The sequence below is a fragment of the Podarcis bocagei genome (genome assembly GCF_964188305.1).
Source record: "Podarcis bocagei genome assembly, chromosome: 1".
NCBI lineage: Eukaryota > Metazoa > Chordata > Lepidosauria > Squamata > Lacertidae > Podarcis > Podarcis bocagei.
Genome location: NC_138125.1, coordinates 105,908,623 through 105,980,711, shown reverse-complemented (window position 1 = coordinate 105,980,711; position 72,089 = coordinate 105,908,623). Strand labels below are relative to the sequence as shown.

Genomic DNA, 72,089 nt, shown 5'->3' with positions numbered 1-72,089 from the left:
CCCCGTGCAAAGTGATTGCAATCTATGAAGGGCGGTATTAGCATAATTAAAATTTATCTTAGCATCTCAAAAACATGGGTGCGTGTTTCGCTTTTTTTAGTTACTGATTTACATATCACACATTAGAGCTTTCTTTCTTTTTCTTTTCTTTTTCACCCAAATCCAGAACTGAAAAGTTTTTTTCCATGAATTGGGCATGTCTAATGCCTGAAGTCTCTCTCTCTCTCTCTCTCTCTCTCTCTCTCTCTCTCTCTCTCTCTCACACACACACACACACACACACACACACACACACACACACCAAATGGGTTAACACAGGGGTCAGCAACCTAAGGTCCATGGGCCGGAAGCAGCTTGCGGAGATCGTTTGACCGGCCCACAAGCAGCCCCCGAACTGAGCTGCCCACTAGCATGCTGCGCTAAACTAGTGCGGCACGGGGACTCACTTCCGTGGCACTGGAAATTGCATCTGCGCAGACGCGGACGCCCAAAATCATGTCTGCGCATGCGCAGATGCTGAAAATCGCTCACACGTGATCCATCCCACAGAGGGATCTCCATGGGCCCAGGCAAGATAAACCTTTCTGACCCCTGGGTTTACTCCTTCAGTGTCAAAGAGGAAGGAATAAAGTCCACTGCTACTGAAAGCAGCAATCTCTGCTCCCAAATGCCATCCATATTTTTCAACCAAGTTGCATGAATTGTACTTTTGGCATTTGTGAAAACTGAAAATAATGTCTCTGACCAGCCAGAGTATTAGCCATAACAGCCACACAGAGAGCAAGTTTGTCCTTGGAGAGTTTAGAGATTCTCATTAGTTTCAAGAAGCTAAAAAGAATTGAGTAGTGTTGGGGCAGTTGACTCTAAATAATATACTTGAATGTATGTGTTTTTAGATTACATGAGAGAGGAACTCTATCTTAGGCCACACTTAAAACCAATCTAAAAAATATATACAACAGTTATGACTACCTTGTTCCATTCATCCCAATAATATTCGAGTATGACTAACCTGGGAAACAAATTGACTTGCCAAGTTTGAGAGGATAAGCATGACTCATCCCTCACAAGTTTGGCTTACTTTCATTGTACAAATAGAAAGTCCAGAAGAGAGAAAAACCCTGGAGAAATTTAAGCATAACAATGGCTAACAAAACTCCATAATTAAAAGAAACATCATAGAATACAAAGTCACAACAAGAAAAATATTGCAGCAGAAGAACAGATCAAATTCCAAACTAAAACTCGTTGTTGTTGTTCTTTGAAAGCCAAGGGCAATGAAGAAATCTTGGCATGGCAGTTTCAAAGTGAGCCTACTACGTGACAACGATCTACTTTTGGGTAGGGCATCCATAGAAGAGCCTTCATTTTATAACTTTAATGTAGACTTTCTTAACCTGGGATCCTCCAGATGTAGTGGACTACAACTCCATTTCTGATCATTGACCATTTTGGCAGGGGTTGATGGGAGTTGTAGTCCAACACATCTAGAGGGCACCAGGTTAGGGAAGGTTGCTTTAATATATAGGCTGATAGGGAGGTAGGTATCCTTCACTGCCATGCATCTGGGGAATTTGTGACCCTCCAGATGTTTCTAGAAACTGACTCCTATCAACCCCAGCTAGCGTGGTCCAATGACCAGGGCCACAGTTTTCGCACCCCTCCTATCCCTATACAGTGGTACCTCGGGTTAAGTACTTAATTCTTTCCGGAGGTCCGTTCTTAACCTGAAGCATCACTTTAGCTAATGGGGCCTCCTGCTGCTGCCACGCCGCCGGAGCACTATTTCCGTTCTCATCCTGAAGCAAAGTTCTTAACCCGAGGTACTATTTCTGGGTTAGCGGAGTCTGTAACCTGAAGCGTATGTAACCTGAAGCGTATGTAACCCGAGGTACCACTGTACTTGCTGCTATTTTGTAATCTTGAAACTCTGAGCAAACGGGTGGATATGTCTTTTTAAACATGGCTATTTTCAACCGAATTGACTCGTAGGGTTGCCATGTGTCCTCTTTTTCAGGGGTAGAGTTGTCATAGCGATCCATAGTTAAAAGTAGAAGTTGACTCATGTGTCCTCTGCTCTTCCGAATATGGCAACCCTAAACTGAGACTCAAATTATGGAATTGACTGCCACATAATGTGGCTTTAAAGAGAGACCTGATAAATTCATGAAGGTTTGATCCGGGGACCCAATCGTTTCTTTCTGTTGTTCACCCATAAACGTGGGTCCACAGAGATTCACATATTTTCCTCCCCACAGTAACTCAGTGTTTCCCAACCACTGTTCCGCGGCACACTAGTGTGCCGCGAGATGTTGCCTGGCGTGCCGCGGGAAAAATTAAAAAATTCGAAAGATTTTTTTTTAAAAAAAGTCAAATTTTCGATTGGGGCGCCGTCACTAGATGACCCCTGGGGTTCCCTCCCTCCCTCCCGCTCTGCACCTCCCTCCTCCTCCTCCTCCGGGGAGGCCCTTCCTGGCTCTCGGCCAAGGCTTGGCGGCTGCCACTCACTCACTCACTCGCTCGCCCACCCGTCCCTCCATCCCTGCACCCGGCCTCTCCCCCTCCGTCCCCGGCGCGGGGGCTGCCGGGATCCGTAGTCCCCTCGCCCTTGGGCTCCGCGCCCGCGCGGGGTGCACAAACTACGTTTCCCAGCATGGCCTGGCGGGCCGGGCATTTTGTTTGAAGCTCTCTTCTCCCGGCCATGGAATGAGCGCAGCGGCGGCGGCCGGGCAGGCAGGGGCTCTTCCGCGCAGACCCCGCGCAGCCTGCCTGCGCCCCCGCGGAGATCGGGCGGCAGGATGGAGCCCGGGGATCCCCGCGGAGGCGGAGTGGCGGAGGCTGCCCCCCAGGTAGGGCTGCGTCGGGGGTTTTTTATTTTTGCAATGCTGCATCCGCGCCGGAGGGGACGCATCGACCGCGGGGAGACCCCTTGGCGGGCGTGCAAGGCAATGCATGTGTGCAGGCGTTGCATGGAGTGCAGTGCAATGCAATGGCAACGCGGCGCCCTGCATGCATGCATGCAACTTCCACCGGCGCTCCGGACTTGGCAGGTGAGGGGGGTCCCCAGTGGGCGGCAGAGAGAGGTGGGAGGGCGAAGGGGAGCCGGGGGGAGCAGCGCTGCTCCCCGAGCTGAGCCCGGGGGGAAACTTCGGCGTCGTTGCGCCGGGTGTTGGAAGCGGAGGCTGGCGGGGGCCCCTCACCTGCAAAACCTGGTCGCCTCTCATATATTTCGTGCATTGCATTCATCGCCCGCTTTCTCCTCCAAGGAGCTCCCGGGGGCGCGCGTGGTTCTCCCCGTGTTATCCTCGCAACAACAGCCCTGCGAGGTGGGTCAGGCGAGTGGCCCAAGGGAGCACCCAGGGATTGTCCTGGCCAGGTGGGGTGATTTGAACCCTGCTCTCTGCCCGGTCTTCGTCCTCATTTAGCCCCCACATGTGCATGACTGTGCATGACTGAGGTTTCCCCCCCTCGTCTTGGCTATGGTGTGAGTCTGTGCTGTTAATTAATGGGGTTCTGCCTTCGGAGAAGATGAGCCAGCCCTCAAGGAGGTGATTATGTAATTTGCTAGCAATTCATGTCCCTCCCGGCGTGACGCTGCGCGCTGACATCACGGGGCTGTAATGGTGGTGTGCCTCGAGATTTTTTTCATGAAACAAGTGTGCCTTTGCCCAAAAAAGGTTGGGAAACACTGCAGTAACTAATGCTGGTTTAACATCCTGTTTTTCAAGGGTGGTGGTGATTGGTTTTGGTTTGTTTTTTTACTAGTGTTGCTACTTACAGTCAAATCCCAAGTCAGTAATATTCGATTAACTGCTAATGTATGTTAAATTCTTCTGTGGTGGGCACTGAGTCTCCTTTGTCTCTAAGAAAATGTATTTTGCAGAACCCACTCATACAAAACGTCTTTCATTTAACTCCCCCCCCCAAAAAAAACCTCCCAGAGAATTTTAAACCACCCAGTCCATTACCAAAGAGATTTCTTCCTCCCTCCCACAGAAGACTGCCCAGGGCAGTAATGGGACATGCTGGGGCAAAGTCTTTCAGCTGCCTTGTGCTTCTTATCTTTTTCAGATATTTATGGAACTTGAAGACTTCAATCTTTGCACTGGTTGGGGCCAAGTATAGTTCTGAGACATTACCATTGCCTATGGGCTCAATTTATATTAGAAATTGTTAGGTTCTCTTAAAGGTCTTTGCAATTAATATGATTTAACTACCGGACTGCATATTCAAATCCCACTGAATTCAATGAGACTAAGAACCATTGTACACACAAAACAGCAACAAACTCAGGTTTGGCACAGGGTTGTACATTCGAAAAAGCAGCTGAAACCAGTTCTGATTCTCATGGCTGCAGCTGCATGACCTATGTTACGAAACACCTGTTTGTTGCTGTCATGCTGCACATTAAGTGTTCACTTTAAAAAGCGAACGAGTGGAAGTGTGTGCATGTATACAGAAACATTCATAAGTACACATAGAGTGGTTCCTGGTCACAAAGCACAACTTCACAAATCTGGAGTTCCTGTGTCCTAGACCTAGAGCACCAATGGACAGAAGATAGATCTGGATTGCTGACTCATAATAGATCATAGAATCATAGAGTTGGAAGAGACCACAAGGGCCATCGAGTCCAACCCCTGCCAAGCAGGAAATCAGCAAGGATTTCTGACTTGCATTGGTTTAGCAGCAGCTGAAGCAAAATGACCTCTTGCCCTAAGCTTAAATAAAGAAAGCCTGAGGTATTTAGGAGTGTATTTTTGTGTGTGGAAGGACAGTGTGCTCCATTCAGTTCTGGTACTCAGAACAAGCCCCTGAACTCGGCATCCTTTAATTCTAAGCATCTTTCTCTTGCATCAGACTCAGGTTAGTGGGTCTCAGAGTTCTAGTAAAAAAAATCAAAGTAGATCCCACAAGCCTGACCTCTGGAGGTGGCAATCCTGCAAAAAGGCCTTTTGTGTGGTGGCTCCCTGATTGTAAAACACTCTCCCCAGAGAGCCCCCCTACCCCACTGCTTGATGAGTGTTAGGTACCAGGCTGACTTAATTTCCCAGCCTTCCCCAGTGTACAATCTGCATGCACTATAGGTTTATTTTACCTGCAAGCTTTGTTGTAGTTCTCCCTGATTCCTAGTTGTTTGCAGGTGTGTTTTTTTACAGGCCAATTCTTCATAATTTTAAAGGTTAATTTAAATGTGCTTTGTACTATTTGCTTTTGTGTCACCATCAAAATGCTTGGCATTATAAAGGGGAGGTCTGTGTCCATTTCTATGTCTAAGCACAGCACACTTCTGCTAGTGCAATAGAATCTCACCTTCCTCTACTCTCCCTGCTTACCCCCACAAAAACAGACTTTTTTTTTAATTAAAGATTTTCTGGGTTTACAAAAGTATGAGCAATGCCTCTCTCTTTTTTTCCAAGTTACATTTTTACAGATCAGATTCATTTGTTGAGACATTAGTGTTACATTAGGAAGAAGAAAAAGGGGGGAAGAGGTGGAGGGGGAAAAGGTGAGTGGGGTGGGGGCAGGTGGCGAAGTTTATATTTTACTTACCGTATTTTTTGCTCTATAAGGCTCACTTTTTCCCTACTAAAAAGTAAGGGGAAATGTGTGTGCGTCTTATGGAGCGAATGCAGGCTGCGCAGCTATCACAGAAGCCAGAACAGCAAAAGGGATTGCTGCTTTCACTGTGCAGCGATCCCTCTTGCTGTTCTGGCTTCTGAGATTCACAATATTTTTTTTCTTGTTTTCCTCCTCCAAAAACTGGCGCATCTTATATAGCGAAAAATACAAATACGGTAATATACGTGTGGGGTTTGGTGTCAGCGTCGCTTGTGCAGGTTCTCTGCTATTTGCTTGTGTTCCTTTGGTGGTGAGAGAAGTTCGGGTTGGCCTAGGGTGTGATTGTTCATTTGTGATTGGCTGTGGTGAGCTTTGTTTTCATGTGTGAGTGGGGTAGCTGGGTGTTCAGATCAAGTTAGCCATATTAATTTGTATGCTGTTGGTGGATTTTTGTCATTGTCTTGTTGGGCTGTGTGTGTGATAAAGGGGAGCCATACCAGGGTGAAGGCATCTTCTTCTATTTGTCCCTGTGTCAATAGTAGGGCTGTTTCCCATACTATTTGGTACCATTGGTCCATGCTTACTCCTGACAGGTCTCTCCAGTGTCTGGTTATGACGTTTCTGGCTGCTGAAAGTAAGCAAGTACTAGAAATCACCCCAGAATTGGCCCTACTAAACATCTTCCAAGACAATAACGCCCATTTATATCACAAAAAACTCATAACCAACCTAGTTATTTTACATATTTCTTGTATGGCTGTTGTGCAGAATAGTTGGATTTTGGGGCATTTCCACCACATGTGGATATATGTGCCTGTGGAGGTGCACCGTCTCCAGCATTTAGGTGAGGTTCCTGAGCGTATTAGCGCTAATTTTCTTAGTGTTAGGTACCACCTGTGGGTGAGTTTCAGAGTGAGTTCTTTCCTTTTCGTTTATATGGATATAAAGGGGGGTTTAGACCATATTCTGGTCCACTGGGTGGGGTTAATCTTATAGCCTATGTCATCCTCCCATTGTTTTTTGATTGCGTCTAGGGGGTTTGTGGGATTTTGGAGTAGTATTTTGTATATTGTGGATACCATCCCTTTGCCATGTCCCTTTGTTGTTAGGAGGAGGTTTTCGAAAGCTGTCAGGGGCCTAGTTGCTGCTGATTTTACTGCTGGATTGTTTAAGAGGGCATGTAGTTGATGGTGTGTTAACCAGGGCATTTGGGTGTCTTCTAGTTTGTCCTGTATTTCTTGTGTTGACAAGGGTTTGTTATTTTTATAGACGTCTATTAGGCGATATAAGTCTTTGGTGTGCCAGGTTTTTATCGGGAGGTTTTGTGCTGTGTGGTGGAATAATGGATGGTGCGCCAGGGGAATTAGTGGGGATGGGGTTGGGGACAATATGCCTATTTCTGCTTTCCATGCTTTGAGCATGGTCTCTGTGTACCTGTTAAGTGTTGTGGGTATTTTCATTTGTTTGGGAGGAGTGGGTATGCTGTGGTGCAGGTATTTTCAACTGTGTCTCTTTCTAGGGGTATCCATTGTTTTGTCTCATCTTCTAGTATGTATAGGATTATATGACGTACTTGGTTGGCAATGTAATATGCTTCTATGTTGGGGATTCCCCATCCTCCTTCTGAGGAGGGAAGGTGCAAGTATTCTTGGTTTTTTTTATGTGGGAAGATAAATGAGTATAGTTTTCTCTGCCATTTGTGGAGTTGGGTTGGGGGAATCCAGATTGGGAGGGTTTGGAATAGGTAGGTTAGTTTTGGGAGGGTGATCATTTTGATCATGGCAATTTTGTCTGAGAGAGTGAAGTTTATGTTGTTCCTTCTCTTTAGGTCTTTGTTAATTTGTCACCACAGGGGCTTGTAGTTGTGGAGGTATTATTTATTGAGGTTTCTGGTTATTTGTACCCCTAGGTATCTGAACTTGGTGTGGCAAAGTTTTACCTTAGTGGCGTTAGTGAGGGTTTTTTTGGATGTGAGGAGGGGTTTTACTGCTGGATTGTTTAATTTTTTTGGGATGTGAGGAGGGGTGTTGAAGCACATGGCCTCCGACTTTGCAAAATTTACCTGTAGGCCCGATACCATTGCGAATGTGTTGAGTTCTCTGATTAGGGATGTTGCTGTGTTTATGGGGTCTGGTGTTGTGACCATTAGGTCATCTGTGAAGAGCTCTAATTTATAGGTTCTGACTTTTATTTCCATTCCCTTGATGTCTATGGCTGCTCAGATTCGGATTGCTAAAGGTTCCAGAGCCAGGATGAATAAGAAGGGAGACAGTGGGCATCCTTGTTTGTGCCTCTTTGGATTGCTGTAATATTAGAGTCCATATTGTTAGCCCTGCATTTTGCTGAGGCTTGGGAGTATATTTGTTTGAGAATTTGTAGGAAGTTGGGGCCAAATTTCATGTTAGTTAGTACTGCTAACAGGTATTTCCATTCTAAGCAATCAAAAGCTTTGAGGATGTCTAGGGACATAATTGTCAGTGGGAGTTTAGTTGCCTTACTGTGTTTGATCAGGTTCAGTAATGTCCTGATGGGGTCTGTTATATTGTGACCAGGGACAAAGCCAGTCTGGTCTGGGGCTATTAACTTGTGTAAGAAGATTTTTAGGTGGTTGGCCAAGATTCATGTGAATATCTTGTAGTCTTGGTTTATTAATGAGATTGGGCAGTATGATTCTATTTTGAGGCTGTATTTCAGTGGTTTTGGGATGGAGACTGTTTTGGAGTAGGTCCAGATTTTGGGGATGGGTCCCCCTTTTATGATATCATTAAATAGGCGCGTCATGTAGGGCATCAGTGCTTCTTTGAATTTCTTACAGAATTCTGCTGTAAAGCCATCTAGGCCTAGGGCTTGGTTTGGTTTCAGGTTTTTGAGGACCGCATCTATTTCCTCTGGGGTGATAGGACTGTTTATGAATTCCTGTTCCTCATCAGTTAAGGAAGGCATAGTCAGTCCTGCTAGGAATTTTCTGATTTCCTCCTCAGGTGGGTTATGGGAGGTATATAGGTTGGAGAAGAATTCTGCAAATTCTGAGGTTATTTCTTTGGAGGAGAAATTTATGCTGCCATCTTTTTTTGGTGACACAGTGTATTCTTGTTTTGAGTGTTCTTTTCCTACATCTATTTGCTAGTAGTCTGGAGTTTTTCCCTCCATATTCATAGAAGCGTCCTTTAGAGTATAGAATGCTGATCATTGTTTTGTTGATTTATAGAGAGTCTAGTTCTCTCCTTTTTTGTTCTATAAGTTGAAGGAGTTTTTTGGAACCTGTTTGTTTGTAGCGTAATGAGAGGGCTGTGATGTCTTGTTCTATTTTGCTAATTTTTGAGGAGGTTTGTTTTTTAAGGAATGCTTTCTCTTTTATGCAAGCTCCTCTGGTGACCGCTTTCATTGCGTCCCATAGGAGGGGGATTCTTATATTGTCTACATCGTTTTCCTTTAAGTAGTTTTGGTGAGACTCTCTCTAATTTGTTTGTAGTTAGGATGGGACTGAAGGACCATGCTGGGGTGGTTTGTGTCTCCTCTCCTATTTTAACGGTGACTTCTACTGGGGTGTGATCTGTGATCTGAATGTTGACTCCACTGAGGGGATCAGACCATGTGTAAGCAGAATGCTGTCCAGTCTATACACTGTACCAGATTGGAATGTGTGGCTGGTGTCTCCCGGGTTTTGCTCACCCCAAATGTTGTAGAGACCCCTGTTTTTTAAACATTTTTAGTAACTTGTAAGAGTCCCTAGTTGTTGGGGGATTTCCTTTGCAGGAAGGTTGCCCATGGGGTTGTAGGGTGGATGCCTTTCAGGGATATGCCTTTCATATTTAGGTTGAGGTCACCTCCTAGGATTGCTTCCCCTTCAGAGAAGGAGAGGAACTTGTTTACTGTTTTCTACAAAAGCAAACTTTGAGGGGCACATGATGGGGCTGCAGGCAGTGGACAGGAAAGTGAAATCCCACTGTGAAAGCAGAAGTCTGCTTGCATTGCATTGGAAGACTCTATGGTAATTAGAAATAAAAGTGTAAAAATATACTAGGGCAGGGATGGGGAGCCTTTTCCAGTCAGGGGGACACATTGCCTTGTATGCAAACTTCCAGGGGCCACATGCCAGTGGGGACCCAAGGTAAAAATGGGCAGGGGCAAGAGATTTGACTCTTACCTTTATACAATGGGCTATATTTCATCCACACAAGTTATGAGGTTTTTACACACCTCATCACCATCCTCTATGCAGGCAAGCAAGAGAATGTTATTACAGTTTCAGGAGAGATTTCTGCGGAGCAATGGAGCAGAGTTGGTGAGGGATGTGGCTTAGGAGGAGTTCCAAAGACTAGATAGAGGTCTGCATTTGCCCCAGGTATGAAGTTCCCTATCCCTGGACCAGGGCATAAGGTTAGGAAGCAAGCTCACAAGACAAAACTCTCAAGGGTCAGGCAGCCTTAATACTTTGCTTCTACGAAAACAACATTGCGTAACATGGTAAATGCCATAAAATAAGGCACGTGTTTTGCTAAAAGTGACAGCATCTATTCCCAGTGCTTTTGTTTTTCCAGGGGGTACTCAAGAGCATGCAGAACTGGCACCTCTTTTGTTGTTGTTGTTAAAAAGTGTGGCACTTACTGTAACTTCATGGTATGTACCGGCACCTATTTTTCAAGAAAAAAAGCGCTGTCTATTCTGAGTGTGCATATATGCGATGGGCAAACTGCTTTCATTAACTACATAGTATATTTAATCATCTGCCCATTTTATCCATGTTGTACAATTTATTAACAATTCTTCTAGAATAGTTATGGGGGACCTCCCTCCCTTTTGCGGCTCTGAGTTGAAATGCCAAATTAAGACCGACAGGTAAGCAGGCAAGAATGGGCACCGATCAATTCCACATGTTTTTTGGCATCTTAAGTATCCCCAATGTTATGCATTAACTCTACAATGCAGGGGGAGCAGAATATTTTAAGCTGGTTGAGCTGCTTTGTGATCTATCTGTGGACAGTTTTTGGATGCCAACCAGAATATATTAGCATTTTCCTGCAGAATGTTCTGGTTTGCTTCCAAAAATCATTTCCGAGCAAAGAATTCTCTCTCTGTGGAGGCCACACTCTTTTGCAGCGTTTTCCAACCAGCACTCTTTTTATTCTGGTTTTAATGGTAATATTTGAGCTAGGTTGAAATCACTTTCCTCAGGTTGTAGCCACTAATATGTAGGAGCACAATGTTTACAAAAAATAAAGCAAGCATCAATCTTTTCCATTGGCTGTGGACCAGTTCCAGGCTTTCTTGGATGAGACTTATTTTCTAGATCCATTTCAATTAGAGTTAAAGCCCAATTTTGGCACAGAAACTGCACTGATCACCTTGCATGTTGACCCTTGCTGGGACAGAGACAAGGAGAGTGGGTGCCTGTCTATTCTCAATGTTGTCTCTGTAGTTTTTGACTCCATCAGCCATGGTACCTTCAGGAGCAGCTATCTGAGCTGGGGTAGAGGGCACTGCTTTGAGTTGCTCCCAATCCCTCTTGGATGGCCATTTTCAGATAGTGGTGCTTGCAGGTGTTGCTCTGCCCTTGGAGCTTTCTGTAGGATTCAGTACTATCCCCCGTGATGTTTAACATCTACATGGTGTGTACCGTCACACACAAATATTAATAATTTTTATTGAAGATTTTATTGGGTTTAGTATGTGCATTGTCTCTTTTTTTTCAGGCCATAGAACCATTTCTATTGATCAGTTGCATTCAGTGTGAGACATTAATGTTGTATACAGTATAAGTTGGTGGAGAAGTGGGAGGGTAGAAAAGCTTACATTCTTTTACTTAGTGTATGTGTGGGGGTTTTGTGTCAGCATCACTTGGGTAGGTTCTCTTTCTATTCATTTGTTATTTCCCTTGGCAGTGAGAGAGGTTGGTGGGGGCAAGGCATAGTTGGTTGTCTTTAGTTGACTGCAATAAGATTTGTTTGTGGGGGGGAGAGTATTGTTGAATCAAGTTAGCCATATTGATTCATATGCTATTGGTGAGTTTTTGTTGGCTTTTCGGGCCCTGTATGTAATAAAGGGGGGGTAAGGTGTCCTCTTTTATTTGTCACCATGTCAGTCTGTAGGTTAGCTTTTCCCCATACGATTTGATACCAGTGGTCCATGTTCACTCCTGACAAGTCTCTTCAGTGTCTAGCTATGCTGCTTCTGGCTACTGTGGTTAGGGGGGTTATGAGCTCTTTATAGTGTGAGTGCACATTATTGTCTTGGAAAATATTCAATAGGGATGGTTCTGGGGTGGGTTCCAATATCTGTTTGGATATTTTGCCTATTTCTTGTAAGATTGCTGTTGGATTTGGGGGCATTCCCACCATATGTGGAGGGTATGTGCCTGTAGAGGTATAAATGATTTTAAATAAATAAGCAAACACCAGGTCTTAGTTGCTACTCTGTATATTTGTACAATAAAGAGAAAGCTTGGCACACAACTTTGCTCCTTACAGCTAAGTAGTACAAAGACCGTCAAAGAGAGTGTGAGGATTATAGAAAGAAAAATCATTCAAACATGCCATGTTTAAAACATTATTTATTTATAGAATGTACAAAATTTACAACATTAACAAGTCTGAACACTATTTACACAGGAATACATCCACAGAAGGTTACAAAAACAGTAGAAAGGATAATAACCAGGAGATTTTGCACAAATATGGCTTCAGATGATCATGCTTTTACTTAGACACATTTCAATATTTTTTTTCACAGCATAAAAATCTAAAATTCAGAATGAAATACAAATGCAGAGATACAAATTTAGTAACACCATCATGCTTAGACTGCAAAATTTTCAAATTAAGATTTCAAAGTGTGGTCCAATTCAATGGTTACAGAGCAGTATAATAAGTTTCCTGAGTGATGTATCACATAATAACCACAGCTTTCACAGACAGGACAATCCAGTCATTCTTGCTTGTGAAGAAGTGCTTAACCACATGGTTCAATCGTGCAACAATGAACAACTGACTACCTTTTCAGAGATCACAATGTATGCAACACATCTCTTTGTAAGACACAATGCGAACAATTCTCTTAGTGATTAACATGTAGACCAGCTCTATCACATAGAGACTGTTTAAAATAGCATCCCCATGAGGTGCTCGCTACACTCTTAATGTGTAGGGTGGCACTCACCTGTTTCATGCTAGCCATTGCCATGAATGGTGCCGAAACACTCCATATGACCTAGTCACATTACTTCATAGCAGTGGTGTGGCGAGGCCACAAAGGGATGCCATTTCTATCTGCCTCCTTATGGTGAGTGCACAAGTGTGGTATGTAGACAACTTCTAAGTGCCTTGCAATCCTTTCACATTTCACATATGGAAAGTGCTTTCCAAATTACTGATGCAACATGACTTAAAGAGCATATAAATCAAACATATATTTTGGCACACAGTTTCAGCCCCCGTCATGACTTTGGTGAGTTGAGGGGTACTCTATGAAAAAAACTCAGTGGTACAGATTAAAAGCCGGCTGAAGTGATGTCTTACTGTCCAATCCCAACCGTTTTAGTGGTATGCCACAACATTGGATGAGCAGTCCCAATTGTCAGTCTTGCATCCCTTTGAACTGCAATTATATTTGAACTAGATTTTACACGGGGCCTCAGGAAAAGGGTATGTCAGATCTGGTGTATGAAATTAGAGGTTACGGATTAAAATTTATATGATGTAAGAAACGAACAAACAAAAAACAAGCGATTGCTGGCAGAGGGACATGGCTAGGTTGGATCCCAGGAACAAGAAGAGGGAGTCGGGTTTTACTGCCCCCCCCCACCTCCAAAAAAGCCACTCCTGAGGGTCAAGGTGACTTCTAAAATGGAGTAAGTGAGAATTGACCAAAATTGGATGCAGACACCTTGTTTTCAAATATATTCCTTGAAATTTCAATAACCCCTATTTATCCCTGCTGGCTGTTAGCAGAATAACGTAAGTTAGTCACACAACTAAATGCATCTCATTGCTTTCAATGGGACTTCATGACTAGTTTTATCAACATCATGATGGCTCACATTGCCAATGGATCTGACTCCCAACTGATTCCCCTAGCTATGAAATGCAGTGTACATGGGACTTTGAACGAGGACTGCTGAAAAACACAGTGAAAATTACTTCCAGGTAGTTGCCTCCAGTTCAGACTCCTGTGTGCGCCTTGATGCATAAATGGATAGTATGGCCTGTTCTTATAATAGAAGCAGCAGGTTTACATTTATTTATACACATACATCCCACACACAAAGTCCTGCAACGAATACAAGAGTTCATGTTTTCATAAAGTAGCTGAATTACAAATATTTTAGGATTTGGGTGTGTGTCTACAAACACAGCACAGAATATGAGGCTGGTAGATGCTGGTTTGTTTGCTTTGGACAGAAGTTTTTATGAAGCACTTAGGATTTAGAAAAGGTTTCTTATTGGAATACATTTGATCACAGTTCCCTATTCCCATTTTCCCCTCCCCCCTCCCCTTGGTTTACAGCAAGAATATGCGTTGTAACTTGGAAAAGTGCCAGGTCCCCGTGGATCAGCATTAGCCAAACATAATAAAAAGCCAAAGACAACTCATAAAAATCACTATAACTCATGATTACATGGCTGTTCATTGTATATAAAATCCCACTGATCCTTTATACTGTCATAAGGCAGTGACACATATTTGAATTAGCTTCAGCTTTACTTCCCCACCCCCCACAGCACTAGTCTAAAAAAATTGTCATTGTCACATATAGGCTGAAAACACATATCATAGCAAGTCATGGTTGTTTTGTGGGAACACACCATGATACCCACTTCTCAAGTGGGAGCAACAAGTCGTGATGATCCCCAACATACGAACCAAGGTTAGCTGGTGTTTTGCTCCAGTTAGGATTTGATGTTACACCAGAGGACTGCATCTCATTGCCTCCACTCACTAGTGAACAAGAAAGAAGTGGGAGCTACACATTCTGCACGTTCAAAGTAAGCAATCAACCATGGTTTGCCATGACATGCTAACAGCCCATGCACCGCCCATAGCTGCTTAACAATAGAACACTGTATAACGTGTCACCAATCCTGATCATGTCATAAAAAAATAAATACTGTGATCTAGTATGTAAAATAAACCCTCTGATGTGCCAAAAGTATTGTCTGGATTAGTAAAACACATTTCAGTGGAAGCATTTCCTTAGTGAAAAGAAATTTGTCCACAACGTTCCTCTGTCAAGAAGTTCCGATCCAAACTCGGATTCTCATTAGGCATTTTGTAGGTGAGTCCTACTGACCCATGACAGCAGCCTAACAATGCCCAATGTGCAGCTTTTAAGGGGCTCCAATGCACACAACCAGCATCGATCACAGGGACGGATCCACAAAGGAAATGGGGATGTATCTGTAAAGCACATCAAAACTGGGTTTACAACATGTGCAGTGCCCTCCTGGAAAAGTTTACTCAGAGGAATGTTCCCCTGGATCAGAGAGGTGCGCACAGAGTGTGCAGGACTCTACTCAGAAAGCCTCACTATGTCAGGAGTGCTCTGATGGTGTTTCCTGCTTGGCAGGGGGTTGGACTCGATGGCCCTTGTGGTCTCTACCAACTCTATGATTCTATGCTTCATTGAGTCCAATGGTCTTCACCCTTGGGGAAGTGTATACAGGACAGAAAGTCTTACTCTATGAATTGGTTAAATTAAAAGCCTTTTGAAATACAGGCAGTTCCCCATTTGCACAGGGGTGGCATTCCAGGTCACTGCGTGAATTCACATGAAATTGGAAACCCATTGGAAAAGCCTGCAAACACACTGTTCTGCCCTTTTAGTGATGTCTTTCTGACGTTCCAGGTTTGGGGCTGTGCATGTGTGTGCTGTCCTAAATGGCCTCAGCCCAGTATACCTGAAGGAGCGTCTCTACCCCCCATTGTTTCGCCTGGACACTGAGGTCCAGCGCCAAAGGCCTTCTGGTGGTTCCTTTACTGCGAGAAGCAAAGTTACAGGGAACCAAGCAGAGGGCCTTCTCGGTAGTGGCGCCCGCCTTGTGGAATGCCCTCCCATCAGATGTCAAGGAAATGAACAACTATCTGACTTTTAGAAGACATCTGAAGGCAGCCCTGTTTAGGGAAGTTTTTAATGTTTGATGTTTTATCGTGGTTTTAATATTCTGTTGGGATTTGCCCAGAGAGGCTGGGGAAACCTAGCCAGATGGGCGGGGTATTAATAATAAATTATTATTATTATCGGACATGCCTAAAACAGGCCTGTATTAAAACAATGACCCAAATTAACTGGTAGTAGATAGGTAGCCGTGTTGGTCTGCCATAGTCAAAATAAAAAAATTCCTTCCAGTAGCACCTTAAAGACCAACTAAGTTAGTTCTTGGTATGAGCTTTCGTGTGCATGCACACTTCTTCAGATACACTGAAACAGAAGGATCTGGCAACTTCTGTTTCAGTGTATCTGAAGAAGTGTGCATGCACACGAAAGCTCATACCAAGAACTAACTTAGTTGGTCTTTAAGGTGCTACTGGAAGGAATTTTTTTATTTTGCCAAATTAACTGGGTAACAGATGTGTGAAAGAAAATGCTACTTATTTTGTAAAAAAGAAAACACTGACCCTTCATAAAGCAGAAGGTGCAGGAACCATCTTGGAAGAGCCATGGACTTCCTTCATCACACATAAGGAAATGCCTCTAAGCTGGTACCTGTTTTCCATAAATGCGTGAATCAAGAATACTTTTCCTTCAAGAGGATCTTTTCATTCATATGCAATAACGTATGCAGTTTATTAAAACTAGAATGATCAATCAACTAATATTTCTTTAGTGCTGTCAGCTGATTAATCAAAAGCCTTTTTTTGCATAGTGGTGTGGCTTCACTGGGGAGCCCTGGTTTTAATTTCTTTACTGTTATGTACAAAACTCTAGATATATTCCCTTCAGAAGTTGAAAACTACTACTTAGGAAGAAATATACCTTTTCGATCAAGTATTTGCAGTGACCAAAATCTTCTGATTACGAAAGGTTTCCTTCAAATTATTAGAGTTACAACAAAATTCTGCCCTCTTTTTTAAACCAAAGACACAGATTAAAACAAAGGCTTTTTAATCAGCCAAGGCTAAAAGGAATTCAAGACAGCTGACTTTAGAAATGTCACTAAGAAAGAAGGGTTTAAAAACATATATTAAATTAAAGTCATATGTATTCATAAATACTTTCATCCTTGAATGCTTTTCTCAATATGTAAGTGGCACTTTATCTTGGGATGTCTACGTAGCAAAAACTAGCAGGAGACATGCCATTATGACTGGTACACTTTGCAAATGTCTCTGTGTGTGATTTATGGGAGTTGTTGTTGCAAATATGGCATCGCTTGAATTTCTGGGTAACGGCAAGTTACAAATGTTTCCCTCACAACACGAAGTGCAGACCTGGAAAAAGGAAAAAAAGTATTGATCAAGAGAACTGTTCCATATGTGAAAAGACCATCATATTGAGATAACTACATGTTACACTCCAAGTTCCAGGTTTTGGGTCGGTTGGTTTGTTTTTAAATGATAATGGAAATATAAAATAAAATGGAAACTTAGATTACAGAAGTTGCAGGAAAGGGCTAATTTATCTGCCTGTTTCCAGATTCAGGTAGGTAGCCGTGTTAGTCTGACACAGTCGAAATAGATAAAAAAATTAAACAATTGTCCAGGAGCACCTTAGAGACCAGCTAAGTTTGTTCTTTGTATGCACACGAAAACTTATACCAAGAAGAAACTTAGTTGGTCTCTAAGGTGCTACTGGGCAATTTTTTTATATTTTATCTGCCTGTTGTTCCATTTTTATCCATCCACAGCAAAGGGCCTCTTTGTCTCATGGCAAACCACTTTTGGAACTAGGAAGGACTTTAGTATGCTATTTGGATTTATGGCTTGAAGTTTTGTTTTTAAAGAAAGAACAGCCAAGTTTTTAAAAATCCCAGTGGATGTACCCAAGGCCTTTCAGGGTGGGAGAAAATTCAGCTGAATGCAATCCCCACTTGCAACTTGAAGTGGAAAGTGATACCCCTCTAGAAGCTGCTACCATGCCTAAAATAGGTTTTTTGGAGCTGAGTTGTATTGTGGTGTGAAAAGTAAGGCTAACCAAAACTCACATAATACAAAATTTCTGTATACAGTAGTACCTCTGGTTACGAACGGAATCTGTTCCAGAGGTCCATTCGTAACTGGAAACCGCTCATAACCTGAGGCGCCATTAGCAAAAGCATGCCTCCCGCTGCGTGTGCCTCTCTGGTGCGCAATTTCCACTTGCATCCCAGGGCAAAGTTCGCAACTGGGAGCGGCTACTTCCGGGGTTACCAGAGCTCGTGTGTGCAACCAGAGGCATTCGCAACCAGAAGTACCACTGCAGTCTCAAGAAATTAATAACGAAAACAACCTCATCTGTTTCCAGATCATTTCCAAATTTCAAAAGAAAAAAAAGGCCAGCTGTTGTGAACTTCCAAGAACCCCATGGAAGATATGATTGGTATGTACAATATTTCTGTGTTTTAAAAATGAACCAGTTTTATTCACACGATTACAGGTAACCACTTCCAAAAGTTAACTTACCATCACATGCATAAAACCATCTTGGTAGCATCCATATGTAGAAACATATGTAGGCAGTGCTTTTTTCTGGGGGGATGCAGGGGTACGCATACCCCTAAACATTTTGTGAATCTAAGTTTGGCCTCATTGAGAGGCAGTATTTCAATATGAGTAGGAAAATGAGAGTACCCCTAAACATATTTTTTTTAGGGAAAAAGCACTATATGTAGGATTAGCCTATGGGTCAAGGGGTTTCTATTTCCCCAAACTTCCACTTGATAAATGCTTACTTACAACCCTCCAATTTTAATAGCAAATATGCTTACTTAATTTTGGGGTGCCAACAATCCTCAAATCAGTTCCTCCTTTTATGCAATGCTTAATAATTGGTGCCTATCTGAATACAAAACAAAGCCACAAAAATAAATCACCCTAACTAAAACGGCCATGTCCCCATTTTGTTGGGTAGATACACACAAGTGGTGTGAAAAGGATCTGCTCTGTGTTGGAGTGAGCGTGGACCAAGGATTGTCCATTTCACTTCTTACCTTCAAACCCTTATGCTGGAGATCTATGCATCCTGTAGACAGACAATCCTCCAGAGGAACACAGCGCTTGGTAACAGATACACTCTTTCCATTGGCTTCCAGCGTGTGTTGAGTATAGCAGTATCGTGTAGCTGTCAGGACAGAGGGGGAAAATTGTTTTTGTATTTTTCCTGTTTGTAAGAGTTTCATAGGGCTTTTTGGTTTGGAGAAAAGGCAAGCAAGAGGTTACATGGTAGAAGTTTATAAAATTATACGTGGCATGGAAAAAGTGGAGATAAAAATGTTTTCCCTCCCTCTTTCATAGCACTAGAAATGGAGTGCAAAATGTAAATCTTGGGAAGCTTCCAAGAGAACTTCTGCCTTCATCTATTTTGCACATCTCCTTCACACATTTTCATGAACCGAACCTTTCTTTTAAAAACAGTCCAATTGGACTGTGCAGTCCAATGCCTCAAAGCTTGCTATCCTGAAGCCATTTACTCATTAACAGCATCCCATTATTCTGCAATCTCTCTCAATGTCTTCGGGGATTTCACATTCTCTAAGAAGTAAGTGAACCCGATTCTAGCTAGGACTAATATCTAGCTAGCGTGTACATCATTTGCCGTGTATTTTGATAGTTCAGCTAATGTAGTCATAAGACTATGAGAATAAAAAGGTTATCCAAAAGCTGTGAGTCTAAGCAGCTTGTGGAGCCTTTGCGGCAAAGATAAAAGATGGATTAGATTTTCCACCCAGTCGATTCCAGCCTCCAAATCCCATATTTTGCAGATGTACAGCAATCCCACTGAGAGGAGATGTAAAAGGCTCCCGCTATCTTTCAAAGTAGATAACACAAAAGAGCTTTAATAGAAGCCTAACTATGGCAAGTGCATCTCCGCTAAATCATCAAAAGCAGGTAGCTTATGAGCTACACTAATGAATTCACGGGAGTAATGGAAACCTGAGTCCAAAAATGTAAGCTGTTGTGCAGCCTAATTAGCCACTCTCCTTTAATACCCCAAATCATGTCTCTTTGAAGTTGGGAAATATTTTCAAAAGTCAGTGCTGCTGCTCACTTTGTTATGTTTTATTGAGCAGCTCCTTGTAATACAGCTTTGGGCAGTGTGTCTGCTCCCACAAATCGTTATTCTGCCCCCAAATAGAAAGTTCATGTAAATTGGTTGGAATCTAATTTATTACTATTATTATTATTAATGCCTTAAATTTCTATACCACCCTATCTGAGGATCACAGGGCATTTTACGATATAAAAACACAAAAATATATAACATACAACACCCCCCCCCAATAATCCCCCACCCGCCAGTTTAAAAGGCCATAGATTGTTTAATAAGTCAAATTCCTGGGGAAAAAGGAATGCTTTTGAACGGCACCTAGATACCAGGGAAGCCTCCCTGGTGAGAACATTCCACAAATGGAGAGCCACCACAGAAAAGGCCTGCTCTTGTGTATCCGCAGGGTATTCATTTTGGAAGAGCTTGAGAAAGAGGACACCAGTCCTTCAACTTCCTATAAACTGCATTTACCCACTTCAACCCGCTTTGCCATCTTGCTCTGCTCAGAAAAGTGTGCTGGGTGCTTGGAAAATCCAGTTTCATTCCTCATGGGCAGCATCATTTTCAAGCAACCTGGCAGAGCATAGTATTCCCCCAGCAGCCTTATCCCATAGCGGGAGCAAAACATTGTGTCTGCCTTCCCTTCCTCCCTTCAAACTAGATTTCCACTGCACTGGCTTCCTTCCAACTAGTTGCCACACTCTGAGCAGGACTAGAATAAAACATCAGAACAGGCATATCTTTGGGCTGTACCAGATTCATATTTGATGAGGTAACCCTAGCGTCTATATTCACTTGAATTAAAATGCTTCCACAAATTTGCTTCTTCCCTATAGTCTCGTCATTGGGAGCAGAACGACAACACCGTCTGTGGTCATCAAATCTATCCCAGCAGATTAAATGGTAAGGCCAGACCATGTGGAAGTTCTACACCAATCTAGAAGGGACTGCAGATGTTGCTAGCCAGCTTCCAAAGCACTGAAGTCTGAAATAAGACTGAGGAGAAAGCTTGCCTCCATATTTGTTTATAAAAGATAGGCTGGTGGATGTGAATGTGGGAGGGAGTTGCTTGAAAGTGAAGAAAGGTTTTGGGGTGAAGGGTCTGAATGGATGAGAGTGAAGGCAGAGGAGCAGTGGATGCACAGGGTGTTTGAGAGTGGACTCAAGTTGAAAGAGATGGGGGTAAGAATACACAGGGGATGATGAGAGGAATCCTACAGGAAGCAGTGAAAGGGACTTCTAGAATGGCTATTTGCAAATTGTTTGTAATGTGCAATCAATGGGACTATTTTGCTTTCTTGTTTGCTGGTATTTCGTTAATATTGTCTTGGAATACTGTATGTGAAATGTATTCTTGAATTGTTATAGACTGGAACCACCGTTTTCGAACATAATCTGTTCCAGAAGACCGTTCGACTTCTGAAACGTTCAAAAATCGAGGATCAATGGGGCAGTCCACAAAATCCACTGGAAAAATGGAAAAACATGCAGCGAAAGCTGTTTGACTTCTGAGGTGTGTGCGAAAATGGAACCAATTACTTCCAGGTTTTTGGTGTTCTGGTTCCAAATCATTTGGCTTCCGAGACGCTCAAAAACTGAGGTTCCACTGTACTTTGAAATGCTATAGGATGGCAATGTGACATTTGTTGTACATTTCAGCTGTAAACCATCTAGGGCACAGTATACAAATTACATATGAAATTGGGTTTGTTTGTTGTTTGTGTTTATGTACGTAGCCTTCCCATAACAGGAGTTCTTTGGACAGCTCTCAAAGCAAAAGCAAGCCAACGTAACATGCAATATAACATAATAAAAACTACTGGAAATTAAAGTAAAACTGAGACACAAGAGGCCCAGATTATAAAAAGAGGAGTTATTTAAAAGGCCTCGAAGCTGCTTCCTTCTTCATAGTGCAGGGGTCAGGTAGTCTGTGGTAGTACGGCACCTTGAGCAAGCCCAAAATTGGGTGCCCCTAAATGAACCTTCTCAATGATAGGTCTCTACTTTGCACCCCCTCAGCTAAATCTAGCACTGCAGGTGGGAACCTCTGGACTGTTGGCCTCCTGCCCCACACCTCATTTCATAAAGAATGTCAGGCATGGGACAGGTAAGGACGTGGTTGAGCCAAGTGGGAACTGCTGATCAGCTGATCTGTGAAGCCTTGCATAGTGTTCTCAAAGAAATGAACTGATGGTCAGGCTTGTGCGCAATGCCTATGCCTGCTGCAGGCAAAACCAGCTCACCTGAAATCATGATGCAGAGTGATTCACAGGTGGGCAATAATCTGTCCTCAGTACAATTCCTTAGAGGTGGCAGGAAGGCCTATATCTGCTAGAAGAATCTGTGTAGCAAGTTTCAACCACATCTAAGACGGACACACATTCTGAAAACACCTTCACTGCAAACACACAGCTCATTTACCTCTTGGGCAATAGATATCTGGAGCCCACTGGTTGCAGTCATAGTTGTCGACTGCTTCTTCACAGGTGAAACACTTGAATCCCCCAGGATACGGAGTAGCTGGAAGACAAAAACAAAAAAAGCCATAGCTACATTAACATCATCAATCCATTTGGAACATTGTTTAAGGGGTGGGTGAGAATAGAAACAAACGGTGCCAAATGTTTATACAAGATTTATACAAAAGTTTAACATTATTGGTGATGTGATCTGGAGTTCCATGTTTCTTCCTTGCCGTTTAACCTCAGAAAAACCTTCAGATGAAAAAGAATGTCAAGCCAAAACAAGAACAGTATTTTCTTGGCTAAGGAAAAAGAATATACGGCAGGGATAACCAGAGCTTATTTTCAGCTGGAACTCAGTTCCGGCACCTTTCAGGTGGGCACCATTGCCATCAGAAGAGACCGAGGAAGTTGTTGTTGTTTGGATTTGATATCCCGCCTTTCACTCCCTTTAAGGAGTCTCAAAGCGGCTAACATTCTCCTTTCCCTTCCTCCCCCACAACAAACACTCTGTGAGGTGAGTGGGGCTGAGAGACTTCAAAGAAGTGTGACTGGCCCAAGGTCACCCAGCAGCTGCATGTGGAGGAGCGGAGACGCGAACCCGGTTCCCCAGATTATGAGACTACCGCTCTTAACCACTACACCACACTGGCTCTCTCACTGGAAGGTGTTCATGGTGAGTTTTGGAACCTCTTTTTCCAGAAAAATAACATGGTATCTTCTTGTCTGCCCCAGACAGCAAGGGCCATGGGCATAATGGAATGATGGAAGCTGCAGATCAACACATAGAAGCTGCACTGTGCTGCTATTCCTGCTCTGGGGATTGTGCCTCCGAGAACCAGTTTGTATAGTAACTGAAAGGGCTCATCTTTTGGGGTATAGAGCCAGAGCTGCCATTTCAGGCACTATCCAAATCAAGGTAGAATTTGTATTGAACAGAAGCACAACAACAGCAGCAGCAGCACCTGTTCAAAAAGTGCCCAACAAGAATAGAAGGGGAAAGAGAGAAACTGAACAGGAGAAAAACAAACATAACAGATCGTGTGCACCCCAAAATGCTTTACCACTCATTTGTGGTATTTTATAGCACTCTTCGAAATTTCCAAACCAGAACCTCCTACTGCAAAGCCAGAGAAAAGCAGCTTGGCTATACAAGTACATGAGCAACTCCAGGAGAAACATTAAATAGATCCCCAGCTGTTTTCCTGATTTTCCTGCAGACCTTCCTTGCCCCAAATAAGCTATATTAAGTGGAACAGCTGGTTGAAGGCTGGTTAGATGTCATTCTGTGAGAGGCAATTGCCCTGCTTCTTTCTCCAGCAAGGCAGTTCCATGGGTGGAATCCCACTCAAGGCATGCGTCAATCTAACCTTTTGGATTCAGAAGCCTTTCAAGTAGCCACCGACATGATGGACATAATGTTCAGAAAGGTCTACTGAAAGGGAGGGGGAATCAGCAATCCAAATACCCCTCCTCAATGCAGCAAACAGAGCAGGGGGCAGCTGAAAAGTGAGAAATGGACCGACACCAGGATCAGTAGATATTGTTCCTGACTCTAATCAGCCCCTGTATTCAGAAAGTGACATTTTATTCTCTCTGCATATCTGCACTACAGACCCGCAGCACAAGCCTAGACATGTCTACCGTGAAGTGCCACTGAATTAAAGGAGGCTGACTTCCCAAGTAAATGTATATAGAACTGTAGCCTTAAACTGGTTGAATAGCAATTTCCTGTCTCTGGGAATCGCGGAAACTGCAGCTCAGGTGGGGTTGGGGGAGAGTGCGCTAGGGAGCTCTAGCAGAAAAGTATCAACACCTTCACCATCTCCCGTTAAGAAGTGCCCTGATGGATCAGTCAACAACTAATCTAGTCCGGCATTCAGTTCTCAGAGTGCCAGAATTCTTTGAGGAAAATCATTAGACAACTTAAAACAAATATAAAAGATAATGTACATTTGCAACCAAACCCTAATGATGCATCTACAGTGACCCCTCTACATTAATTTAGCCAGTTAATTGAGAGAAATAAATAGCATTCAAAAAGGATGGGGGAGATAAATGTCATAGCCAATAGAGATTTGGGGACTAGGCTACAGGGACGAAATTGATGTGCAGATGTGGGAGCTGCGTTTGCTTTCAAGAAAGAGGTAGAAAAATGCAAAATTTGCTTCTCAAACAACTTGAGCAACATAAAGCATCACAGTTAACCTCTGCTTTTCAGGAACACTGTTCACTACGCAGCCACTGGCAGATTATGTCTCCCCAAACCCAAACCTCCGAAAAGCCTAAATGAAAACATATAGACTTTTGCTACTGTGTTCTCTAGAAGCCATCACAAAAGTGATTGCTTTCTTCCTCCTGGGAAAAATGAAAACCTGTTACAGTGATTGTAACATTGGCAAGCAGCCTATATCAACTCCATATATCACACTACCATTGCTGGCTTACAAAATGTGCCTTGGGCCTTGGAACGCAAACACTCCTACAGTTCCGTTCTGTGTTCTGAGAATGAACCAGTATCTTACGAAAGAAAGGAACGAAGTCTTTCTATGTTACACAAAGTCTAGAAAAAATTCCTTGACGCCTACATACACTCCAGTACCCATAAATCTGATGCTAAAGCTCAGAATTTTAGTGCCAGTATAGTAAAAACAAACAAACACCCTTTTTAAAAACTGGTTTTGCATAATGTGATGTGCATGCAGGCACAGATAATCTACTGTGACGAACTTTCACAATATGGGAAAAATACCGCCACACTTTGCAAGGTTGTTGTAAGTATTTTACAAGCAGTATACTATTCATGTAATGGGAGATCATTCAGATCTGGATTTCTCAAGTGCCCATGAAGGCCAAACAAGCTCCTGTTTTCTTAGATGTCACAAGTTAATTGTAGGATGTACATGCTAGCCAGGCCTTGGTCTCAGGGATTGCAACAAAGCTAGCTGCTTTGGGCTTATAGCAAGGATAACCAGAGTGGATCGTGCATCCTTCGTGGATACATAGGGGGACAATGTTATGGGGCAGTCCAAAGGGACCCAAGGTCCAGGTTTTGTGCATCGGCCTCTGAATCTTCTGCCCTTATCATCTTAAAACACACACAAAGAGACAGAATTTTTATGAAAACTTTGCTTAAACAGGGTGGCTTTCCTTCTAAACATCAGACTCCTTTTGCATCTATATTACAAATGAGTGCATGCAGTTTTTATGTGCCATGGGCCTGGGTCTTTTGAAGCACCTACCAACCCCTGGAATGCAGAAACCCTGTTCATGGGACCTGGACCAATAGCACAGTTTCCACAGTCTTCAACTCTTCCTATGATGCTTAAGAGAGCAGAGCTTAAAGCAGAAGGGCAGCATTGCTTCTCTCCTGCGTTCAGAGGGAAGATATTGCTCAGCATTGTGACTCCTTGATGTTATACCTCCAGTCTGTAGGCAAGAGACACATACATGGCAAAGCTAAGAAGAGCTGCAAGAAAAAAACCTCCAGGAGGTGCCTGGTAATTTCTTTGCTTCTGCTCCCCCCCCCCTCCTTGAACTGAAAGAAAGCTTCAAAAAGCAGTAGCCACAGCTGTGAGTGAGATTTGTTTGGCTCAGGATCTAAGAAGTTAATAAGCCTGATAGACTGTGGTTCAGAGCAAAAGGCCCCAGTGCCCTAAGAGGACTATTCTAAAGGAAATCAAAAGCCAACTGCCCAGTGCCCAGAATTTGCCTGTAACTATATCTTGCAATTCACTCTCTTGGTCAACAGGAAAGCACCTAGCGATGCCAAATTGAAAGAAAATAGCAGAAATCAACTCCCCACCCCACCTTTGTGCCTTTGTTTAAAAACAAAATTGAAGCTGCAAGTAAAAAAAAGGGGTGGAAAGATATGAGAAAGGGTGCTTATAGTTGTGCAAGCATCATTTTTAAAACCACCTGTGAAAATGTAAGCCAGCCTTAAAATGTGTGTGCTTATTGGCTTTATGATACTTAAAAAGGGTAAAGAGACCCCTGACCGTTAGGTCCAGTCGTGACCAACTCTGGGGTTGCGGCACTCATCTCGCTTTATTGGCCGAGGGAGCCGGCGTACAGCTTCCGGGTCATGTGGCTAGCATGACTAAGCCGCTTCTGGCGAACCAGAGCAGCGCACAGAAACACAGTTTACCTTCCCACTGGAGCAGTACCTATTTATCTACTTGCACTTTGATGTGCTTTCGAACTGCTAGGTTGGCAGGAGCAGGGGCCGAGCAACGGGAGCTCACCCCGTTGCGGGGATTCGAACCGCTGACCTTCTGATTGGCAAGTCCTAGGCTCTGTGGTTTAACCCACAGTGCCACCCGCGTCCCTTATGATAAGACCCGCAAAAAAAAAAGTGGCATACAACAGAACGCAGAATGAATAACACAAGCAATAAGGTGCTATAAATGCAATTTAATACAAACTAGAACAGAGATACTACCTAAATAAGATGTGGCTAGGCTGCCAACTAAGGAATGTTTGGGAAAGGTTTGCTCGTGCCAACTGGGAGAACTCAGGATAAAAGCAGGAAGAAGCAACATGACCAGAGAAGGCAAGGCGGGTGGAAAGACACCACAGATGACAGTAAGATTGCATGCAACATATGTAATGTGTACAAGGCCATTTGCTTTTTCTGTCCCACCTGCATGCAGAAGCTCAATCTGCTTCTTTTCAATGATTCTGGGACAACTTGCATGCTCACTCTGGATTAAAAATATGAACAAGGTTTGTCATTTATTCCCCCGGGTTTTGTGTCCCCCACTCCCACCCCGCAGGCCAAGAAAGAAAGAAAGAAACACACCTGACAAGCAGAAATGCACAACATTGAATTCCTACCATGGTTTATGATTCTGGCTTGTTTAGACTAATCAGAGTTCCCAGTAAACTCCAGTTTTAAATCAAGAAGCAGGTATTTCCAAACTTTGGCTTGTGGGTGGCCATGCCCAAGGAGGAGACTGGAGCTTGCTGAACCATGCCATTAAGGGGAGGGGAAAAGTGGGAGATTGTTAGATATGCTTTACCATTCCAGAAAACACTTTCCCCCCATTATCTACAAGATCTATGCAACTGCTATTTGTATTAGTAGCAACCTTGTTCTCAGGAGCTGTTTTGGATTCATAGGGTCTGTTTCATTGGATGGAGGGCAGAACAGAGACATTAAGCATTTTATTTGTTCCTATGAGGCATTTCAGTGCCAGCAGATATAGTAAATACTGTATGGCGTTTCTGGAAGCGTTTTTGGCTTTAGCTTTTTTTACAGTTCTGTTTTCTTTTACTGTTTACAGTGGAGAGAAATGGGAAAGCTCAGACTCAAGAGACGCAGAACCATACGGGGATCTGTGGAGCGACACTTTTGTTCAATAACTGAAAGGACTTAATCAATGGTTGTCATTATTTTAAGATCCTCTACTTCTCTGTTGGGGAAATGTTTAGGGCTTTTTCCTTTTTAGTGTTGACACCCAAAAATGAAAAAAAAATACTATTTGTAAAGAGCTTATGGACTTTGAAATGTTAGCTTCCTCTCCTCTTTTTCATATTCCTTGAGTGGGCATCTTAATACATGGGTAAGCAAACTAAGGCCTGGGGGCCTGATCCGGCCCAATTGCCTTCTAAATCGGGCCCACGGACAGTCCGAGAATCTGCGTGTTTTTACATGAATAAATAAATCTGCGTGTTTTATTTTAAATGCATCTCTGGGTTATTTGTGGGGCCTGCCTGGTGTTTTTACATGAGTAGAATGCGTGCTTTTATTTAAAATGCATCTCTGGGTTATTTGTGGGGCATAGGAATTCGTTCATTTTTTCCCTTTCAAAATATAGTCCAGCCCACCACATGGTCTGAGGGACTGCTGAAAAAGTTTGCTGACATAATAAGCTGCTCCTTGAGACTTACTTGAAGGATGAAGGTAGACAATATCTTTCACTGTGAACTCCCGGGCTTGAATTCCATTCAGGTAATCAGCAATGAAACGGATGAGCAGGACCCAGGCCAGCACAGGCCAAGATGCCATTGCAGAGGGGGAGCCTCAAACATGCGGATTTCTTGGGAGTTCGTTCTCCTTGTATCTGGAAGAGATGTGCACCTGGAGGGAGAGAAAAAAAGAAAGAACACAACATTGGTCAGTCAGTAAACTCAGTTAAACTATTCCCAGCAGCAGCAGACTCTGATCATCTTTCATAATATGGCACCCTGAATTTGGCACCCCAAAATGGATTTCTTTTGTACCCCCTCAACTGGGTTGGGGCACGGGAAAAAGCCCATGCCACCCTAAATCCAGTGCTATTCCCAAGCAATGAGTACTAATCGTGTCAGGACGCAAAGAATTTGGGATCTCTGCCATACCTTATACTCCAAAACTGGATTGCCAAAACACAGCGATAATTATGGCCCAACCTTTTACTTTCAGAAAAGGATAAAGAGGCAGCACATGCTTTCCCAGATCTTATCCCTTGCGTCTCCAGTTAACGAATCTTGGGTAGCAAAGCTAGAAGCAAATCTCAGTCCTCTTCTGCTTACTCAGAAAGGGCAGAAACAGTACAGGAAGTAATGGAACCAGTGGTCTGATTCAAGTTACCATGAAAGTTGTTTCCCCTGTGCACATCATCATGCAAAGAGGCCCTCATATTTTATGACTCTGCAGGTTCATTTTACCATATGTACAGCCAACGCATGCACCCATCTACACCCAACTAAAGGAAATCTGGCATATAAAAGATTCCTTTGCAGAAGGTACATTTCAGAGGTTATCTGGATTTCAATCAAATAGGTACCGTATTTTTCGCCCTATAAGACGCACTTTTCCCCCTCCAAAAATGAAGGGGAAATGTGGGTGCGTCTTATGGGGCGAATGCAGGCTTTCACTGAAGCCTGGAGAGCGAGAGGGGTTGGTGCGCACTGACCCCTCTCGCTCTCCAGGCTTCAGGAGAGCCCCAGCGCCAGCCCCACAAGGTCGGGGGACAGAGGGAGGAGGAACGCCGCCATCCCGCTGTCTCCCGAAGTGGTTTGGAGGCTGACGGCGGGGAGAAGAGCGCTTCTCCCCGCTGCCTGCCCCACCACTCCGGGGACAGTAGGGAGACGCGCTGCATCTCCCTGCTGTCCCCGGACCTGATCGCAAGGCGGGCGGGGGGAGAAGAGCGCTTCTCCCTGCTGCCTGCCCCACCACTCCGGGGACAGCAGGGAGACGCGCTGCGTCTCCTTGCTGTCCCCGGACCTGATCGCAAGGCGGGCGGCGGGGAGAAGAGCGCTTCTCCCCGCTGCCTGCCCCACAAGCGCCTGGGGGGAAAATAATTTTTTTTTCTTTATTTCCCCCCAAAAATCTTGATGCGTCCTATGGGCCGGTGCGTCCTATGGGGCGAAAAATACGGTACATTTTTATTTCATTAGAATAAGATCAGTACAACTATTTCTGTTCTCTTCATGCAATTATAAAAAACAACTATGTACCATAATGCTTGAAGCACCAACCTAAGTCAGGGCTTGGAACTGAACTGACGCCAAAATCTTTGGCACCGGAAAAGTGGCACAAAGGTGTAAGTTTAGAACACTTGGTAAAATTCCACACAGCCACTTATTTATTATACAAGGCCCTACAGTCCACCGAGGGCTATCCCCTTTAATATGCCAGCTACAATTTATTTTTAATCAGGAGAGATTGTTACCGTGAGATCCTATCATGAGATTCTTGGGCAGTTGCCAATGAAACCAAGAAAACCATTGTTCACAGAATGTGGTCTCAGCCACAGTAAAACGTGTGCCTTATGAAACGAAGGATCAGCACACCAAGAAGCTTGATGTGTTGTCATGTAATGTGCTGTAATGTAATACATTTTTTTTTTACACTGAGATCTGTGGCCCTTCAGGCCCTCTCATCAAAACTACCAGCATGCTCTTTCTAAGCAGTTATGTTCAAGTCCATAAGCCGATTCACCTGGCAAATTCTGCAGCGTAGCCAGTCTTTCAGACTGAGATAAACAGATCCATCCTTTCCCCTTGAGACAACAAAGTAATTACTAGAGCAGTAATTAAAGGAGAGTAAGTTGCTTGAAGAGGTGCCACACAAATGATGGCATCTAGCTATACCCACTTGTTGGACAACTTTTTTTGTAAACAAAAGAAGAAGAAGATCTAGCTTATCCAACAAATGGTGCCAACAGACATAATAGGAAGAAAATATAAAGCAGCAATTGTTTAAACTATCTGAAGCAGGCAATTTTACCAAAGTCTTTCCATCCCCATTTATACTCCTAAGAAGACACGCAGAGTGGCCTCCTAAAATCACCCCTACCAAGTTGAACATGAAAGCTATGAGAGATAGGGAACAATTATTATATTATTATTTAAAGAGAGAGAGCAGAATATATATATTCTCCCCTCCCATGCACACAATCTTTAAAGCAACCTATTCATTATAATACTTTTATCCTTGCTCTAATACTACAGCTGCTCTCTTTGACATTCTTTTCTGGAGCCATATAAAGAATTTAATTCTATTCTACATCTATCGTCTCTTCCAAGGGTTTCAGTAGGGGGCAACCAAGGAAACTGGAACCCCAGACCTTCTAGGATTGCTCTCAAATCTCTTGCCCCATCCTTTTCTCAAAGCTTTAAAAAGAAAAATTCTTGCAGGATGTGTTATAACACAGAGTGCCATTGACACCCCAGCCACTCACTACCTTAATTTGCCCAGAGGCACTGTGTCTTTTCATGCCAATCTGTGTCAGGAGCTTGAGTCCAAAGTTCTTTAAGTACCTTGCAGCACTCCTTGTCTCTTGCATTGAAGAGAACATGGAGTAGATTACATGGGGTAAAATGGCCATAGTTATGTTTACACCTCCAAATCCCATTCAAATAACACATCCCACCCTATTCTGGAGGGATGAATGGAACTGCACCTGATGAAGCCATGGGCAAAGCCACACTGATGGGAGAAGCTTCCCACTCACATGTGCATCAAGGGAGGAAAGGGTAGTGGACAACCCCACACGCTTCTCACTACGTATGCAAGAAGGCACTGTTCCCCCTTCCACTCATATTCACTGCACATAGCACTGTTTCATTGACATTACTTTATTCCACTCCATTCATTATAATGCAAATGCAGTGCAAAGGAAGTGGGGGAATGCAATCAATTATGTATCGTTTGTGGAATGAAAGCAACGACAGCAAATACCAATCATATTCACTGAGTTGGCTTCCATTCTGGACACATGATGAATAAGCCAACATTGGCCACTTCTGCTTGCTCCCATTTTCATTGGACTTCTCCAATATCCCTACTCTTCACCCATACAAGTCTGAGGGAAAGAGTGAATATGGCTAATATGAGAGCTTTATCAACAAATACAGAAGCCTGATCAGTTCTCTCTCTCTCTCTCTCTCTCTGCCAGGAGAGCTTGGCTGTTCTGGAGGGTTGGCAAGCCTCCAGCACCCTCCTACCTACCTGGCAGCAATCACATTCTTCTCCCTGCTCCTCAACAGAAAGTGAATGGCCTCCTTATATTCTTCTAAAAGCCTCATCCTTCCAATCCATAATGCTAGTAAGAAATGTTGCGACAGAGCTGGTGCCAGCCTTTAGGGCAGACATGCAGCTGGCTCCTGTTTTCAGACATCAGTCCAATGGAGAACAGGGCATTGAAAGAAGTGCTAGCAGAACTAAAGCCATCTCCCTTCTCTTAAAAGGGTTGAAACATTACATCAAAAGCTTCTCAAAGATGCAAAATTCAGGATAGAAATCAATGACCAGGAAAAGCAAATAAATGAGGTTATCAGCCAGGCCCAAAGACTTTACTGAAGAGCCATGTTTTAACTCGGCATCTGAAGGACATGAAAGGCTAGCAAAAGGAAAAAAAGGCCCTGCTTCTTTTCGATACCTGCCAATCTTCACACGACTACATGTAATAGGGCCTCAGATGTTAGAACAAAGTACAAAAGGGGGCACATACAGGGACTGGCCCTGCATAAACATAATGGAAAGATGTGTTGGTATCCTTGTGGCAGGCCTGAATGCTAGAAATGGTTGCTGGTGGTTCTCCAAGTTTTTATTATTATTTATTGAATTTATATACCGCCCTATACCCAGAGGTTGAGTTCCAGTGAGGTTCTAGTATTACAGAGTTAGGAAAACTGTGGCACTACAGATGTTGACACTCCATTTACTAATGACTGGTCAGGCTGGCTGGGGCTGAAGGGAGCTAGAATCCCAACACTGCCCGGTAGACACCAAATTTGCCATCCCAGATCAAAATAAACCAACACCAGAAAATATAGATGATGATTTATTTATCCCAGGAACATACTGCAAAGGCTGATGCACAGTTCCAGACTTGGGAGTTTTGTCCTGTCATTGCCCAAAAAAAACACACCAGCCATTTCTACAGTTTCTTGTATGTTACATAATAGGAAATACAGGGGATGTGTTCTTTATTTATTCCTCCACTCATTCTGTAAGCTGCCTGCTGTAACAATAGTTCTCTGGGTGGCAAACAAATGACCACAGTGCAAATGAACAATTGTATTAGGCAAGAAATTACAGGGTGCAGTACAAGAGTCACCACAGCTGTTACCACAAGAGTTAATGCTAATGCAATTAGTCCAGGTTCAAGGAAGGATGCCCAATCCAATGCAATCTGCTGCTTTGTGAGTGTGTGTGTCATCATGGTTTCTCCAGCACAGAATAAACCAGTAAAATGACTATGACTGGAAACATGGCCACCAAGTCCCTCTTTACAGCTGTGCCCTAGGAAGCTTGAAAGTGCAGGAGGCAGAAACTGGAGAGATAAAAGGCAGATCAAAAGAGCAAGCTACAAACTCTCGAGGGATAGAGTAGGGAGCTGTGAATACACTAAAACTGCCCTCGGGCAGAGCTGTTCTAACATACTGCATGCATATTACCACCAACTCCCCGGGCCAAGCAGACAAGTCATCTGGGTCTTAGTCACAGCTGCTTTCATAGTGAAAGCACATTTACATACTTAACTATGGAGGGTTATCTATTTGCAATTCATATTTGCAAGAGGGTTCCTTTTATGAAGTAAACAAAGCAAGAACTGGAAGGGGGGGGGAGAGAAACCAAGGGGTTAGTAGATGCCAGTTATTCACTGCATGTGGTTCAGATATTTTGTTGGCTTAAAGCATCGTGGGGAAAAGCATGTCCTCTTACGCAGTGCCAACACAACAAAAACAGAAAACTAAGAAAAACAAACAAAAATTATAACCTGTTCTTGAGTAATAGTGCTGGCTGAAGCATTTTTTAACCAAGAAGATAGAGCACCAAAAAATAGTACAGTATATGGAAAGCCTAGGTAAAGGGCCATTAGGTCCAGTCATGGCCGACTCTGGGGTTGCGGCGCTCATCTCACTTTATTGGCCAAGGGAGCTGGCTTACAGCTTCCGGGTCATGTGGCCAGCATGACTAAGCTGCTTCTGGTGAACCAGAGCAGCGCACGGAAACGCCGTTTACCTTCCCGCCGGAGCGGTACCTATTTATCTACTTACACTTTGCCATGCTTTCGAACTGCTAGGTGGGCAGGAGCAGGGACCGAACAACAGGAGCTCACCCCGTTGCAGTGATTCAAACCGCCAACCTTCCAATCGGCAAGTCCTAGGCTCTGTGGTTTAACCCACAGCGCCACCCGCGTACCCCAAATGGAAAACCTACCACATCTTTAATGATCCTAGACCAACTTCAAACCAATCATTAGAAAGAAATTTAAAATCTGAGACTGTGTTTCAAAGGGAGCCCAACCTATCCAACTGTCACACAGAGGAAAGAGGTGGATTTTCCAGAATACTGAGTGTTTAAATTCTTCTATTTGTCCAATCCCCTAATATAATGCTTCTCGCAATCAACCTTGAAATTTCCACCAAAGGGGCATTGCTCTAGGGCATTCTCAGCCTGGTGCCTGACAGGGGTTTGGGGCTCCAACTCCTATCAAATGCAGTCAGCACAGATCTTTGTAAATCTACTGTCCCCTGGATTCACTCTCACTTACTGCGTCTCCTTCCCTTATGTTGCACCTATTCTGTTTTTAAAAGCTTGCATTCCGATTGTCATCTGTCACCCTGTAGTATTCTCTCTGTGTCTCATTTCCTTTTCTGACAACTTCTTGATCCTCTCAAACCTGCTTTTCACTCCTTTCAATCAAATGAGACTGCTGGAGTTTGCATTTCTGAACATCCCTTGTTTTCCTCTGCCGCATATCCATATTCTTGACAAGTCCTCTCCTTTTCAATTGATCGATACAGCTAGAATCACTACTCTCTCCACAAGCACTGCTCTTTTTCCTCTGAAGCCTCTACCATCATCTAAAATGCTGCTTATTGACCCATTATTTTCTACTCATTTCTCAGTTCACTCTCTTCTTCACTGACTTTTTTCTCCTCGGCATCACTTACCTTTGGAACATGGCTACTGTATATCCATCTTGTCTTCTCCCTCTATTGGTACCAATCAATTCGCTCCTTCTCTTGCTGTTTCCTACCACCCAACATCAAACCCTTTCTTCCTCTATCATTTCAATCAAGCACCTCCCCAATACACATTTTTAATTCTACTTTTCCTGATTGATTCATCCTTTTCTTCTTCTTCCCTACTACGTCTTGTCCTTGAAAATATTATAAGCCTCTAGGAAGAGCCCATGTTGCTTAAAAAAACACACCAACCTAGTCTTTCAGGCACATTGAAATGAAAATGTATTACTGACTGTGATCAGAGATATCAAACTATCCTTCCAAAGATCGCATGGTCAACCCATGGTGGAGATCCAGGGATCCTGCTTTCCCTTGTAATATATGAACTCACCCACCAAAGTAACCCAGACCCCACACAATATTACCTATTGTTAATTATGTACAGCAGGAGCAGGAAACCTCTGGCCTTCCAAATATGGTTGCACTACAACTCTCATCGCAACCATTATTCCTACATGCTAGGACTGATGAGAGTTGGGAGTTCAACAACATCTGGAGGGCCACAGGATAGCTATTCCTTATGTTCAGCATCACCAATGGTGACTTTGTAGCTGGAGAGGAAAGGAAGGTCATCAAGCCCTCTATACAGAGAGACAAAGTGCTTATGTTCAAATATCTAACAAATTAGTCCATGCCACCCAAATTATTGTATAATTTATGCAGAGAACCGGGCCACACTAAAGTGTGCCAAAATAATGGTATCTCCAAAACAAATATATTCAGTTATAGGCTTTCCCTGACTTGTAAGATCAGGCCTGTTTTATGTGTTTGAATCCCCCCAAAACCTATTTTGTTTTTTATATACTTCTATATTTCTTTTTCCTTGCTTCATGCCATTTTTTAAAATTATTTTTGTTTTACACTGTACACTGCTTAGAGAGTTGTAAAATATCAAGTGGTTTATAACTGTTTCAAAAAGCAATCAATCCATAATCAAGCAAGAGAGCTACAGGGGTAATTATCAGTACAGCAACAGTAGGTTTTTAAAGGAAAACAAAAAATGCCGCACAATGCTTAGTTCCTTCAGCCTGCATGCAAACTATTCCTAACATTCCGGCTAACTTGAAATTCCCTCATCCTCACCCAGCTTGCAGCAAGCAGCAACACATCTTCCCCACATGTTCCCCCTCCCTTGGCCTTTTGCTCCGAAAATGGAGCTACTGAAGTCATGCCAGCAAATTCGCCAAGCAGCAACATAATTGTCCATTTGTCAGATCTGATTAAGATGGCGACATGTTGTCTTTGCTATCACCAGCCCAGGAAACAATAGAAGGCCGGGGATAATAAACTGCAGAAGAGACTTCCTTCATGTGCTGCAGTAACAACATCAACTGTAATGAAACTTTTAATCCCTCTTGAATGCTGGACAGGACTTGCAGAGTGTCTCGTGGCACCCCGTCAGACCCATTCCCAGAACCAGCCTTTGATTTGTTACCCTCAGATAGTCCTTTGCTACGAGTCTGGTCCACAACCCATTTGCAGAAATGGGAACGTTCCAGGGCACAGCATCTTCAAACAGCCTCCTGGGTACCAGCACCTCCAATTATTAAAAAATAATAATATTATTTGGTTTGGTTTGAGGATTCATTACAGGGGGTGCTGCCTACTTTTCTGTTTTAGGAGTTGTGGTTGTTTCACCCCTTGGGATGTTTTGCAGGGTGGGAGGGTTCTGAGCAGCACCAGTTTTTCTTTTGCGAAATGGGTATTTTGTGACATCCAGAATTTTAGATTTCCAAATGTGACTCCAGGCCCCTACACTGTTCTAGTATAGAAGACCATGGTTAATCAGCAGAAGTATACCCAACTTGAATTAGCCTTATTTTTAATCTTATCATTGGCCCATCCAAATAATCCTCTAGTCACATTACAGAGACATTCAAGCAGAATTCTCTCTTTCCCTTATTACCCCTAAGTGTCATAATAACGCAGGATTGTTCTGTCAGTCTCTTATGATCTAAACTCTTGCATGCATTAAGGATTGCACAGGATCTTGTGTGAAAAGGTTGTGGTGTATATTATCAACTTCTTTCCCTTCAACGATTACCACAGCCTTCCTAAAAATAGCTGTTTTAGGCTTTCAAGTAATAATTTAGTTCATCCAATCTAATAATTAATCACCTAAGATGTTCATCTTGAAGTCTAAGAAATATTTTTCTTCCTAGTGGCACTGCAGTACTTGGTGCAGGCAGATTACGAGGAATTCATATGGCTTTTGGTGTGGAAATATGGTTTTTTTTATGTGACAGAAACCACTCACACAGCACCCTCAGAATAAAATTAAGATAATTTATCAAGGTGCAGAAATAGGGATTTGAACTAAACAACACAATTGCCTAAAAACATTAATCCATAAATAATGCCATATTCTGACATTATCATTCCTATGTGGCTTATTTTTCACATGTGTAAGGTGATTGAATAAACATTTCTATGGTCTATGATTGTTATCAAAGCAGCAGAATGCAGAAGACAGAGGAAAACTATCCAGAAGTAGCAACTTTCTTGTTCATGAACATGCATTTCAAACGGCACTGGGGAAGAGGGGAAAGATAGTAATTTTGAGTGGGAAAAGGTGGAGGAAAGGTTTGAGGCTCCTATCATCTCTGACCTAGCTAGCTGGGGTTGATGGGAGTTGGAGATGTCTAAGAACATGTGGTGTGCAGATATCCTTCAACCCTGTTTAAGTGGTCCCTTCACATCATCTACTGCTTCTCCACTCAAATGCTCTCTTGTTATTTTATTTTCTTCTGCTTGGACTCAGTTACATCCATTTGTTGGCTCCAGAAACTTAAATTCGTTTGTAAAAACAGAAGCTAAGGCTTTGCATACAGAATTCTAACATGATGCAACACCATTATATTGAATCTAAACAAAATATGAATGCAACCACTGTATTTCAACTGTTTTTATATACAAACGTTTTTATATTATAAATCACTTTGAAATACCGTATTTTTCGCTCAATAGGAAGCACTTTTCCCCCTCCAAAAATGAAGGGGAAATGTGTGTGCATCCTATGCAGCGAATGTAGGCTTTCGCTGAAGCCTGGAAAGCGAGAGGGGACAGCGCTGCGCACCCCGGGCTTTGGGCAGCTATCCGCAAGCCTTCGGAAAAGCCTTGCGGATAGCAGCAAGCTCCGGGAGTGAAGGCGAGGTTGCGCGCAACCTCGCTGCCGCTCCAGGACCCGTTCTGGGGGCTGGGGTCGGAGGAAGCTCAGGCTTCCCCTGCCCCAGCCCCGCGGCTAAAAAGGAAGCCAAGACAGTGAGCGGGATCCATCCTCTCCCGGCAGGAGAGGTTGTGCGTGGCTAAAGAGGAAGCCAAGACAGCCAGCAGGATGGATCCCGCTGGCTGTCTTGGCTTCTTTGCTCTTTGGGGCTGGGGGGGGGGGAGTAAACATTTTTTCTTTATTTCCCCCCAAAAAAACTAGGTGCACCCTATAGAGCGAAAAATACGGTACATTGTGGGAAGTGATTCATAAGCGAGATGAACAAACAAATAAATAAGCATGTAACCCTAAGCCATTATGATGAGCCTCAGGCTCCCATACTCCCTCTCTTGTTCGACAAGGTAATGGGAAGCTTCCATTTCCATTTAACCACAGTTTATAGTATTACATCTGAACCCTAAACAGTGGTCAATCTTAACTATTATTTATGAAAGGAAGCTAGCTCATTAACTATAGTTTAAAGTTGGCTTATTTTCGTAAACCATTGTGAAAACTAACAGCAATTTGTCTGATTCAGACAATGCAACAAGATGAGTTCTAAAAGAAACCAAAGGGTTTTCAAATTCCACCATGCAGCAGTGCCAAAAGAAGGACAAGCCCTGTTGCCCAGACTTTTCCTTCCATGTGTTGCTAAATCATGACTTAGTACAGGTTTCCTCAGACTCGGACCTCCAGAAGTTTTTGGCCTACAACTCCCACGATCCCTAGCTAGCAGGACCAGTGGTCAGGGATGATGGGAATTGTAGTCTCAAAACATCTGGAGGGCCGAGGTTGAGGAAGCCTGACTTAGCACAAGAGGAGTCAACATGATGCCGTCCATATCCCAACATTTAAATTTGCATTGTTTTATGGAATTTTATGCTCCATTGCATTTGTATACATTGCTGTACACCACCTTGATACATCTTGTAGGAGAAGGTGGCTTAGAAGTAAGTTCAAATGGCTAGTGATCCTGCATACAAGTAGTTTTGCATTTCCTTTCGGCTTTCACCTAAGTCCAGTGAGGGCGCCACCTGCAACACTAGCATAGCAATCCCTTAAAATGGAGCCGCTTCCACAATCCTTTCAAAATATCATTTTGGGGATGGGGTGGTGAAAGCTATCAAAGGTACCTCAGAAAGCAACATCTCACACATCCTTTGTCAAGTGGGCAACCTCCAGGCAGGTCAAATTTTCAATCTCACCCCCCCCCAACACACACACACACACACACACACACACACACACACACACCAAGTCACAATAGTATTTGCATGTCTGAATCAGGCCTCCGGCAGCTTTGCTGTGCAACATGCTTACAATGGGAAAATATGTGGCAATGAGAAGTAATCCAAGCTAATCCAACCTCAAGGTCCATCAATAGCAACACCCTAGTGGTCCCAGGCCCTAAGGAAGTTAGACTGGCTTCAACCAGAGCCAGGGCCTTTTCAACTCTGGCTCCGGCCTGGTGGAACGCTCTGCCTCACGAGACCAGGGCCCTGCAGGATCTGATTTCTTTGCGCAGGGCCTGTAAGACAGAGTTGTTCCGCCTGGCCTTTGGATTGGAGCCAATTTGATTCCCTCCGCCCCCTTTTTCTTTTTTCTTTTCCTTCTCCTGCAATGAGGCTCCATTTTAATATTTTAATGTTTCAATATTTTAATGTTGTATTTTAATTTTGTTTTTAAGTTGTAATCATTCAACTTGTTTTATTATTGCTTGTAAGCCGCTCTGAGCCTGGCCTTGGCTGGGGAGGGCGGGGTATAAATAAAAATTATTATTATTATTATTATATTTCATTGTGTATGATCTCCTGTCAGATGCCATGCAATGGACTTGAACAGTAAATAATCTGACAGCACACTCTGCAATCCCACTGTAGTCCTTGAGCCCCTACCTCACTCCTGTTAGGCAACAACTGACATTGTTTTGGATATAGCGATCTTGGTGCAAATTTGATTTGGGGTGCAGAAACGAAAAATTGCTGTGATGGAGTGGAACGCTGCAATGCAATGGAAGCAACTGTTCCCAGAACACCACAAAATTCATGCTGCCATATCATTTCCCAGAATCTCACTTTTTGCTGTACCTTGCTGTAATCATCACTGGAACTACAGAAAACAGAGACCAAAAAATCCCCTCTGTAATAATAATGACATGGTGCAGTTTCACAGCACGTACCCAGGCTTTTCCTGTTACTGTTGTATTTGGAAGAGTTTTGTTTTGTTTTCACCAAAGGTAAGGACAAAAGCATGTCTAAATTGGAGAGCAGCAGCCAAGAATAAATTGGATGAAATTTGATAAGGATAAAGAGCAGGCCCGGAATTAAAACCACCAAAATTGTATTTACTACTTGAGAAACATATGCATGGCAAGCAGCGATGCAGAAATAGGACGCGAAAGGTCAATGCTGATGGCCAGCTAAATAAGGAGAGTTTTTCCATATGTTTAACACATAAATATTTCAAGTGCTAATCTCACACTGGTCCTGATTTAGCATCACTAGTGGATACTCCATTAACTCCGTCCTGAAGCCATTTTTCAACTATATCACTACTACTTTTATTTGCACAGCACTAGAAGTGGTTTATGTGAAGTGGTTCAAGTAAGGTAAAGGACCCCTGGACAGTTAACTCCATTCGAATTAGACTATGGGGTATTGTGCTCATCTCTACTTTCAGGCCGAGGGAGCTGGCGTTTGTCCGCAGAAAGGTTTTCCAGGTTATGTGGCCAGCATAACTAAACAGCTTCTGGTGCTGGAGCACACAGAAATGCCATTTACCTTCCCACTGCAATGGTACCTATTTATCTACTCACATTGGTATGCTTTCGAACTGCTAGGTTGGCAGGAGTTGGGACAAAGCAACGGGAGCTCACTCCGTCGTGTGGATTTGAACTACCAACCTTACGATCAGCAAGCCCAAGGATGGCTGCACAGCAGATGGAATGTTGGTACAGCTTTGGAACATAGGAAGACACTGTGCTAGGCCATTGGTCCATCAAGCTCAATATTGTCACCACTGACAGAGGCTCTCCAAGGTTTCAGGAAGGGTCTCTTAAAATGCAGGACATGGAACTTGAAACCTTCAGTGTGCAAAGCAGATGCTCAACCACTCAGCTATGGACCTCCTCATAAGACATCAAACTAGCTTGTCTTCCAGTATTGAGGAAAAAAGAATCTATCTGCTGAAATTCCCTTTTCTTTTTCATACTTATAAAAATGTATGTATGTAAGCAAATCATCCTTTTGCCCCTAGTCACCCTCCCCATGCCTTTCCTTAGGAAGGGTGGGGGGAGCAAGTGATGCCACTGCTGTGACTCAGCATAGGTCAGAGTGTGTCCCACTTGTGGTCTCGAAGCCACCAGATGAAAACTAAGGAGTTGATGGGATATCGCACCAGTGATGTCAGATTCCATAATTCTCCTGAACTTTAAGATTACAGTGGTACCTCGGGTTAAGAACTTAATTTGTTCTGGAGGTCTGTTTTTAACCTGAAACTGTTCTTAACCTGAAGCACCACTTTAGCTAATGGGGCCTCCCGCTGCCACTGCACCGCCGGAGCACGATTTCTGTTCTCATCCTGAAGCAAAGTTCTTAACTCAAGGTAATATTTCTGAGTTAGCGGAGTCTGTAACCTGAAGCGTATGCAACCTAAAGCGTATGTAACCTGAGGTACCACTGTACACACTTGGAATCTGTGGGGCTTACCTGTAAATAGAAATACGCAGGACTGTTTGTTTATGTTTTTGCTTATTCTTGTATTCTGTGTTGGTGCTCAGTTTCACTCCCACTTTTTCTCCATGCCTGGGCTGGCTGACATTTTAAACAGGCAAAAATCATTCCACGTCTTTCTCTTCTCAACAAATCTCCCTCCCCAACACCTCCACTCACTTTTTTTTTCTTTCCTGTCCCCCCCCCTTTCTCCCAAGCCTTGGGAAAGGTCAAACACACTCTAGCTGGTTTGACGTCTGTGCAGGCTTCATTATATCACATAGTCATCGGTTAAGACCCAGAGCAGACATGGTGAAGGAGTTCACCGTCCTACCTCAATTACAGCAGGCAAGTATGGTCAAACAGTCAAACACAATTAGTGTACTAATTACTCCATGAAAAAGTGGACCATCTAGTCTTGCTGCTAATTACAAGTTGCAAGGGGAGTTCATGGAGCTAAAAAGGGCAGCATTTTTTCAAGCGCTCATGAATGTGCTCTCTTTGGCTACATACACACCATACTTTTAAAGGATATTCTACAGACATACACACACACATACAGCCCTCAAAGAATCCTGAAAACTATAGCTTGTCCCTCACTTAAATACAATTCCCAACACCCTTAACAAATTACAGGTTTCTTTTTAGGGTGGGGCATGCTTCAAAGTGTGTTTTCAACCTTTTTATCTAACCAAATTTGTATTCCTGTCCTGTTTTCCCCCCACCATTAGTGTTCCAAAGCAGCTTATTTCATGAGGCATGAATATTCTAGAAGAGCAATCATAAATAAAGTAACAAGTAGCCAAAAGTAAAAGCAGAAGCAATAATAATTAGTTAAACCTTGAAGAGATTTTTTTTCAAGGACCAAGAAAACAAGATAGCCTTCTCTTGGTACCTGAGCAACAACAAACTCAAGCAGACATCTCTCCATAGATGTGGCATTACCATAGAAAAAGCCTTGTTCCCAAATTAATCTGATAACCTGGTTTGTACTTCTACTTGCACACTTAACCACTGACAAGTTATTCATATCCTCCAAAAGATTTTCCCATTTCCATTTCGCAGGGCTCTGAAGTTTGTCAAGATAACACCGTATCTTTTGTAGTTCAAATATGAAAGTAAAAATATACATTTTATCTATTAACTACAACACTCAGTTTCAAAGAGAACAAAATGCATACTTCTTGAAGTCACCAACTTGACAGTTCCCAAGTACTGGCTTCTGGGAACTTAACTTCTCTGTTCCCAGCAAGACCCAGAACCTGAACCCAAAAGCCTTTGGACTGATTCAGCAGGGCTCTTCTCATGGGTACAAATACTTGAGGAATTCAATTACTCTGAACTGTGATGGAAACAGAAGTTCCATGGACTAATGGGTGGATTAGATGGAATTATTCTTCTATTTTTGCACTTCTTTGAATTTTGCGATTCGGCACCTGGTTTAAAAAAGTGCCAGGGTGAATTAAAATGTATATTTTATGATGAAATGCATGTAATTGAGTTAAAAGGCATATTTCAATGTGATCTTTGTGTTGAAACTCATAAATATGTGTTTTAATATATAGGCAACAATCGATTTGTGTGGGACTTACGTTCCTGACCCCTGTGTGCGTTCGTGGAGTAAACATAATCCCACTCCACCTCAATATGCCTTCTATTACAGCCCCCTTTCCAGCAACTTCTGAGTTGCTGCAATGCACATGTGTGCAATTGCACATCAATTGTATGTGCATAAATCAGTTGTTGCCACTACACAGATAATTGTGGAAACAGGATGGGATGAACATATGCAAAACTGGTAACAACTGGACACAGACTGATCTAAGGATGGTTATTCCTCCTGCCACGTAAAAAGTACTTTGCTCATCAGATAGAAGGTGATACCCAGGCTGACACTAAGGCAAACTGCGGCAGTTTCTTCCAAGCAGACTGGCTGGCTCAGAAGAGCTCGAGGCTGCAAATAATTCCACGGCGAGAAGAGCAGACAAATGCCTTTTCCCCCAAGTGCTTCTCCTTGCTAACAGTGTTTCCAGCCTACCAGGTGAACACCGGAACTTTTCCCTGCCAAGAGACCTACTAATAAGGAGTTCTCCAGCTTGTCACAACATGGCAGGCTACAAGCTGCAGCCCTCCTGCTTGGAAGTGGATCTTTTTACAAGCAGCATTCACCCCTGGGATATACACAGTTTTCTGGGAGGGAAAGCGAAATACAAAAACACAGCCACAACAACAAATCTCTAGCAGCTGGCAGTCATCTGAAACAGGAATCAGATCATCTACTTGATTGCAAATTGATGTTGCAGTGCATTATTTGCAAGAACAAAAGCGATGCAAACTTTTATTGATTTATTGTATTTGACTCTACCGCACACCTTTACTGTATTTTCTTTTGTAGTCTGTTTAAGGGCCTTGGCCAAAAAGCAGTATTTAAATAAACCAACGATGATAATGATGAACAAGAAACATTAAAAGAGCATCCCAAAACATGCATATAAGCTACCAGGAAGGACCATTCCACAACAGTTTAATACTGTTCTGCGTCACCCCAGTCTCCAAATGATGCAAGATTCCAGGGGTTCTAGACACTAACCCAGGGTTCGGTTTCCTGGGAATGAGGGAAAGTGGAGACCAGGCCCATGCAGAGCTTGTCTGAGGCCCAGGGCAGGTGTTCCTTCTTGGCTGGGAGGCATGGGAAGTTCTTGCATGACAGTGTAAGTCTGGTAGGCCCCAGGTGGGGGACCGCAACCAACTTAGGCTTCAGAGGCCTGCCTGCACAGGCCTGGTGGAGACTGTGGTGTCTTTAGGATATATGGTTTATTTACACATATATTCAATCTTAACACCACAAGAGGGTCTTGTTCTCCCATAGCCAATGCCTTGGTTTCAAGCAGAAATCAGGCGTGGCTTTTCTCCCAGCTGCCCAGCCTGCAGCCTTCCAGCTTCTAGTGAACGTAACTCAACTCCCAACTCTGCCTTTGCCTTTCAAACTACCAGAGAGTTGAAGGAGGGTGGCCATTTCATTTTTCTTCTGCCAGGCCGGTACAGAGAAGACAGATACACTTGCCCCAGGCCTCAGAGGCCCAAGTCCAGCAGGAGGGGTGTTGGTCAGGGGCCTGCCAGATTTATGCTACCATGCATAGAAAGGCCCCAGGCCTCCCAGCCAACCAGGGACCCCTGCGCAGGGTCTCACTTCTGCTACTTCCTTCGTTTCCATAATGGTCTATCCTTCGAGGACCATGACCTCACCAGAAAGCTAGCCTGGCTATTCCTGGAATTGAAGCCATGCTAGATTGAGGAATTAGAAGGCGACTCAGGCATACAGCCACCCCCTCCCCAAAACAATACTTACTTAACATGGCAGTTAAGGACAATACCACTTGCTATTTCTTCATCATGAGAATACCAGAACTCAGGAGTTCACGTGACTCTATTTCCAAGTACAGAAAGCTCAATGGGACCCTGGATAATGAGACAGTACAGCTCTTATACAGAGAGTACAAAACAGTGTGAATATAACACTGCCTGGTCTTCTTGCCATGTTTAGGATGGCACCCAATTCCCTCCAAATGCTCCTCTCTTTCATTTTTTTGGAGCTTAAGACACAGAAGAGTATGGTACAACTGTGCTGGTATTTCCACAAAACTAAACACAGCCTGAAAATCCACTTTCAACTATCAATAGGTAAAGTGTCTGGTGCAGACATAACAGTAACTGTCGTGAGGTTCTGAAAAGTGGAAGGAGGGAGGGCCACATATCCAACCATGGATGGTTAGAAGATCAAGCAGAGATGTAGCTGAACCAGAATCAAGTGTTAAGAGGAACAAACAAGCAAGCACATGCGCGCGCACGTACGCGCGCACACACACACACACACACAGTATATCCGCACCCAAAAATAGTCCCCATATCCAAAATTTACTAGTTCAGAATATTCCAATGAAGTTAGTGCAAACTGGGTGAGGGCAACCAAATCTGAATTCAGGCTCTTCAAAAATAAGGCGACTTTATTCAGATTATCATAAAATTACATTGTTTAAGGTTTTCACTACCCTTCCCCTTGAGGGAGGCTCTGTACTTGTATGGGATGCAGGTGGTGATGTGGTCTAAACCACTGAGCCTCTTGGGCTTGCCAATCGGAAGGTTGACGGTTTGAATCCCCGTGATAGAGTGAGCTCCTGTTGCTCTGTCCCAGCTCCTGCCAACCTAGCAGTTCGAAAGCATGCCAGTGCAAGTAGATAAATAGGTACCACTGTGGCGGGAAGGTAAACAGTGATTCCATGCACTCTGGTTTCTGTCACAGTGTCCCATTGCGCCAGAAGCGGTTTAGTCATGCTGGCCACATGACCTGGAAAGCTGTCTGGACAAACACCAGCTCCCTCGGCCTGAAAGCGAGATGAACGCCACAACCCCATGGTCACCTTTGACTGGACGTAACTGTCCAGGGGTCCTTTACCTTTTTATTTCATTTCATTTTTTACTTATGGAGCTCCTGGCAGTAAGAGGCTGTGGTCAGAAATGTAACCCGTTGATATTCCTATGGGTCAGTGGGTCTGGCTGGTAACTAGAAGGTTGGTGGTTTGAGCACCTGCAGAGATGGCTGTGGGCAGGAATCCTGCATTGCAGGGGGTTGGAGTAGTTGACCTTCAGGGTCCCTTCCAGGTCTACGACTCAATGACTCTGTGCTCCTCAGCCCATGTTCCTGCCCCGAGAGCATGTGGTGAAGGGCAGGTGACAACAACAACAGACTTCCCCGATAGCTGTTCTAAATGCTTTATGAGTTTGTAATTAAACAGCCTCCTTCACAGCTCATAAAAACAATAATTGCAATTAAGATCTCCAGCCTTTAACATGTGCATGTGGCCTTAGAGATCCCACAAACACAAGTTTAGTGTACAAACATATTGGGGAATATATATATAACATTTACAAGGCAATTTTTCTCTCTCTTGGGCCTACCTTTTTTGACTGTACCCCTGGTCTTATCACATTAATAATTTGGGAGCTTCATTTCCAGAAAGCAAGAATCAAATGAATATTTTATATTTGTTAACACAGCCCTGGAGCAAAAAGAGCAGGTGAGGAGAAAGGAGCCCATACTCACTGATTCAGAAACCTTTAAAACAACATCCTGACGCAGCCAGCCAGCAACGGCAGCTTCAGCTGAGCTGATCTTTCTGGTGCTGCTTCTGGAAGCATGGAAGAATGAGTTTAAGCCGACATTCCTTCAAGCTAGATCAAGGCACTGAAATATTGAACATGATAGCACCTATTTGAACACAAACGCCAACTTAAATGCATGTTAGTTCTTGAAATGAAGCCTCATCCCAATACTCTCAACTCAAATACACACGTAAGCAATTTGGGTTGTACTGCAGGGCCACATTAGAGGCAGAAAATGGGTTGCAAAGACAACAGCTATATTCAGTCTGGAGCACAATTTAGCAAATTTGCACTACCTGCTTTCACAACATAGTTTTGCAAAATATGGGGGGTGGGGAAAACCTAAAGCTGGTGAGCATGCTGTCTTTGTTCAACAATATTTTTTGATGACATATTCTGAAATGTGTAAAAAATAATAATCCTTGACATGTCTGCAAATAAGATATTTGCATTCATAAGTCATGGAAGCAGAGACTTCCAGCGTTCAACCACTTTGCCTTGCAGTTTTGCATGTATGGGTCCAGAACCCACCCACCCAGTTAATGGTTTTAACAAAGTGTGGGCTGAAAACAGCAGAAATAAACCAACCCTGGGTGGGGTAAAGCAGTGGCCAGGGAGGGTTAAGCAGCCCTCCCTCCACTTCTCTACTCCAAAATTCCCCCTGCCCTACTACCACTAAGCAGCCGCTTGGCAGAAGTGTGGGTTATGAGAACGGCCATCAAAATGTCTCTGAACCAAACTCATTAACGATACTTGCACAAGGCACCCACTGCACCCTATGGTCTGTCCACCAGGTTCTCCGCCACTAAACAATGTTAGTGTTCATACTGTGTGATATACCTAGAATTACATTTTTCGCCAAGGTGGCACTAGTCATAACACAAATTTGGCAATTATCAGGTCCTCCTGGTTTGCAACACATTACAAGCAGCTACCGAAGGTGGAGAAAAGATTAAACCTGTCCCTGCTGCCTATTAGAAATAAGCTTCAGGATCAAACAGCAGCCCAATGCAGAGAGATCTGGAGAGAAAATGAAAACCAGAATGTCATTTGTCCCAACAGATCAAGGCCTATAATTTGCTAACTTCCTCTATGAGCATTGTGTCCTTAGGCTCAGATTTCAAGCTTGACATGTTTCAGGTAAGTGCCCTAGGACAAATGTACTGACATGCAAAAGAGAGTCAATGAGGTAACCATTTTTTTCATTAAAAGAAGTTTTGCATCATTCCTCTGCGATAATTCTGCATCTTATACCTGCTAACAGCTGCACCAAGAACCATGCTTCCTTCACACATTTATATAGCACAACCTGTGCAGTGATGCCCACTGCTAACCTCTATTTTCCCCGCAGAGCATTTACCAAAAATACTGAGAGGTATGTGGGCAAGTTTACCCGGCATAGGTTCTTGCTGGCACACTGAACCAGAACAGTAACTGGCTTTGCTGCATGCCAACAGCATCACTGGTTAGAGCAGTGCTAGAAACTGAGCTATGAAAGCTAGGAGCTAAATGGCACCTTAAACCTAGGTTATGGGTGCAGCAACGGAATATCTAGCCGCACTTTTTAAATAACAAGAATACAAAGCTGAAAACGAATAAACTGCAGCTAAAATCTTATGTTCATTTATCACATGGTCTAGTTCTCATCTGAAGACTGCAAAAAACAAAGCCATGCTTCCCCTCCCCTACCCCCTAATATTCTTAAGAAGATCTCTTCTTCGTTCTTTAGAGAGTGGCTGGAAGTGGGGAGGCAGAAAAAGGTCCTCCTTTCCTTCCACTCTGCAGACAAGCCCTGGATTCCCCCTACACCCCCTTTCCTTCATATAAATATATCTTTTTGGCACCACAATTAACACATATTAAAGGCCTACACAACTGATGACAGAGACATCCACCTTGAGTGTCCAGTTTGCAGACCTAAGACTTAAGGGTTCCTTCAATGATCCCACTCCAAAATTTGTTTTGATTTTAAGCAGAGTCTGAGATAGACAACACTTTAACATGCACTGCTTAAACAATCATAAATAACTAGCTAGTATATTTCAAATTAAAAGGACATCATACATTAAAAGTACATTAAACAAGGCAACTAAAACCTAAACAAAACATGTTGGGGTTAAAAGAAAAGAAAGTTTTCAGGTCCCCAATCCATGCACATTTTACTTGGGAGGAAGCCCAATTGAACTCATTTGGGATTTACTTCCGAGTAACAGTGGCAATTTTAATCTGAAATCTTCGGCACAGTACTGCGCCCAGAGCTCAGAAACTGCTCACGTTTATGAAATTCCCTGTCGCAAAATACGCCTACAACAATGAGAGTGTTGAATGCTGGGTTACAGTGGTGGAAAGAGAGACTGTCAGCACAACCACGCACCAGCAGGATAACTGGGTGCCATTTTCTATCCCCCCAACCCATTGCCTCCCATATTGCGCAGAAACCTCAACCACCACTGCTCCACAATGGCCGTCAATAATCTCAGCACAGAGTACAATGAAAAAGGGCTTTGCTGGAACAGCCTAAAGGCACGTGAAAACACTGAGAAAGGAAAATACCAACAAGGAGAAGGCAGAAATATAAAGTCACATTTAAATCCCTCCATCCCAAATGTTAGAATACCTTCTGTGTGGAAATCCCCTCCAAGTGGTGATTCAGCAGGCCACTCCTTTGTATACTTTTAGGCATTCTGACATTCAAAAAATGCTGAGTGGTCTGAAGCTTTTATTGATTGCTCTGCTTGCGAATGTTGTTTTAATGTTGCTTTATCTTGTTTTATGTGGTGTAAACCATTTTTAGGGTGCTTTGTTAATAAATAAAAATGCAGGGTACAAATTTAAACACTTACCCCTTCACAAGGCCTATGTTCAAAGACAGAGGAACAATCATATTGCTAAAGTGTTTGGTTCACAGATTTCCAGAACAGCTTTTAAATGGCAAATCAGCACACTGGCATGTTTCTCAAACTTCTGTATGTGTTTTTTGTTTTTGTTTTTACCTTTGTATTTTTTCAGTCTTACCTATGTATTTTTTCAGTCTTAGGTTTGGCAGGAAACAAAACAACAACAGACACTCTCTTCAACTGCTTCTCTTCACTTGTAAAGACCTGAAAATCTGAGGCAGGGTGCATGACTTCCAAATCCACCCACTGAAGTACAGTCACAAATTGTTCACTACACAAAGTTCCAAAAATTACTTAGGCGCTATATACCGGTATGTCATACCTTTTCTTTGGGGGCTTATACACTGAAGTGCTTCTATCTTATTGTCAAGTATGGGGTGAGTATAGAACCGCTTCCCATTTTCTAATCTAATCCCCTACTGCATGTAGGAAAATATACTTAACATTGTTGTGGGGGAGGGCGAGAGCTAGAAAGCATGTCTTCACCAGTTCTCCATTACTGGGCCTTTCCCATAAAAGAATATTCCTACCTAAATAATAATAATAAAAACCCTACTTTCCCCTGAATTCTATACAGCTCAGATACACAATGAAAACAAACAAACACACATTTTAACAACCCAAAATCACACAAGATACACTGAAAAAGGGCTCCCTTGCGAATAATTATTAGCAAACAAGGTACAGCCTGGAGGCAGATGAGGCAACAGAGGGGCTGAAACTAAGCAGGTCTGGATTGGGCCAGTGTCTGGGTGGGAGTCCACTTCAAAGCACCATGAATATCACCTTGAGTTCCATGTTGGAAGACAGGCAGGATATAAAATTACAAAACGCATTGCTTTGTAACAAGGAGAAAAGGAACACAAGAGCCACACATTTCCCCCCTGGAATCTTGGATGCCACAAGCCCTGAGGCTACTGCTGCCAGAGCAGACCAGTTCCACTCTGCTTCTCATCCACTTTTGGTTAGGAAAATTTTGATCAGGATCTTGTCTACTCAAAGAATTTGCAGTAGCATCAAATCCACCTTCATCACATTTCATCTCCATTCACTGTTGGCCCTTACTGTCCCAGAACAAGTGTCTGATTCAAAGAAATGTAGTCACAGTTACATCTCTAAATTTAATACTAATAATAATACTAATACTAAAGTATAAACTTTTTGCTGATTTCGGGCTATTTTCATATACTTGCCCTCCATCCCAAGACCGCTTTGGGTTGGCATTTCATTGGATGAATTCACCCGTTTACGACTGTGCGCCAGAAAAAAAGGAAGGAAATCAGAAAATCAGCATCACTGGTTGTTTAGCTTCTGACGGAAGACAAGATTAGCAAATTTCAGAGTTGACTAGTAGCTTTCAGAATTGACTGCTATAAAACTACTTCTCTTTTCTTTTTGATTAATCTAACTTAAGAGAGAAAGAGCATGCAATATAATACCAAAGGCTCGCAAAACACTGCAAGTCTTTGGCATGGGCCACACACTCAACTGCTTCTAGCGACATACAAATTATTTTGAGAAAACGAGGAAGTACCTCAACGCAGGCAGAAACAGATCGTGGAATGCAGCATGGAATTGGACCCTACACAAACATCAGCCGACCCCAAACACTGAATGCTGAGCTGGATGGACCCATAGGGAGAACAGGGGAGAATCCCAGCATACTCAAGCAGCCCATCTCCCCATCCACACACAGAAGAGTAGGTTTCCTACATAAACAAGCTTAAGCTTTCCATTTAAGGGCAGCTTTGTAGACAGAAAGAACACAGCTCAAGCATGGCATATGCTGCCACCTACTTCTCTCTTGCCAATCCCTGCTGGCGTCCATATTGGTAATTTCCATTGGGCAAGTCAACGAGTGCAACTGGGGACAAATCAACAAATTCAGGGTAAAATGGGAAACACAGGCCGGAGGGAACAATCTTGCCCAACTGTCAGAGCACGCTATCACCCGAAGACCTGCAGCAAGGGACAGTGTGAAAACCCACTAGGAATTGGTTCCAAACTGTTCTTACCATCAAGTAGATTTCTTGGTGGTCAACCAAAGTCTGACCTCTTTCAGCTAAAGCCAGCAAGCTCTAATCCTGTCTGCTGAAGCAGTAAAGAACAAGGCTTTGGCCTTTATTGTATCGGCAGCCCTTTATTTGAAGAGTGCTCTTAAAGCGCCTTTCCTCAGTTTTCTCTTCTCCAGGCTATATATACCCAGTTCCTTCAAAAGTCTTGTTTTCCATACTGCTGACCTTCTCTGCCCTTCCCTAAACTGATTCTATTATGCCGGTATCCTTTTTCAAGTGTGTTTCCCAGAACCGGACAGAGAACTACAGTTGAAGTCTGACTAGAGCAAAACCAAGTGGAAGGGTTCCTTCCCACGACCTGGAAATTATGGTTCTATTCACTGAAGGCTAAAACTACATTAGCCATGTCAGATGAGCACCATCCTAGACTCCATTTCCTCCCCATGTCTTTATCCGGTGCCAGTTCCATTGTTCTGAATACACAAGCATGAATAGTGAACATATCTGTCAGATCAGCCATATTTCTGCTCCTATCATCTCCTAGCTCTGGGGGCATTCCCCTCCCAATAACGTTTAATCAAAAGTGCTTCCTCTAAAATTTCAAAGTTTGACTGATTTCTTGACCAATATTACTTACGGTAAATAAAAACAGCAAACGCAGAAGGTAAGCTGTGGAAGAAATAATCTGCTAGGACCAAATATAGCTCTCTTGGGCAGAGGTGGAGGGCAAGAGTTCAGACCATCAAGAAATTTAAGATTAGCACTTTCAGAGTAGCCAAGTTTAACATTAGTAACAGGCAGGTTTTGTAGGATGCTTACTGCTATGGAAATCATCTGTCTTAATTGCACTTGCTGATAAGGGAAAAAAAGAGTTTACACTCTACATTCCTTATTGCAATTTTTGGCTGTTGAACTTTATGCCTTACGTTTATGCCCATAAATCTTTTTTCACTGTAACCAGTCATTACAATAGCTCTGAGGAAAGTGATGAAATTCTAATTAAAAGCCAAGTGGGAACACCTCACAGCCACAGATTATAGGACTCTACCAGCAAACCTGGGAACCCCTTTGCTAGCAAGCTTTCTTGGTATATTTCAAGGACGGGGAATCTGTGGGGCTCCATATGCTGTAGGACCAAAACTCCCAGCATCCCTATTGGCCATGCTGCTGGGAATGCTGGGAGTTGTAGTCCAGCAACATCTGAAGCGCCTCCTCTGTTATTGGTCTGTTTATCACAGTCTTGCACACTGAATGCCCTTGGTTTCAAATACGCTAAAAGAAATGAACCTTTCCAAAGCATCCTAAATTTGGGCATGCTTAAATGGCTGAACTGGATACAACTCTGTATTGCAGGGGGGGAAATATTTAGTTCAACATAGTATACAATTTATTACCACACAGAAATCTGGAAACAATCAGAACAAGTTACAGAGCAGTGTGACCTTCTCATAAACAAACTGCATAAATACACTGTAAACAAACATTTCTATTTTAGGTTCCCAGGACATTATTGTTAAACTGGAGACATTATTATTTTACCATTAAACACACACACACACACACAAACATAAGCAAACAGATTTGCCAACAGCAAAAGCTATTTAAATTAAAACTCTTTTTCAAAAATATTCTCTGAATAATTAACTGACTGTGCAAATATGCAATGTCCTTAATTAGAATTCTGTTCTGCTTACTACACTTTGGGGAAACATTTCTAGAGAAATGTTGGCTACCACACAGGACAACAGAAGGAGCTGTTCACACACACACAAAGAACAACCATCCCACTCTATTCTGAGAGTTCGTATTGTTTCCTATACATGCCAAATGAACAGAGGAGATAAACAGGTGGTCTGCCTCCACCTCTCAAGCCTGCCTCTGATGACAATTGTCCTGACAGTGCATGCACAACTCCCTTATCCTACTCAGAAATTTCATTAGTAAGATTTTTATCTTACTCATTTGTTGACAGCAGTAGAAAGGGGTGAAACAGACAGGGATGGGTGCGTGTATGCTCACATCTCATTCTGCCAACACAGGGCACCACCCCTGTGAGGCCATCCCTGCATCCTGAGATCACCTGTGATGAACCACCAGTCTCGTACAATCCTTTAAGAGGGAGGCTGCCTCTTACCAAAGGAGATGGTGACGAGAAGAGGAATTAAACTCAGGAAACGCACCTGCAGAGCCAATCTCCCTTATGTATTTTCAGAGCTCCCATGTGCCTCTCTTACTGTCTCAGAAGAATGTGTTCTCACGCTCCCCACTGCAAGAATACACATCTCCTGTGCTTCATCTTAACTGAGGTAGTAAAAAAGGATAAACACAGTGCGGCTAACCCCACCCATTTCATGTGGACAGGTGGCATTTCTGGCACCTATCATGAACTGTTCATAGGGAGGTCCATTGTTTCCCCTCACCTACCCTGGGGCACCAGAAGATGTCAGGAGCTAGCAAACCTGCCCTTCAGCCGCACTTGACTTGAAGGCAGGTTGCAACTGAACTCCACACATTCCCACTATAGGAAGAAGAATTCAGGAACAGCTGCCAAGCATGGGTTGCCACTTGTACTGAACCAAAGCTTGCATATGGAACATCGTCTGGAGAATAGAGAAATATACTTTATTGAATAAAGAGCTGCCCATTCACACTTGCGTGCTCCTCGTGTAGCAATGTCTAAGGACAGAGCTGAGATGTTACACACCAATTCCAAAGAGGGCAAAATAATCAATGGGTTCCTCCTTGCCTGGTCAGAAGTAAGTTCTAGTATATTTAACAAGGCTTAGAACTGCAACCTTAATCGCCATCTGCTTTCTAGAGCATGGCAAAACCCAATTCTTCTTTTAATGTGACTTTGGGAAATTCACTGATCTAAGTTGGAGAGCAGAGACCAGTCCAGCTAATTTCTGGTCTGGGCCACTGTTATTCTTCACCGCTTTCATCTTTCTTTTTTATGATTACTATTTGTTGTTGGTAACCTTGAAGACTGATTAAAAAGTGGAATATACATACTTTTTGTTTGGAAAAAATAACCCTAAATAAGTTTCCTCACACCTTCAGTTCTGCAAAATGTATCAATCTTCCAGCAACTAAAGGTGTGTTGAGGAAGGGCCCAGTCCCTTGACAACTATTTGTGACTTGTTTTTGACTTTCATAAAGCTGAGCAGAGATCCACCTGCATTAAGTACCACTTTCAAAAGACTCAGAGATTCTGTAAGATGCAGAACATGGAACCAGTAAGCGCTAAAGGATTTGCATAATGTGTGATGCACATCAAGCGATGACAAGAGAAGCTTCATGCCCATCTGATGTCTTGAGTCAGAAAGAGTTCAGGGGATCCACCTAACTGAAAATGTAAACTATGAAGTGCCGGGTCAATAACTGAACACCATCCCTGCACTCTCATTGGCTCAAATGCTTCCATTTTCAGTACAGTGTAATGTGATGTCCAGACAAAGCTGTCAAAACACTAGGACATTTTACTATGATGAAAAGCTTGTTTGTTTTGGTGGGAGCCCTGCTGTTTAAAGTGCGCAGCAGGAGGCCCAACTGAAGACCTATCATCCAGAGCGTCACTGCGCTTACTCATACCACATTCTGCAGAATAAAGCCCAAAAGAAAAACTTTCAACTGTATTGTTATTATATTTATTTATACCCTGCCATTTTCCAGTTCGGGACTCAAGGCAGCTTACACAGATGAAACAGAACCAGCTAAGAACATGGGGAAAGGCAATAATTATTATAATTCAATTAGTGTTGCTTTAATGTTTAAAAATCCAATAACAATTTTTAAAAAATCACAGCACCTGCTCTGTCCTCAAAAACAATCAGTCCCCAAAGCCCTTTTGGAATAGAAAGGCCTTTACCTGCCAGCAGACAGATAGCAAGGAAGGAGCCAGTCTAACTTCTCTAAGAGGGAGTATTACTTTCAGACAGTGCAAGAAATATTCAGTAGCTCTCTGAGAGTGAGGTGGGATGATACTCTTTAAAAATCATAAGAAGATTGGAGCTGTACCGATTTCTACTGTCCAAAAGACAGAATGACCTTTCAGTCGGTTAGATTAGCCACTTCAGTTAATATAGTGGCATGTTCTGCTTCCTTGCATTGCCCATCAACAGTTAGTACCTACAGCCGATTGGGCAAGCTAGTAAGCAACTATTTAAAAGGCAAAGTGTGGCTAGCTTTTTGTTTGGTTATTATCAGGCCACTGCTATCCAGATCACTCCTTCACTAAGAGAACCTTAGAACTGAGAACAATTCTGCCATCATAAACCTTCCCTCTTAGTTAACTAACTGTCCTGTCTGCTTACTTTGCAATACTTGCAGAGGCACGTTGGACTGTTGAGGAAGGTGATGAAATAGGAACTGGAGAGAAGCAAAGAAGCTGAACAGGTCTCAGACATGGTGATGACCGACTCCACTTAATTTGACTTTCCACTTTTATTTCGGGACCCAAGCCATTAATTTGTAAATGAGGGCAAACGGATAATTTATAGTTCCATCCATCACAATAAATTTATCCTCACCCAGCCAGAAATAACCCCATTAGGAGTCTAGTACAGAGCAAGACTATGTAGCCAAGACTTTTACAGGGTGGGGGAGATCAGACATCAACCTCTCAAATCTAATCTCGATTATCATTCATAGTCTGGAGAGAGAAATTAAAGAAATAAATCAATGTCTTTATAGTCTGATGTGCTACATGGCAATAATAAATACCACCTTCTGTGATTATTCATGAACATTCATAAAGGTATTTGAAGATGAAGGGTGCCAAGTAATAATTAACCAGTGTGAAACATCATGAGTTTTGTTTTTGTCCAAGTTATAAAAGCTCAGCAAATATACAGCGAGTTTATCCTGGAGGCAACTATGCTCCATCTGCATAAAGAAAATCTACATTGCCAGTTGACTTGTTTCAAGGCAGAAGAACTACCAAGAAAGCCAGCTTAGAAGTTTAAGCGCCATGGACTGCCCACGACGAATCCCGAGAATTGGAAACTTGGCAAATGTGTTCTGCTAGGGGTGCCTACTGTATCCCAACTCCCCCACTATGATTTTCTGAGCAGAGGGAGAGAGTGAAGGCTGTGATGTACATAGATACACTATGAACCAGTTGCAAGAGGATGGTGAGAGCAGATATGATTGTTTCCCCAACACCATCAAATTGCCAAACACCACCACCCCAATTCCCATTTTGCCCAGAGCGTCAAGAAAGACATTATTAAAGACACCATTAAATAATTATTGGTATCTACATCGTGATCTCTTCAAGGCTGAGAGGGCCCATTAAGAGTACCTTGCACCAATATTTAAGCTTGCACTGAATATGCCCCTATTTCCAAGTTTGGGGGGGGGGGGTTGGTTTTGGTCACACAGTGATAAGAGAAACAAGGTTTTGCAGTTTTATTTTATCTTTTTACTTCAAATGTTCCACGACTAAGTCCTGACAAGGAAAGCACAGTACTGGCCGAGCCTAGGTACCTGAAACTAGATACTCTCACAAACTCAGCTGAAGGGCATAAAATACGTTCATATTTCATTTATGCACCTAAAATGCAAAGGCTGTGGACACCCATGAGAAAGCATATCAGGTGAATGTCTGAAAATTGGGGGTTAATGCCAATAATGACCATAAGAGGATCTGTCCAATCAATATCACAGCTCTGTGTATTTAAAATCCTACAAATGCAGAAGTGGCAATTGGCTCACTGTGAACACTGACAAAATAGATGTCTCCTAACTATACATCTTTGGCACCTGTTAAATTACTTATTCCTTACAACATCAAAAGCATTTCAGCGAGACATACATCAATAACATTCATAACTCTCACATATATACCAGCTTCTGAATCCCCAGTGGTTCTTGCAGTATCCAGCCAAAACATTTTATTAAAATATTATTTCATTTCCAAAAGGTGATTTTCAGCACTGTGGACAGGCCTTAATGGAACCCCAATGAGCCCCATCAAGTGATATAGGCTCTTTCCCATGGCCAGTAATTTAGATTACAATCCAATGCACACTTAAGAAGCAAGCCTCATTGAATTCAGTGGGTTTTTTGCCTATATAAACCCTCTCAGAAGTCTGCTTTACCATCCATGCACTGTACTCCTTTATTTAACATCATTGTGTTTTCAGGGTGCAAACATTCTGACCCAACAGTGGGCAGATTCAAAACAACACCTCCAATAGAGTTAAAATGCTACAGAGGAGATGGAACAAGAGCTCTGTTCATTTATCTCACTGTCCTCCATGTTATTCTTCAGTAGTATCATGCATAATGCAAACATCACATTAAAAGCAAAGAAGATGCACTCACGCTACCCATACGTAATGCAGATCTGACATTTAAGAAGCCACCAGTACGGAGTAACAGCAGTAGAAAGAGATGCAAAGATGAAAAACCCACAGCTGCATAAAACAGCATTTATAGAGAAGTCCCAAAACAGTTTCAAGCAAAACATAACTCTTTCTAGGGAATAGCTGTCTAAAGAACAAAGCTTTATTCTAGTGTAAGCGTATGAATTCTAGAAGGCACACTGGATGGGATTCAACTAAGTTGCTGTGTGCATGGAATGAGTTCTGCTCACATTTGGGATTCTCCTCCCCCTAAAACTGTTCTGGAGATTAGGGGAACCACAGGGCAGGTTCAGGAGGAACAGGAGGAAGGAAAGAGGGGGGAGTTTAAATACATGAGCAGACCTCATTTCCCGTGTACATAATGCTACATTAAATTCCAATTTTATTATTATTCTTACTATCATCATCATCAACACCACCACCACCTCCATCAGCAACATCATGTGAAGATCAGAAGTAAGCTTAAGTAGTGCTGAAGTGTCTTAATGTTGGCATGTTCCCTTGTCACAAAGGAGGTTCCTCACAGTTAGGTCATGGTCTGCAGCGCTCTTCAGTTTACACATGGACACAAGATACATGTTTCAACAATGTTGTCTATAAGGCTATCTAGTTACAGCCCAGGAGCCAAGAGGTGAAACTGTATCCCTTTGAACTTTCTTACCAAATTAGACCACAGTGTTAAAGGTATCGGGGATTAATTAGAGGGCAGGTTTCGGTGCAGTTGCTCCAAAGGCTGGTCATGTGCCCTCTTTCTGCTACAGCTGGGGAGAGCTGGGGGGAGCTGGGGAAATACACATCTGCAGAGGTCTGGCCTGTTGTATAAAACTGCTCTCTACTGGTGCTCTGAAATGTTTCTTTCAAAAAAAAAAGATAAAATAAAGAGCAACACAGCAAGCAAAGAGTGAGATAACAAGACAAATGCTATGGATGTGGAATAAGAACACCATTAAAAAAAGTCAAGCAGCACAGAAATGCAACACTGCAATTCTATGTCTATTTACTAATAGTAGTAGTAGTAGCAGTAGTAGTAGTAGTAGTAGTAAGAATACTACTAATTTCTTACTTGTACCCCACCCATCTGACTGGGGCACCCCAGCCACTTTGTGTGGCTTCCAACAGAATACAATATACCAGGCATGATACTCATGTCCAATGGGGCTTACTCATTAATAAGTCCCAGACAATCACTGAATTGGGTTTGGAGGCTCATATGGAAGGCAGTGGTCCTTGAGGCATACAGGTCCCAAAATGTTGAGGGCTTTAAAGGGTTAAGATCAGCAGCCTGAGTTGACCACAGAAATAGATCAGCAGCTGGGGTAGATCTCACAAAACTGGCTATTGCCCTTCAGCATCCTCCCTGCGGCACTTTGTACCAGCTGAAGTTTCTGAACAATTTAGGGGTTGACCCACCCAAATCAATTCTGGAGGTTTCAAGGACATACACAATGACAGCAAGGAAGGGTCTTGGTGAGTGAGCCAGCTGAAGCTGGAAAAAGGAACCCATCACCGCTGATGCATCTAACAAGAGTACCATGCCAAGGGGTATCCCCAAACTATAAATTCAGGGGCACGGCTGGATCAGGACATTTTGCTGCTATGGGCAAAACACCACAATTATGCCCCTTCCTCCATGTCAACTCCCCCCCCCTCCACAGATCTGGGCTTTCTTCCACTGCCCCACCCATACTGCCACTAGTCCCACAACTGCAGTCTTGCCTGAGGCTGTGCCCATGCTACCACCATGACGCAGCAACAGAGGTGAGGACCGTGAAGGCAACAGCGCTGCACCAGCATTGAGGGCAAAGCCCCAGCAGGGCTGGCAGCAGAACAATAGCAGGAGCAGGGAGAGGGCCAGATCCACCACCCGAGGCTAACAGCCTCTCCTAGCCTCATGGGTGGCTCACCCCTGTTCAGGGGGGATGCAACCCCCTTCCAGGACAAACTGTAAACTCAAACCAGAGTCAAATGGCCTATCCACTAGCCGTAGTTCTGTTTTGCCTGGACTAAATGTTGATAGCGATCAGCCGCAACAAGTGAGCCTCATAGGCAAGCAAGGATTTGAACCTAGTTAACAAAACAGTTGTAGCCATGGAAGGAGAATGGGGGGTGGGGAGAATACAAAACAAGGAACACTGAGATTCGAACAAGTATTTAAGAACCGAAACCAGAAAAGCCAAGCCCAAGTTGTCTTTAGCTTGTCTTAGCTCCAAAATAAAGAAGAGCTTTATTTTCTGTCTATCCCTTTTTGCCCTCCAGATGAAAAAAAGGACAAATTTTATGGCCGCAAGGAAATCACTGCAGCTCATATACTGAGGTCTAATTCACATGGCCCATTGAGATTTACCACAAATTGATATCTACGACAAAGCTTCTGCTGATTTATGGAAAGGGTCACTTGGAACACTGAGCTCTTTTCCAACCTGCTCATGTTCTTCATCCAAAAAGGGCTACCAATGGTATAGTTCTTCAAAACCACATTCCATTTAGTTCTGGAGCAGTTCCACTATTTTTTTTAATAAATGTAAGAGACAGAGATTTGATTCTCTAGGAAGGGGAAAAAAACTTTCCTCACAAATGGAAAAGGGCTACAGGAAAACATATGACTCTGTTTTCCAAGATGACACCCTACTACCGGTTGATAAAAGTTAATATTCCCTCTTCGGCTGAAAAAAAAAAGAGGAGCCCTTACATGAATTATTTGTACACAGGCTGTGTTTCCATACAGCCTGTGGAGCAGAGCTACTATCTTGCCAGCTATGTGATGTCATATAAATTCTGTGCCAGTTTCAGGAGTGTAAGCCTAAAGCATAATGAGCTTCCTGCTCCAAGAGGAGCCTGTCATTCCAAGTGCTGCCCTTGAAGTCAATGCCAGGACAAAATTATCTAGGATGAGCAAATGTGGCTGTATTATCAACTTTCCAATGACACCTGCAAGACATACGTATTCAACACTACCCTCTGTATCTTATTACTTTTATGGCAGTGCAACAATATGCAGTCCTTAAAAAAAAAAAAAAGATATTATTAAAAATTCAACAAAAATAACAAAAACAGTAAAAAATAACAAATACAACAACAAACGTAGAAAAATATACACAAAAACAATATCAAATCCATAAAATGGGATTCTCCGAATCCCGTGACTTCCCTCCACCCTTGGTTCCTTAAATTTTCTTTTCAACTACATATCATTTCTACTCCAAAATATTTTTAGCCTCAAATATGCAGCCCTGAAGCAAAGATTTAGTGACAAGATAATGGGATCTCGCAAATCCTCCAACTGAAATTTCCCCCTAAAAAAAAATTCACTTAAATAAGAGCTCAGAAACCCATGGTCCTCCAGATGTTGCTTGACTACAATTCCCATCATCCCTGACCATGGACATGCTGGCTGGGGCTGATGGAAGTTGTAGTCCAACAACCCTAGTTCTGCATCCCTGACTTAAAGGAAACATGCCCAGGAGAACATTGCATATAACTAGAAGACAAGCGTGGTTCAAATATAGAGAATGTAAATATTGTCCTTTGAGTCATGAGAAGGCATGTATGTCACTGGTTATCAAACCTTAGAATTCCATCGATGATCTTATTGCCTGGACTGACATTTTGCTGCTAAACTCTCTTAATCTCAACCCCTTTTCAGTCATATGTCATTAATGGCTCCAGCAACCACTGCTTGAAGACTTGTATAGGTTTTCAAAGCCTTCAAGATCCTGATTCACTACCTTGGAAACAGAGACAAAGGATTATACTGTCCCCAAGCTACCATATTGTTTCCCCCCAAAAGATAGATAGGTACAGATAAATTCAAATTAACCTCAGATCCGTAATAAATATGGCGCCTAAAGTATTTGCAATCTGGACTGGAGGGTTTTGGAACTGAATTCTGTTGTAATTAACGACCCTTCCAAACAACTGTGCTCAGGATCATGGTGTTATGTCTTACACCTCAACTCAATAGTTTTAATTTAAGTTCATCTCTATATAAGCTAAGCTCAACCCAGCGCAGGAGACACAGAATGAATTAATTTGAAGGAGCTGACACTGGGTATAAAAATAAGAGGGAGAAATTCTTCACACAGGAGGAGGAAATCAGTGCTACCAGTATCAACCAATTATCTTGTTCTGTGCTATTCAAGAGCAAAGAGAAAAACATTACAAAGCCATGAACTAAGGTGCAATTGTCCCATACTGAAGGCTTGGCTGAAGAATACAGAACAACTGAAAAAATATTTAGCAAGGTACACTAAATTTCAAAGGATTTTAAAAAGTCAATTCGTGTATAAAGAATGTATCTTTAAGCATCTTTGCTCCCCCACTACTTATCTACCTTATTTTCACCAAGATAGAAATTCTGTTCTGGTTTACTATTTAGGTAATGCAGCCATTAGCCTCAGTTGCAAGCAACACAATTAACTGGTACTTGATAATGCTCATTTAGGTAACTGGATGCTCCAGAAAACCAATGAGGTGCAACTCAGGATAAGTGAAGTTCTCAGAAGATATGCAATGGAACAGTTGTTCTACAGGAACATTACATGCAGGAAAGAGAGAGCGAGAACAAATAAAATGACACCAACATAGAAAGATTATGTTTGAAAAGGGAATTAATAAAGAAAGGTAACATTACGAGGTAAACATTTTTCCCAAACAAGTGAGAAAAAGGAGTACCTTTGTTTGATTATCAAGTTTCTCGCTTTTGTAACTGATCTCCTTTGCTCACTTTACAGATAACAGTGGAATCAAGGAGGAATTTAATGCCTTTAAAGTATGTATTGCTTTCATCTCCAAATTTTCCAGCCCCATGCAGATCTCCCACAGGGGTGGTCCAGGCTAGCCTACTGGTGCCTGGAAACAGCTTCAAGGATAAAGGTAGACAAATTGCACAATCCATTGCTGACATGAGCTTGTGCCTTAATTCCCTCCCCTCCAAGCAAATGCAAGGCATTACACCCACTCTCATCTCATATAGCTCAAGGGAGTATTGTTCATAAGACAGGATTTTACCACTGTCCCAAATGATCAAATAATATTTTGGCTGGGATACGGGAACAATACAATATTCCTGTTTAGGCATCTGTTTAGGTTACTTATAGCATTAGAACGCTTGGGTGAAGTAGCGTAACGTACCGAATGTTTTAGTTCCAAGCATTTATGCAGCAGGATGGAATAAATTTTCACTAATGGTAAACATTCCTGCAGCTCTGAAACACAACTACAAGATTACTCAACTGATTCGAAGTGTTTGCCACATGAAAGGGAACGACATATGTAAACTTGTTAAGCACAATCAAAGCTTTAGTCTGCACCAGTGCCAAGGATTTTAACAATAGTGCTAAGAATGCATTCTAAATAGAACAATTATGGTCGACATCTATTTACTCTTAATTTTATGATAAAGAAAACTGTCTCACTGATTTAGATCTATTTGAAAGCTCCCTTTAGATCTGCAGCATAAAGACTAAAATGCATATATATTTTTGAAATGTAAGTGTTTAAGAATCAACACACAAATGCTATCAACACACAAATAGTGCTTTTTTCTTGTTGCGGGAAAAAGCATTGGATAAAACGTAAACCACCCCAAAACTATGCTGATTAATTTAGGCTTATCAAATCAAAAGTTTTATGCAACTGCTATTCATTGAAGTTGAGTGTTGTTGCATCCCACAGGATTTGCTCATTCCATGTGTATTAAATTCAAATATTTAAAGGCCTCCCTGTGGAAGGAAGCCACAGGGAATCAGCAACCCAAGCAATTTCTAAACTGACACATGAGGAATGCTGCTACACATGCAACAAATGCAGTCATCTGATTGCTTTGTCAAATGCACATATATCCATTCCATGGTTGTTCACCCATTTCAGTAACTTCCTACAGGGTCAAGTGCAGGCACAGAGTTACTACCAAGACTAGGCTTGTCACTCCACAAGCCTGCTTTGGAAGCAACAATAAATATGGCTTACCATTACATGAATGAGCCTGCGGCTCCCCTCTCTTCCACTGCTACAAGGCAATCGTACGTTTTCCATTCCTTTTTAAATTATCCACTATTTAGCATTGCATCCAAACCTGAACTGTAGGTACTCTTAACTACAGTTTATTGAAACTAGCCAGCTTCATAAACCATAGGTTTCTGGATTCAGACAATGATGCAAAGTATGGTTAAAATAAAAAGGAAACAAACACTTTCAAAATCTTCCTTGTTGCAGCTCATACATACAATGGCCAGCTATGGTTTAGTGTTACATTTTAAGGACTCTGTGGAAACCAGCCAACTTCAAAGCATATTTTATAAAGCTGGCTTGTCACTAAACACAATTAAGATTGACCACAGTTTAGGGTTCAGAGGTAAAGGTAAACTGTGGTTAATCTATAAAGGAAGCAGAAGCTTCTGAACTCCTCATAGCTGTATTGGCAGGGGTGGAGAACACCGAAGCCTATGGTTTAATGAAGCAGGCCAGTACCTAAGGCACAAGCTGGTAGCATTTGAGAGAGATTCTATTAAGAAATGCATGGGATTGTGCATATATTATCCCATGCTGGATACAGTAATCTTAAACCATTACTGCAGACTTTGTGATAAATGTGCCCGCAGCAACCTATTTCCACATACATTTGCTAGACTGAGAGTTATGACAGCAGCATTTCCTAAGAATTGAACTTAACACAGACATAAAAAAGTATTTATTGGTTATGAGCCAGTTTTCAATATGGGACTGGAGGAACCATTTTTATCATGCTTAGGATATATCAACAAAGCAGTGGGGTGCGGGGGGAATCCCTTATAGATCTTTCATCTTAAAAGCCCATAGAAACTGCACAAAGCCATAGCTTTATAGAAATGCTCTTTCCTCCACATATTGGATATGCAATGAGTACACTGAACAATATACATGTACAACAGTTGTACACACTGTGTATATATATATATATATATACGAAAGCAAAAATATTATATATATATATATATATATATATATATATATATATATATATATATATATGTACAATTAAATGAGTTTAGTATTTCCCTCTTACCAGTCTAACCATTTAATTATTGAAAAGTGCATATAGAAGCTAATAGTTCAACTATTTGTGCCAGCTATAGCTTATCAACTCCAGAAGAATCCTGTTCCGTTTCCCATTTACATTGCAAATACCGAAAATGGAGGACGGATGGCTTTGTGAACATGTTGCATAAATCCTACCCACAATCCTACCCAGTGGAATAATGCTCATTGATTTCCATTATGTGTCACAGAAAGAAATCTGCATTTCTGTATTTGCTGTATTTGTGCTAGTGTAAAGCACTTTTACTTGTGTGAGGCAAGACACTCAATTTACACCAATCCCCTCTATCACAGTTCTCTCATTCTCTCCTCGCAGATCTCCCAGTGCTCTAGAGCAACTTTTCATGGGTCCATAGAGGATGTAGTCGTTGCAGAGGTCAGAAAATATTAGGTGCCCTGCCTTGTCCAAGAAGAAGTGCTTTATGCTGGTGCAAGGCCACCACTAGAGATAATCTTAGTGCCATATTCACACAGAGAGACTTGATCCATAGAAGGTCGATTTTATTTGAGAAAATAAATCTGCTATGTAAGCTATGAAACCAGTAAACCTAACACACAGTCAAAATAATAATTTTAGGTACTGAAGCATATTCTCAGGGATTATACAGTTCTATCAGAATCATCATCGTATTCAGTATCACATATTCAGTAATCATAGACAGTAACAAGCATAGCCACATCCCCACACCTGATTCTACAGCGCTTTCGGTGTTGCTGGACTCTTGACACTGGATTAATGGTTCTCCATCAGCGTGACAATAAAACAAATAAAAGATGGCTTAGTCGGTAGAGCAGGAGACTCTTAATCTCAGGGTCGTAGGCTCAAGCCTCATGGAGGAGAAAAGATTCCTGCCTTGCAAGGGGTTGGACTAGATGACCCTCGTGGTCCCTTCCAACTCTACAGTTCTATGATTCTATGAAAAGCTCCAGAAACTAAATATAGTTTGCTAGAAACAGACAACATAAATGTATTTCTTCTAGAAAGCTCTATAATGAATTGTAGACAATTGCGTATTACCCTTCCAGCCAGTTACCATACATTTCTGTGTACAGAGGTACCTCGGGTTACATACGCTTCAGGTTACATACGCTTCAGGTTACAGACTCCGCTAACCCAGAAATAGTGCTTCAGGTTAAGAACTTTGCTTCAGGATGAGAACAGAAATCGTGCTCCGGCGGCGCGGCAGCAGCAGGAGGCCCCATTAACGAAAGTGGTGCTTCAGGTTAAGAACAGTTTCAGGTTAAGAATGGACCTCCGGAACAAATTAAGTACTTAACCTGAGGTACCACTGTATAAGATGCCCCCATATATAAGACGCCCCCTATTTTGGGGTACTCAAATTTAAGAAAATGGAGGGGAGATGGCACGGAGTTGTTGAGCTTTGGGATGGGATTGCCGAAAATCGCTCACCTGCACGTGTCGCAAAATCTGCTTCGTCTGTCCCCTTGCCGGCAGAAGCTGCCAATCGCACGCCCAATTGCCGCAGCTACAGCCAATCAACACCATTTACACAGAAACCAATCACACGCACAGTAGCCGCTAACAGCCGCGGCAGCAACCAATCAAACATACACCCTATGCACTACCCATGTATAAAACAACCCCATCTTTCGGCATGATTTTTAAAGGAAAAACCCTAGTCTTATACACGGAAAAGGACGGAAAGCAGTTATAAATGCCACTGATTTTAACAAGGGGTGGTCCTATGCAACTTGCCTAGGAGTGAGCCCCACTGAACTCCATGGGAATCACTTCCAAGCACATGTAGACCAGACTGCACTGCCAAACACATACTCTATCAACAGCTAACCACTTTTGCACACACTTTTTACACAGACATATATCCAAGTAAGGGACGTGGGTGGCGCTGTGGGTTAAACCACAGAGCCTAGGACTTGCTGATCAGAAGGTCGGTGGTTCGAATCCCCGTGACGGGGTGAGCTCCCGTTGCTCGGCCCCTGCTCCTGCCAACCTAGCAGTTGGCATGTCAAAGTGCAAGTAGATAAATAGGTACCACTCCGGAGGGAAGGTAAACGGTGTTTCCGTGCGCTGCTCTGGTTCGCCAGAAGCGGCTTCGTCATGCTGGCCACATGACCCGGAAACTATATGCCGGCTCCCTCGGCCAGTAAAGCGAGATGGGCACCGCAACCCCAGAGTCGGTCACAACTGGACCTAATGGTTAAACCACAGAGCCTAGGACTTGCTGATCAGAAGGTCGGTGGTTCGAATCCCCGTGACGGGGTGAGCTCCCGTTGCTCGGCCCCTGCTTCTGCCAACCTAGCAGTTGGCATGTCAAAGTGCAAGTAGATAAATAGGTACCACTCCGGAGGGAAGGTAAACGGTGTTTCCGTGCGCTGCTCTGGTTCGCCAGAAGCGGCTTCGTCATGCTGGCCACATGACCCGGAAACTATATGCCGGCTCCCTCGGCCAGTAAAGCGAGATGGGCACCGCAACCCCAGAGTCGGTCACAACTGGACCTAATGGTCAGGGGTCCCTTTACCTTATATCCAAGTAACTACACTACGGTAATTTGTTTCGATAAATAACCATTGCTGCTGCCATGAGTCCTGGAAGGAAGACCTGCTCCCTGCTGTAAGGCCCATTTCCACCTGGCCTAGGGAGTGGGGCCCAAAGTCACCCTGAACAGCTAAAAGAGGCTCTTGGGAGGCCACTGGGACATTGCTGGAACAACTCTAGGTTTGGGGCAACTGGCTAAAATGTTTAAATTGTTTTAAACGGTTCTAATTTTGGTTCATCTGTTTTGTTTTTGTCGGGTTGGTGTTGGTTAAATGCTTAGGTGGAGTTGGTGGTTATTTTAATTTGGGTATAACTGTAAACTGTTATTATTTTTGTTGTTGTTATTGTTGATTTCTATTGATTTATTGATTGGTTGATTGGTTGGTTATATAGGATATTTTGTTTTTCAATGTTTGATGTTTTGTTGTGTTTTTATATATGTTGTAAGCTGCCCAGAGTGGCAGGGGAAACCCAGTCAGATGGGTGGGATATAAATTTTAAAAGAGAAAAAGAAATATTCGATCGAAATAATCAACCAGTATTTCCACATGTGGAACAATTCAAAATCCTTACAATGGGAGTGCAATCTAGTTGTAGATCTTTGGATGATTTCTAGGGTGCCCAACTCCCAAGTGTGGTAGCAACAAAAAGGCTCCGATTGGTACCCCTTTTCTATAGTAATTCATATGTAGAAATGTATCTTATGTGTGTAAGTTGTCCCAGTGTGTACTGTAGATTATTAGCTCCATCTCTCGGACAGCTTTTTGAATCTAGCTTTGCTCCTATAATCCATTGTTGGTATCCATCTGTGATAGATGGACATCAGGATTCTTACAAAAAAACAAAGTCGATCACACAATAGTTTCCTCATGTTTAACTTGCCTCGACTTTAAGGCTACATATCTTGCTGCCGACTGCGGCAGCAATCCACAAACCTGTCAGGCCTTACCACCTGGACTTAAAGTGAATTTAAGAAAGATTAATATCCTTTAAATCACATCTCATCGTTTGACTTCAAATCTTGGATATGCATCACATTCAATGAATGTTACAGCTTGAGATCACAAGCTGTAGACGTTCTATCTATAATAATAAATCTCGAAATAGCTTATTCAAACTCACAAAACGAGAGATGGGACAGCCCATAGAATGAGACAGATTTTTAAAAAGAAAAGAGAAAGGTAAGAAGTGGGAATATTTATTGAAGATATAACCCTCTAGTTACCTTACCAAGCCAGGACACATCAATATTCTTTGCCCTACTCTTGTTTTTCCTGAAACACATCAGGTAATTTATAAGCATCATGCATTTATGGAAGACCAGTTCAAAGCATCTTCGTCCCTTTTCATCCATGTGTAAATTATTTGATGTTGTACTTATTAAATGGTTTTATTTATTTATTAAGGGACGCAGGTGGCGCTGTGGGTTAAAGCACAGAGCCTAGGACTTGCCGATCACAAGGTCGGCGGTTCGAATCCCCATGACGGGCTGAGCTCCCGTTGCTCGGTCCCTGCTCCTGCCAACCTAGCAGTTCGAAAGCACGTCAAAGTGCAAGTAGATAAATAGGTACCACTCCGGCGGGAAGGTAAACGGCGTTTCCGTGCGCTGCTCTGGTTTGCCAGAAGTGGCTTAGTCATGCTGGCCACATGACCCGGAAGCTGTACGCCGGCTCCCTCGGCCAGTAAAGCGAGATGAGCGCCACAACCCCAGAGTCGGTCACAACTGGACCTAATGGTCAGGGGTCACTTTACCTTTACTATTTATTTATTGCCTTTCTATCCCACCTTTTTTGCCCTTCTTCAATCAATCCCCACATCAACCCTGTGAGGTGGGTATGGCTGGCCACACCCAGTTAGTTTCATAGCTGAGAGGGGATTTGAACCCTGCTCCCCCAGGTCTTACTCCGACACTCTCACCACACCACCACACTGGCTCTCACAACACACAGGTGAAATTACTTGATGCTATGCATGTTAACTCAGAAGTCAGTCAATAAGACCAATTTTGAAATCAAAGAATCACTTCAAAAACAGTCATTCTAGCAAATGCCCAAAAATGACAGACTTAGATGAATTAAAGTAATTGCAATTTTTCTTGAGTCATTAAAGTTATGAAAGTTTTTATGGTAAATGAACAATTCCCAAGGAAAACCTTTTGAAGTTCACATTTTATTTTATTTTTACAAAAACAAACAAGCAAGCAAATCTCAGGACTGAAATAATTTTTTTTCATTTTTAAGTGGCAAGACGGCATTCAGGCTAGAATGTGCAACATTATCTAGACTACCACATTAAAATAAATGTGTGAATCACTCCGCTTGTATTACCAATATAGACCACTAGTAAATGTACTTATGATCTAACAGCTTTGTATGTTTATTCAAAAGTAAGTCCCACTGTGTTCAATGGTACTTACTCCCAAGTAAGTGTGCAAAAGATTACAGCCAGTGATTGCAATTTGCATGATTTCCTGGGAGTTAAGTCTCACGGGTTTTTTCCTGGGCAAACATGCATAAGATTAAACTTAGACTTGGACTTCCATCTTCCCTTAAGTGATTTTCTCAGCAAGTACTGGCTTTACCTATCAATTTTTAGCAGTTCTAGACACATGTCCGTCCAATGAAAAGAGCATCACCCTACAGACAAAATGCTTTGCAACTATGAGAAGCAACTATTGGAATTCACAGAAAAAGGCATCCACAGAGCATTAGAGTACTTGAGTCAGGCCTATTAACTTTATGTGTATGTCACATTAGTAGAAAAGGAGCCTCAAAAAATGTAAACTCTTGAGCCTGTTAAATAAAAAGGAGTTCTGCATCCTCAGTATACCACCAAATGCATTCCATTTATTCACATTTAACACGCTAAACGGTCTCACTAAAAATCAATAGAACTGAATCAACTTTAACCTAAGCATCTTAACGGAGCTGTTCTAGATATTCAACTACAAGGCCTGGTTTGTTCCTCTTAATAGAGTTTCTGCTGTAATATTTAAAACTAGGATGTAGCTTTAATTCGAATACCGCAAAACAGCGAAGATGCACGTAGATACTTCTTTTAAGCATTTCATCTGTAGGGATCAAGCACCAGGCTGCAAAATATTCTGCGATCACGGGGGTGTCGGGGGGGGGGGGAGAGGCTTGTTTGTTTTTTTAAGTCCACTTTATTTAGCAAAGAAATACATCTGTATTTCGTAGGTAAGCCTCCCGTCTCGAATCCGTTTGTATGATCTCCAGCTCGGAAACTTCCCCCCAGCGAAGCGCCTATTTCATTTCCTGCCCTCTGAAAGCTCGCCAGCTCTTGATCCTTGGGGGAGATGGACTGACCATGACACTCTCGCCGACGAGGAGGGAAGACCAGACCCAGGAAGGGGGGAAACCACCGCGCTCGTGATCGTGCACTTGCAAAGCGCGCCGATCAATTCCCCAAACATTTCATCTGTTGCTGCAGATCCCCAGCGCTTGCAGCGAGCAACGCACAACAAAAGCCTCGCCTGAGACTCCGCGCCTCTCGCGCGCAGCGCTGTGCCGCCTCCTCCACACGGGGACCCTCCTTTCCCCCTTATTTAAAAACAGTCATCAAGGTGGGGGGGAACCCGGGCTACTCACCGCTTGCGTGGCCAGCCGCCCGCCTCGGGCCAGCCGCCCCATCCCACGAGCGCACAATGCAGCGAGCGAGGCTGGCGGCGTGCACTGCAGTCCTGCTCTGGAACGCTCAGCCTCCCCGACACTCCCGCCAGCCAATGAGAGCGCCGGAAGCCGCGCTAAATTCTTGGGCTGCCTCGCCATTGGCCAGCCAATTAGCGTGGCTTGGCTGATCAGAGGGGTTGAGACGAGCTGCAGGGCTGGTCGTCCGCGTTGCAAGGCGGAGGGAGAGAGCGAGAGAGAGCCAAAGAAAGGAGGAGAAGCAGCCTTGGCTTCGCCACGCAGCCCTTCGACCCACCTGGGGGTTCCTCCACAGGTCACGAGAGATCACCCCTTGTGCCCATCGCTTTGGGGTTGCATGTCACAGAATCCATGGAATGATTCCCAGATCCTTCTGGGGCACCTGTGGAACCCCCTGCCACCAGGAGTGCCAACTTCAATAAAATATGTTGGGGGGAGCAAGCAAGCTCCTCCCCGCATAATTGATCACAGGACATGGCACATGCACGGCATTTGAATGATGGCAATGCCCATTAACTTTGGGGGGCAGCCCCCTCAAATATTTGGGGGGGCTGAAGGGACCTTGGTCCCTAGGAGTTCGCTCTGATGCCTGCCAGACTTCCCCAGTCACCAAAGCGTTTCTGTTTCCCGCACCCCAAAAAGAGCCTGGCACCTTTAGAACCCAAACCCTCTCCCAACAGCACCACGACAACAAAATGCTGCTAGAATGCAGGTGGCAAACCTGAGCACAGGACTGGGCTGCTTATTCCAGTAGCTGGAAAAGAAACCACCATCGCCACTGAAAGTTTGTGGCAAAATATGCCCCC

General features: G+C 43.0%; 1 protein-coding gene and 1 long non-coding RNA gene across 3 annotated transcripts; both read right to left on the bottom strand.

The window, feature by feature from the left end:
* Positions 1-11,963: 11,963 nt before the first annotated feature.
* LOC308592674 lies at positions 11,964-15,841 on the bottom strand. Its single transcript, XR_014010615.1, has 2 exons — positions 15,162-15,841; positions 11,964-15,065 (listed from the first exon to the last, which is right to left on the bottom strand). It is a non-coding gene; the product is annotated as an uncharacterized lncRNA (long non-coding RNA).
* Positions 15,842-16,111: 270 nt separating this feature from the next.
* On the bottom strand, positions 16,112-71,340 carry LYPD6 (LY6/PLAUR domain containing 6). 2 transcript variants are annotated; one of them, XM_081168121.1, is made up of 5 exons: positions 71,227-71,340; positions 28,096-28,285; positions 22,163-22,261; positions 18,684-18,814; positions 16,112-16,986 (listed from the first exon to the last, which is right to left on the bottom strand). In XM_081168121.1, the coding sequence occupies exons 2-5, from the start codon at positions 28,211-28,213 to the stop codon at positions 16,825-16,827; spliced, it is 510 nt and encodes a 169-aa protein (XP_081024247.1). In that variant the 5' UTR covers positions 28,214-28,285; positions 71,227-71,340; the 3' UTR covers positions 16,112-16,824. The 2 variants fall into 2 exon arrangements, with proteins under 2 accessions (XP_081024247.1, XP_081024248.1); XM_081168122.1 differs by lacking the exon at positions 71,227-71,340 and adding an exon at positions 46,688-46,770.
* Positions 71,341-72,089: the final 749 nt, after the last annotated feature.

Excerpts from the sequence above, each read along its gene's own strand:
- LYPD6 (XM_081168121.1), bottom strand. The coding sequence starts at position 28,213 with ATGGCATCTTGGCCTGTGCTGGCCTGGGTCCTGCTCATCCGTTTCATT. Across the intron at positions 22,262-28,095 it reads TGTCTACCTTCATCCTTCAA|CTACTCCGTATCCTGGGGGA; the intron begins GTAAGTCTCAAG and ends TTTGTCTTCCAG. Across the intron at positions 16,987-18,683 it reads TCCAGCATAAGGGTTTGAAG|GTCTGCACTTCGTGTTGTGA; the intron begins GTAAGAAGTGAA and ends TCCTTTTTCCAG.